The 71,578-nt window shown below is 50.0% G+C and overlaps 1 protein-coding gene across 1 annotated transcript; it reads right to left on the bottom strand.

Moving 5' to 3' along the window:
* Nucleotides 1-3,354: 3,354 nt before the first annotated feature.
* On the bottom strand, nucleotides 3,355-40,416 carry NFE2L3 (nuclear factor, erythroid 2 like 3). Its single transcript, XM_029071312.2, has 4 exons — nucleotides 40,358-40,416; nucleotides 10,508-10,591; nucleotides 9,451-9,558; nucleotides 3,355-6,427 (listed from the first exon to the last, which is right to left on the bottom strand). The coding sequence occupies exons 2-4, from the start codon at nucleotides 10,547-10,549 to the stop codon at nucleotides 5,165-5,167; spliced, it is 1,413 nt and encodes a 470-aa protein (XP_028927145.1). The 5' UTR covers nucleotides 10,550-10,591; nucleotides 40,358-40,416; the 3' UTR covers nucleotides 3,355-5,164.
* Nucleotides 40,417-71,578: the final 31,162 nt, after the last annotated feature.

Raw genomic sequence — 71,578 nt, forward strand, 5'->3', positions numbered from 1 at the left:
TCCCGAAGAGAGGAGTAGGGAGGAAGTTGCTGGAAGAAGACTGCTATAGCCCATTTGAACATAGTAGCTGGCACCGAAGGTACCAGTGATGAGCTTGCGGTGGTGGGATTCCCGTGGCGGCGACCGTTTTATTTTTGTCCGCAAAAGTCCCTGCCTCTGTAAGGTGGATGCCCATTGACCTTTGTGTAGTTCACTTCGCCACTTGATATGGGAGTCCTGATGGAAAAAGCACGGGACTGGAAGTCAGGAGACTTGGGTTTGCATCCCAGTTCTTCCTGCTTTGTGATCTCGGCCCAATCATTTGACATTTTTGGGCCTCAGATTCCTCATCTGAAAAAGGGAGAGAAGGTTGATCGGGACAGAGGCTGGACCATCTCATAACCTTGTAACTATCCGTGTGAAATACAAAGTCATTGCCAAGTAAATGCCCAAATTATTTCTGTTTAATACATACTTAGCCTAATGCCAAGTTCCTGGCACATTTAGAGATGTGTTCAAAGTTCGCTAACATTAAACTTTTTACCATGATGAATAGGCCCCTAGTTACACATTTTACACTGGCCTATTTCAAAATATTTTATGTACTTTTTTTGTTCAGTGGGACTGTACTTAGCTCTCAAGTATCTAGCATTCGAACCTAATTTGAATGACCTCATTTTACCTCTGCTGTGGGTAGTTTTCCTATTAAATAGCAGTTATAGCTTTTATGAAAGGGGGCTGGGTGAGGAAGTGTTAGCGTGGCCAAAATAAGGCTTTCATTGTTCACTTGTCCCCCCAAGCCCCCCTCCCCCACACACTTCAGAGTTGCCTTGTAATGATAGTAATAATTGAGGGTATTTGCTAAGCACTTACTATGTGCCAGGCACTGTTTTAAGCACTGGAATAGAATCAGGATAAAGTCAAGACCGTCTCTGTCCAGTACTGGGCTCAGTCTAAGTAGGAGGGAGAATACGTATTGAACCCCATTTTAGAGATGAGGAAACAGAGGCCCAGGTAAGTTTAATCATTTGCCCGTGGCCACAGCACAGACAACCCAGGTCCTCTCTCAGGCCCGTGCTCTTTCCACTAGCCCACTTTTCTTGTTTATGGGATTTTCATTTTATAGAAAGTTATATACAAGCAAAAGGGTTCGGTCAGTGGCAGAATGTTAGAAATGCAGCCATGTCCCCATGGATTCCCCTTGTATACGTGCTCATAAAAATAAATTTGCAGCCCTCGATTAAAGCTTGAAGTAATACTGAACATTGGCAGCCCCGGCTGCGTCCCAAGCCCGGGCTCTTTCCATCGAGCCACGCTGCCTCTCTAGGTGGTGGTGCTTAGGTTTAGAGTCTGTTTCAGGGATGGTCAGAAAGTGCTTCTCGGTGCATGGAGATGATTCAGGGGAGGCTGCACACAATGGCAACTCCTAGAGTCATTCCTGTGGAAACCAGGAGCGGCGTAGCATAGGAGCACTGTGGCCTAATGGGAGTCAGAGGACGTGGGTTCTAATCCTGACGAGGTTACTTGCCTGCTTTGTGACCTTGATCAAGTCACTTATCTTCTCTGTACCTCAGTTCTCTCATCTGTTCTCTCAGTTCAACACCTGTTCTCCCTATTTAGGCTGTGAGCCTTACGGGGGACCTAATTTGCCTTGAATCTAGTCCAGCGCTTAATAGAGTGCTTAGCGCAGAACAAATGTACATAACGTAGCCCTTACCAAGTATCATTACCCGAAAGGTCAGCCATCCAAGCCTCGTCCGAAGGCATCTTGTGAGCTCCTCACAGTCCTCGACTCCATCCAACCGTCAGTCTTCGCCCAGGAATTAGTCCACGGTTCAAACACCCTAATGAATAGCCCGGTCTAATCACATTAATAATGAAGAGCTGCGATAGATATCCCCTGTGTGTTACTGGCCTTCTACCATCCTTCAGATCAGAAGCCTAATTCTTATAAAGAACAGTTTTCTGTAGTGTTACCCATGAGTTAGCATTAGAAGTGAGTGAACCACACCTTCCTCTGAACCAAAAAGCACTTCTACAGCTCCCAAAGCTTCCTGGGCTCACTGTGGCTCAGTGGAAAGAGCCCGGGCTTGGCAGTCCAGAGGTCAAGGGTTTGAATCCCCACTCTGCCATTTAGCTGTGTGACTGTGGGCAAGTCACTTAACTTCTCTGTGCTTCAGTTACCTCATCTGGAAAGTGGGGATTAAGTGTGAGCCTCACGTGGGACAACCTGATTACCCTCTATCTTCCCCGGCGCTTAGAACAGTGTTCTGCACATAGCGCTTAACAAATACCAACATTATTATTATTATTATTATTATTACTGGGCTGACCACAGAGACCAAGGATGCTCCCAGGATTCCAACGGAATTCACTCTGCACCGCGGCACGGTTTCCTTTCTCACAACGGATCCAGTTTGCGAGGACTCAAAGCCCGGGAGTTGGCATGTTAAAAAACAACAACAGCGAGTTCTCCAAGACTCAAGGGCCCCTTTTTCTTTGGGGGAAAGATGAGGGAGAGCTTCTGGAAGACGGGCAAGAGAAAGCCCTTGGAACTGGTGATGTGTCAACCTCGGAACTTTGGGGGTTGGGTAGATAATAATAATGTTGGTATTTGTTAAGCGCTTACTATGTGCCGAGCACCATTCTAAGCACTGGGGTAGACACAGGGGAATCAGGTTGTCTCACTTGGGGCTCACAGTCTTAATCCCCATTTTACAGAGGAGGTAACTGAGGCACCGAGAAGTTAAGTGACTTGCCCAAAGTCACACCGCTGACGAGTGGCCGAGCCGGGATTCGAACCTATGACCTCTGACTCCAAAGCCCGTGCTCTTTCCACTGAGCCACGCTGCTTCTCTGATAGATCATAAGCTGCTTCTGGGCAGGGGACCTGTTACAGTGTACTTAGTACAGTGCTCTGCACACTATAAATGACTTTGGTTTCTTTCTTCTTCTCTCAGGAAAGCTTTCGTGTTCACCTCTAACTCAACAGCCAATAAGCAAGGCCACGTGACTTCAGTTTTCCTCATATCTGGAGTCCCTTATTCTTGAGAGAATAATTTTGTTTACTCAGTTTCCAAACTCACACTTTCCTCTTATCAACCCTCGCCTATTGGTAAAGTCTGGTTTCAGCACTGTAATTCTGTCTATAATCCTGACCTTACAGCACACTCGCCTCAGAGTTCAAACCTAAAAGCCCACAGAGCCCACAGCAAACTCACCTCAGCTTTAAAGTGGAGGTAGAAAAGGTGAATCCTGCCCCAGAATTCTCTGTATGAGTCACCTGGCCAGGGAATACACCAGTTCTTGCTACTTGAGGAACAACTGCCTCCAAAGTCTGAGGTTCCTGACAGATTTAGACAACCAAATTACAGTGGAAACAGCTTTATTGTAAAAAAGAAAAAACAAAAAAACAAAACCCTCACAAAACCACATATACACATACACACACACCCCACCAGAACATGGAGAACAATCATTATTAAAAGCTAGGATCCCAGAGTCACTTTTGGTAGATGATGGCAACGATCAGGTTGAGTTTCACGTTGTGAGGAGCGTACTGCTTTCAATTTCTCGCAGGACAGGAAATCTGGGCAGCCGGAAACTCCTGGAGAGCAATGCCATTATTACTTGTGACCAGCCCATTTTTCCTGGATGAATACGAGTCCCAGAACTCTCTCTAGAGTTGACGGAATGCAATCCAACTTACATGGCTTTGGTATGTTTTAGAACAACTGTTATCCCAGATGGCTTGCCACCACACGAAGCTGAACCGTTCTGAAAAATTTGCTCTGGATGTGAGTCTCGGCACATGAATAGGTCTGCATGACACGCTCTCAAAGGACAATAAAACTTTCAACTCCCCCAAACTCAAGCCCTTTTCACTATTAAAGATGCTTCTTTCATCACTCACTGCTTCAAAAGACTCAGGTAAAACCATTTGAGAGAACAGGCACTTTTTCAAAATGTCGGCGACAAAGTGGCGATGGCTTGTATTCCTGCTGCTGATAAAACCTCAGCAAAGCTAAGTCGGCTATTGAATGAATCTAGTCCCCGTTTCAAGGATAAGGCAAGTGTCGACGTCATCTCTTCAGCTGGGTAATTCTTAAGTGAAGAGTTTGAATTTTATAACTTAAAGTTCAAAGTGCTTAAACAAAGCTTTTAAAAAAAGGAAAGCCTCTATGTGCAGGCCCTCCCCCCCCTGCCCTTCACACACAGACACACACACACACACTCTCTCTCTCTATCTTGACAGTTATTATTCTTTCTTTTAGAAAGAAACAGGGTCCAAAAAAAGCCACTTGTAGAAAGCATATTGCAGATCTGTAGAGACATGATCTTTTCAAAGGAGGATTTCATGGAAGTCCCAAAAAACACATACTCTAAAATCAATCAGCAATCCCTGTTTGCTTAACTTGTTTTTATAAATATATAAACTGAGCGTCTGAATAGCCACCAGGACTTCTTCAGAAAAGAGATGAAAGGTCATCTTCTACAAATGCATAATTTACTTCCATAGAAAAGAAATACATAATTTAAGTAGTCACAAAAATTGAACTAAAGCTAGTTCTTTTTCAAGGCTGACGTTTAATTCTACGCTAAAAGGTTTTCCAGTGCTAACAGACTAAATAAAAAGTTTAAGGTCACTTTGTATTTAAAAGCCTCGGGTGAAAACGGTCAAAAGAAATCTCTTTTGCTGAGACTTTATTTTTTTTTTTGCTTTAAAATGATCGTTTCTCCCCAGAAGACGGCTCCTATCTCAGAAAGGCAGGGCGGTACAGTGATTCCACATGATCCCACCCTAGGTCCATTCGATTCTAAGCAACCCGACTTGGGTGGGGAGATGGGGTGTGAGGAGACAGGAATCTACTCTGGTCTCGGTGAAGGGGAGAGAGGCTGCACTAAATACTGTGGCGTAACCTGGTGTGGACTGGCCGTCAGCCCTTCGAGCGGCCCACGAACACCGCGTCTGGTGAACAAAACTCTGGGATTAAACAGCGGCAGGTTGGGCAGGTGTGCGATCCAGATCCAGCCGGACTGGCCCGGAGGTTGACGATGATGGTATTTGTTAAGCACTGTTCTAAGCACTGGATGAGGGGAGGGGGCGGGTCGTTTGACCTCCGCTTCCCTCCACCCACGCCTCTCTCCGAGAGCTCACCGTCCACCCGTCTCCTTCGCTTCCACCTCACTTTTTTTTCCGTTCTTTCTGGTTTTCTTTTTTCTGATCCGGCGCCACCAATTCCTTGGGGACGATCACCACGGTCCCGTCCCGGCCGCAGTGCAGAGCGAACTGGCTTGGGTTCACGGGTCGGCCCCGCTCGTCTCGGAGTCGACCGAATATGGTCCGAGACAGGTCGTTCAGTTTCTGCTTCAGGGAGCTGATGGACCTGTCGCACTGGGCCCTCTCCTTCTTCAAGCTCTCCTTCTGGGCCCTCAGGTGATAGACGTCGTCTTCCAGGTTCAGGATCACGTCGAGTTTGCGTTTGCGGCAGTTTTGGGCGGCGACCTTGTTCTTTCCTCTCCGCCTGATGTCCCGGATCAGGGACACCTGAGCATCGGTCAGGTAGTACCCGGCCAACATGTGGTTGAAGGCCTCGACCGGCATGCCGACGATCTCGTCCACGGAGAACGGGATACGGAGAGCTTTGGCCCGGCGCTCGTCCCGACTCAGGCTTCTTTCCAAGTCACGGAGGTCTCGGTCCCTCACCTGGGGTGACGTCCCAGGCCAGGAGTCCGGTGACTCGGGGGTGGACAGGGCTGGATCTGGCAGCAAGTGGTAGGTGTGGTTGTGAAGAACGTGCCGAAACGTGGGTTTCCCGGGGGTCTCTGGATCGCCCAGATAATCTCCAGGGCGGCGCAGCCGGCCAGACTCCGGCCAGTCACTTCCTACGGCTCCTTCCAAGCCATCGTGCCGAGGGGATCCCACGTCACTGCCGTAGCCCACGGCGCCTTCTCCGTTGCAGGCCAGAGCAGACGAATCCGAATTGCTCGCAGAGGCGCTACTGCGGCTGGAATTTAAAGACAGGCCGGAATCGGAGTCGGGTTCTTCAAAGAGCCGAGAAACCGCCAGAGGATTGAAACCCTCTTCCAGGGCAAGAGACATCAGATTGATCTCGTCGAAGATGTTGTCGTCGAGGCCCGGGAGGAGATCCTGGCTCGTCGCATTTCCAACGGAAGTGTCGACGAAAGGAAACAGGGCTGTGAGGTTGGACGCGGAGGGGGACTGAGAGGAGTTAGTGCTGCTGGAATTGAACGGCAGAAACGTTTCCTGGGACCGGCAATTCTCTGACCCAGAATTTCTTCTGGATGCATCTGAACTCAGCAGCGTGGCCTCATGAAGACTCACATCATGACTTATAGCCTGGGTGAAATTTACACTGTGACGGGATGAAGAACTCCCACCTCTACTCTCGCTGGTTGCTGGCTGGACATCCCCCAGTGAGATTCCCTTAAAAAAGGAAAAGAAAGCCAAATTCCATTCAGACAAGGACGGATTCATATTGGCACCAGTTTTCCATCACTCTGTGCCCATATTACACACCTTCACCCTCCTCCTCTAACGTTGGGCTACGGTCTTGGCTGCGATTCAGTTTCTAATCCGCAACTCTACTCGAAAAGCACACCGAGAGGTCTCTTGTTCGGGGCACATGTTGATCTCTTAATGAAAGACTTCCTCAGAATGGAAGTTTTCTTTTTGAATTGTTTGGAAGGTACAAAAGAGCAAACAAAATAATAAGGTGGGGGTGGGGTGCGACTTCTTTCTGAGAATAGATCAAGAAGATGAGGACTTTCCCATCTGGCAAGGTAAAAGTTAAAAACAGGTCTACAAGATCATGAAAGGCAAACAGCCAATCCCACAGACAAGGTAAAAGAGCACTTCTTGATGCTTGAAAGTAGAAAGCTTAAAACAAGCCAAAAGGAAACTTCTTCATTCAGTGGGTGATAACATGGAATTTGTCATCAGTGGGGTCTAGAGGAGTTTGGAGAACTCGTGGATGAGCAGGGCATAACTGGTCACCGAAGGGCAAGTTTGGGGGTGATTCCTATGTTTGGAATATTAAGGCCAGGAGGAAGAGTAACCACCACACTGCTCTTCCAAATAATCTCCCGTCAGAGACAGATCGCTGGACTCATCCCGGGAATGATATTTATTCTATCCTCATAATGGTCTACGTTACAGAATGCCTCATGGACAAATGGATTTCTCCAAAGATTATAAAAACTAGATTTACAGAAATGTCAGGTTGGTTTAATGCTTCCTCAGTTCTAGAACTGATCAAGTTCACGCACAACAGTGCCCTTGGTACTTTTTAAAAGGAGGAGATAAGTTCACATCCAAGCTAATTCCAATATAAACCCACAGAATGTTGCCCACCCAACCTAAGCCAAGGGGGTGGGAGGTGGAGGGGGCATCATGGAGATCATTTACTGCAGTGAGGTAGCAGGGCAAGAAAAATTCTGCTTCTGAAGGACAAGGAAAAGCACCAAGAATATCATCATCGGCAGCATTTACTAAGCAGAGGTCACTGTATTAGAAGCTGAGAATTTATAATAGAAATAAAAGAGAGAGGACCTGTCTGAGATGCTTACAGTCTAATGGGGGAGAAAAGCAGCCAAATTCTTCCAAGAGGATACAAATAATATAAGAAAACACAGGTAAACCATTAAATGAAGATATCCATATAAGTGCTCAGCATGCTTCCTGGGAAGGCTTTTTCAGGAAAGTGGGGGATTAGTCAGGAAAAGAATCTTGGAGAGGGAGTTTTTTAGGAGGACTTTCAAATGGATCCATCAATGGTATTTATTGAGCGCTTTCTACGTGCAGAGCACTGTATTAAGCACTTCAGAGAGTACGACACTTACAAGGAGCTTAAGCGTGAGGACGAGTGTGAATAGGCAGACCTCAGATGGGAGGAAGTTTCACAGAGAGACAGAGGGTGAGCAACAGATCAGAGATGGGAGAGCTGTGAGCAAGGTTGAGTTAGAATGTTTTAGGAGGAGCGAACAGGTCGAGCTTGGCTATAGGGAGTGGACAGGATAAAAGCGAGTCAGCTAAGGGAGACCATTGAAGCCAATGGTTAGGAGATTTTTTTTTTATGCGAGATGAAGTGGGTAACCTCTGGAGCTTTGGAGGATTGGTGGGGAAGGGATGCGTTCTGAACAACATTTAGATAATCTGTACTGCTGTATGTTGGATAGATTGAAGTGGAGAGAGTCTTGAGACAAAGAGACCAATATGGAGGGAAATAATAATAATAATAATCGTATTTGTTAAGCACCTACTATGTGCTTAACTGTTCAAAGTTCTAAGTAACTGTACTATGTTACTTACTGTTCTAAGCGCTGGGGTAGATACAAGGTTATTACGTTGACCCACGTGGGGTTCATAGTCTTAATCCCCTTTGTAGAGATGAGGTAACTGAGGCACAGAGAAGTGAAGTGACTTGCCCAAAGTCACACAGCTGACATATGGCAGAGCCGGGATTAGAACCCACAACCTCTGACTCCCAAGCCCTGGCTATTTCCACTAAGCCACGCTCCTTCTCCAAGCAGCACTCACTGTGTGCAGAGCACTGTTCTAAGAGCTGGGGTAGATAGAACAGATCTGGTAGGCACGTCCCCTGCCCACAACGAGCTTACAGTCTAGAGAAGCTTCCAGCTTGACACACAGTAAGCACTTTAACACAAGTATTATTATTATTACCTTGCTATAGCTACAGGAGTCCAGAGAGGTGCGATGGTAAGAAAGAAAAGAAAGGGAGGAAAGGCAGAATCTGTGAACTATTAGAGGAAGATTCAGCCGGATTTACATACAGACCGAGACAAAGAGAAGATCAGGATGGTAGCCAAGGTTGCCAGCTTCTGGGACAGCGAGAATGGGCGTATCAAGAATACATTCATCGACAGGAGACGACGCAAAAGAAGAAACAAGACTAAAATCAGGCAGGATCTCCGAATCAGAACCCTTTTAGGAGGTTGGTTGGTGGGCCCCACCACCTTCTAGTGGGGAAAGGTAGAGAGGGATTGGCCTTTAAAGCACCCTAAAGAAATATATGAAAAGATCCAGGCATTCAGGAGGAAGCCTGAACGGTTTGGAAGGCAAATAGAGCATAGCGGAATGAAGAGAGAAGTCTAGGAATGACTGAAAGTTTGTCCTCAGTGTACCACTGGAAGAGAGGGAACAAATCCTTTTTTAGGCCTCAAGTGCTGAACAGAAAACCGTCGAGGAGAGGAAACGGACGCTAAGTGAGAGGAGGAAGACACAGGGATGCCGGAGAGCACCTTTCGAAGCTGCAAAAGGCGCAGGAGACCCTGACAAAAGTTTAGGAGATCTTCCGTGAGTTTGAAAAAGGCAAGACAATGGGAGGCTGGAAAGCCCTAATGATCAGTTTGGTTATAGAGGAGCTCCTTTGGGGGAGAGTGCGATAGGAAAGGGGAGGAGGGGGGAGAATGATCAGATGATCCCGCTACCTGTAGCTCAGGCAACGAGAGGAAGTCCGGCCATATCTCTCCCGCGGCGTTACCCCGTATCGGCCCTGGTGTAGGCTGCGGGGCAGAATCACAGGCTCCGCTTAGGCCCTGAAAAAAGCCAGAAACAAAATGGCTCAATGCCATCAGCAATTCAGCATCACAACCCATGAGGTAAAGACATCCAAGTTGCTTAGAACAGTATTTGACACCTGGTAAGTGCTTAACAAATACCATAATTACTATTATCACTACAAGAAACATAAAACTATTTTTGAGTTTACAGAAAACCAACTATTCTACTCTAGCCAATGAAAAATAATAGATCATAATCATGGTATTTATGATGTGCTTCCTATGTGCCAAGCATTGCGCTAAGCCCTGGGGGGGGGAGGTAATAGAGAATCAGAACGGACAGCTGGTCCCAAATGGATCTAAATGTCTCGGAGGAAGGGAAAGCGGGCATTTTATCCCCACTTTACAAATGGGGAAACTGAGGTGGAGAGCGGTTAAGTGACTTGTCCAAGGCCATAGAGCAGGCAAGGACGGAGCCAGGATTAAAACTTGGGATTTCGAGTCCTAAGCTCTTTCCACTAGGGCACACTACCTACAGGCAGTTAATGTGAATTTGAAAACCTGAAAATAAACAACTACTTTTTTTACAGTATTTGTTAAACACTTTCTTTGTTTCAGGCACTGTACTAAGCGCTGGGGTGGACACTAGTTAATGAGGTTGGAGACAGTCCATGTCTCACAAGGGGCTTCCAGTCTTAATCCTCATTTTACAGATGAGGTAACTGAGGAACAGAGACATGAATTAACTTGGCCAAGGTCACACAGAAGAAAGGTGGCGGAGCCAGGCTTAGAACCCCGGTCCTTCCAACTCCCAGGTCCGTGCTCTATCCACTAGGCCCCATTGCGCTCCTGGTCATTTTTATCATCAATAACACGATCCTCTCATCTCTAGTGTTCTGGAGGCACCGAGATAATACTAAATATCAAACGTGATGTATTTCTGTTTTCTACGATCAAGGTTAGAATAAAGAGGGTTCCCACTTACCTTTGGGGCATTTTCTGTCTGTGATGAGAACAGCTGAAACATATCTTCCAAAGAGAGAGTGCCATCCGCCTCATTTCGACTGGTCTGGAAACAAACACACCAAATGTTCATTTGAAAATGATTCTTCTCTGAAGACCCTCCAGGCGAGCTGCCTTGGTGTGGGAGGGAGTGACTCCCTGATCAGAGGCTTTCTGGGACAGCCATGGGAGTCAGAGGACGTGAGTTCGAATCTAGGCTCCGTCCCTTGTCTGCTGTATGACCTTGGGCAAGCCACTTAACTTCTCTGTGCCTCACTTGTAAAATGGGGATTAAGACTGTGAGCCCCAAATGGGACAACCTGATTACCTTGTATGCACCCCAGCACTTACAGCAGTGCTTGGCACATAGGAAGCGCTTAACAAATGCCATTATCATTATTATTACTATCCTCTTTCCACTAGGCCATATGCATTGAATTCCTTAGCTCCTGAAAGAGGGGCTGGATGTCTTCCTTCCCAAGGCCGTTATCAGCTGAGAAACAGAGAGACCCTCTGCAGGGGATTGCTGTAAGCCAACTTCCCAAAGAGGTCAGAACCAACACATCCTACAACTGCTAGGCGCGCACCTGCATCCATTGCTTTTAAATCCCCTCGGACCAGGGTCCTTCGGGGAGAGTCGAGGCACAGTTTTTGCTGAGGTGGGAAACTTATTACTCCCCCGGCAGAGGGGCGATCGATTCTTCTCCCCAAGGGAAACCAAGCCTCCAAGATGAGGTTTGGCTACAGGTTTTCTCCATTGCTCAGTCCCAACCTGCTGAGAAAGGAAACACCTCCTCAGTTCATCTTCCCACCACCTAGCCAGTTGGAACTGGCCTTGGAATGCCGCTTCTTTCACCATGAAAAGCTGGCACAACTACAGTTATTCAGCAAGAGGAAGTTGCCCCTGAAAGCAGGGAAGACTTGAACATCTATTTCAGTAGAGAAGCAGTGTGGCTCAGTGGAAAGAGCACGGGCTTGAGAGTCAGAGGTCATGGGTCCTAATCCCGGCTGCAAAACTTGTCAGCTGGGTGACTTTGGGCAAGTCACCTCACTTCTCTGTGCTTCAGTTCCCTCATCTGTAAAATAGGGATGAAGACTGTGATCCCCATGTGGGACAACCTGATTAGCTTCTATCCCCCCCCCCAGTGCTTAGAACAATGCTTGGCACATAGTAATTTCAATGCTTAATACAGTGCCTCGTACATAGTAAGCGCGTCCCAAATACCATAAATTGATCTATTTATAATGGTAATAATAATGATAACAATAATAATAAAGAGATTATTACGTGCGACCTCCTAAACTAATCACTGGAGTAGATAAAACACAATCAGATCAAACACAGTCCCTGTCCCAAATGGGGCTCGTGGTCTAAGGGGGAGGGAGAACGTGTTTTTTACTCCCCACTTTACAGAGGAGGAAACTGAGGCACAGAGAAGAGACTTGCCCAAGGTCACACGGCAGTGGAGCTGGGATTAGAACTCAGGTCTCCTGACTCCCAGTCCTGTGCTCTTTCCGCTAAGCCATACTGTTGGCCAGTGTAGGATCATTCCTGGAGGTAAGGGATAAGGTATTTGCTATATATATATATATTAAAAAAGCACTAAAAGACACATTAATATCTAAAACCCAAACTCTTCAAAAAGCTCTCCTCTGTCAACAGGAAGTCTTTAGGGCCAACTCGGTTTTGGATCCTTGGCCTTCATTGATTTCCTAATGTCAGTTTGCCGTTTAGAAGTCTGTTGCTCACTAGCAGGTGCCTCTTGTCTTCACTAACCTCCCCGTCACCCCTTTCCACATGCAACAAGAATCAGCACGCCCTAGTAGGAGGAGAACAGGACTGGGAGTTAGGAGATCTGGGTTCTAATTCCAGCTCGGCCAGCAGCCAGCTACATGACCACGGGCGAGTCACAACCTATTTCCCCGTCTGACCTTCCTCATCTGTAAAATGAGGATTCAGTGCCTGTTTACCCTCCTCCTCAGAGTGGGTGCCTCATGTGGATCTTCGTATACTGTTACCTCTCCCAGGGCATAGCACAGTGCTTGGCACATAGTAAGCTCTTAAAATACCACAGTTGATTATAACTATTAATATGCTGAGACATAAGCCTTAAATCAATCAGTGGCATTTATTGACATTCATTTATTGGCATTTCTACGTCCTCTGAACACTTGGGAGAGTACAATGCAACAGAGTTAGCAGACCTGTTCTCTGCCTTAGAACTTACAGTCTAGAGGTGGAGACAGACATGAGTATAAATAATTTATAATAAATCATTTAAAGATATGTATATAACTGCTGTGGGGTTGAGGGTGGGGTGATTATAAAATAGCCATCCTTCCCAGTGGCAGCTTCTAACTGTAATGTAGCTTCTAAATGTAATTCCAACTGTAGTGATAAACAGGTGACTGTGAAGTGGTTAGTTTAACTGCTAATTGTCACCTTAATTTGGAATTGTGGGTGTGTGTGAGGGTGGTTTAAGAAAAGCCATTTCAAAGAAAAGGCTGTTCAGTGTTTAAGACAAGGAGCCAGACCACTTTAGCCTCCTAAAGAAGTTCTACTAATGATTCTGCATAGTGACAATTGATTGGTAGGGAAAAAAGAGGTCAAGAATAATGTTGGGTTGATTCCAAACTCACTTTTGCCCTGGGCAAGCAATCTGAGAGATTCTCAGGTCTTTGTTTCAAGTAAAGACTGATTTTCTCCAATCTTCAGATTAAGCCAACTAATGGAAAAACCCTAACTAGTTGGTGGGAATAAAAGTGATTTTGACTGCGGCTCAGATGTCAAAATAAGGAGGTTTCCCTATGAACCTCCATACCCGGAGACCTTGATTTTGAAAAAAAATTTTATGGCATTTGTTAAGCACTTACTATGTGTCAAGCATTGTTTTACGCATTGAAGTAGATAGAAGCTAATCAGGTTGTCCTACGTGGGGCTCACAGTCTTCATCCCCATTTTACAGATGAGGGTACTGAGGTAAATACAAGCTAGTCACATCTTCTCCTAGAGCCTCAAGTTCACCCTCTCAGAAGTCCTCTGGCTCCGGAGGGGCTGGGGGCAATGTCATACTGGGTGTGGGATTGGGGGCCTGGGGGCATGCTCAAAGTCTCCTGTCAGAGAATCAGTTCTTTCATTTAAACTTCATCTTCCATCTGTTGGGATTTTCTATTACTATGTACACCTAATCACCTTCTTATGATGTGATTTGTTCCTTTAAATTTGATCTACCCGTATTCGTCCTTATGGTGGGTTTGTACTTGGAAATGATTTCTGAAGCCCCATCCTCAAAATAATAATGATAATGGTGGCATTTGTTAAGAGCTTACTACGTGCCAAGCATTTTTCTAAGCTCTGAGGTAGGTACAAGCTACAAGCGGATACAGGTTGTTCCATGGAGGGCTCACAGTCTTCATCCCCATTTTACAGACGAGGGAACTGAGGCGCAGAGAAGTTAGGCGGCTTGCCCGAGGCCACACAGCAGACGAGTCGCGGAGCCGGGATCAGAACCCACATCCTCTGACTCCCAAGCCCGTGCTCTTTCCACTGAGCCACGCTGCTTCTCTCGATGAAACACTGGGACTTAGTCTTTATCTAGATTATAAACTCTGTAGGGGCAGGGAATGGGTTTTCCAAGTGCACAAGAAATACCACTGACTGACTGGACAAATGTCCAATCCGGGTCAAGATTCTGTCTCTGTCAGTGACTCCCAAAGATGTTTGGGGAACCCGTGTAATGACTCCTTGTTTATTATGTGCAAAGCACTCTACTAGGCACTGGAATAGATACAAGATGATCGAGTAATAGGAGAAGCAGATAACAGGGGAAGCAGCATGGCCTAATGAATAGACCACGGGCCTGTGATTCAGAAGGATCTGGCTTCTAATCCCGGCCCCGCCATCTGTCTGCTGTGTAACCTTGGGCAAGTCATTTAACTTCTTTGTGCCTCAGTTGCCCTGTCTGTAAAATGGGGATTAAGATTGTTAACCCCATGTGGGACAGGGACTGTGTCCAACTGTTTATCTTATATCTACCCCTGTGCTTAGAACAGTGCTCGACATATAGTAAGTACTTAACAAATACCATTATTATTATATCACCCCAGAGCTTAGTACAGTGCCTGGCAAAAAAAAAAAAGGGCAATCAGCTCTGCTCCATTCATTCATTCATACTTATTGAACACTTACTGTGTACAAAGCATTGTACTAAGCACTCAGAAGAGTACAATAAAGCAAGAGACACATTCCTGCAAACAAGAAGCTCACTGTCTAATAATAATAATGACACTTGTTAAGCGCTTACATGTCAGGCACTGTACTAAACCTGCCTCAGTGGAAAGAGCACGGGCTTTGGAGTCAGAGGTCACGGGTTCAAATCCCAGCTCGGCCACTTGTCAGCTGTGTGACTTTGGGCAAATCACTTCACTTCTCGGTGCCTCAGTTCCCTCATCTGTAAAATGGGGATTAAGACTGTGAGCCTCATGTCGGACAACCTGATGACCCTATATCTACCCCAGCGCTTAGAATTGCACCTAGCGTGGCTCAGTGGAAAGAGCCCGGGCTTGGGACTCAGAGGTCATGGGTTCGAATCCCGGCTCTGCCACTTGTCAGCTGTGTGACTGTGGGTGAGTCACTTAACTTCTCCTCAGTTCCTTCATCTGTAAAATGGGGATAAAGACTGTGAGACTCATGTGGGACAACCTGATGACCCTGTATCTACCCCAGCGCTTAGAACAGTGCTCTGCACATAGTAAGCGCTTAACAAATACCAACATTATTATTATTATTATTAACAGTGCTCGGCACATAGTAAGCGCTTAACAAATACCAACACTATTAAACGCTGGGATAGATTCAAGCAAATCAGGTTGGACGCCGTCCCTGTCCCACCTGGGGCTCACAGTCTCAAATCCCATTTTATAGATAACAGAGAAGTGAAGTGACTTGCCCAAGGTCACAGAGCACACAGAGCCTGACTTTCTGACTCCCTGGCCTGTGCTCTATTCACTACGCCTCGCTGCTTCTCAGGGGCCTAGAGGGGAGACCCCTGAGAGAGACCCCAGAACAGAAGCCAGTGGACTCTAAATGATTGATTTAGCCCCGGTTTTCCACAGACATGCCAGCGGATGTGACTGGTGACACATGGCTCCCTTCTGGGTCACAGATGGGCCCCACTCTCAAGATCCTTCCCACTCTTCCAGGAGGGAATGGAGAGCGATCCTCAGTGCTTCACGCGACTGGGCTCTGGGAAGAATCCGGACTTAGAGGTGTTCGATCAGAATCCCAAAGAAGGACACTTCACCCCATTGGCTTCTCAGCCAAGCACATACACCCGGTGTTGGAAGGGGGATTCCTCTCCTGCTGAGTAGGATTACCATGGCAACAGCCACATCAGTAGGACAAAGCTAACCTGTTTCACGGAGGGTCTAAGCCCTAATCAGGTTCCCTTGGAAGCAGGTGAACGATCAAAGATGACGCTGAAGGATCAAAAGGCCATAAGGCAGTTATCCCAGGGGAAATTTAGACCACTGAAGGTCAGAGGGATGAGGAGGTCCTGTTTTCAAGACCTGTATTTGTTTGAAAAATCAAGATCAAGTGAGCCTTTGTCCTTCTGCTTGAAGAAGCAGGGTGGCCTAGTGGAAAGGAGCACGGCCTGGGAGCAAGTCACTTTAAATCTGGGCTTCAGTTTCCTCTTCCGTGAAATGGGGATTTAATACCTTGCTCTCTCTCCTGCTTCCACTGTGAGTCCATGTGGAACTTGGGTTGTGACCGACCTGATTATCTTGTATCTAGCCCAATGCTTAGAACAGTGCTTGCCACAAAGCCCGTAACAAATACCACTGCTATTATTATTATTCTGCCGCACAGATTTCTGTTCTCCCTGAGCTTGCCTTAGGCTACCCAAGTTAAGGTTGTCGTTCAACATCCATCAGCTGAGTCACATGACACATCAATGGGATATCCCTGCTTTGTGATTCCTCTCCAGATTCTTCCCACTGTTTTCCCAAGCCTGGGACAGAAATTTCTTTCAGCCCCGAATTCCCCCGAAGAGTCACACCCTGTGTTCCTCCCCCCAGTCTGTCCTCTCCATTAGAAGATTAATCTCTTGTCCCACTCCCTTTGGCATCGTCTTTGGAGCCTTTGGTTCACCCCTTTGGATTTGTGCCTTTTATTCACTCCTCCCTCAGTCCCACAGCACTTCTGCACATATACATCTCAAGACTGTAAGCTCCTTGCGACGAGGAACGTATCAAACAACTCTGTTATACTGTACCCTCCAAGTACTCAGTGTAGTGCTTTGCACATAGTAATTGCTCAGGAAGGGTGACTGATCAAATTATGACCTATAGATATGAGTAGAGTCTAGTCATTAATTTAAAACACATGGTTTCTAGCAGAGATCAGGAGACCACGATGTTTCAGACTCTAAACATGGGTGTGATATACCTACACACACACTAAATATAAATATCCCATATCAATCATTCCTACAGTTATTCTGTGGCTGTGGGTGCAGATTTGGCATATGTAACCAAAATCCATTAATCCACTCCCATCAGCTGGGGAAGAGCAGACATCTGTCCATTTCAGGCCTTTTTTTTTTTTTAAAAAAAAGGCATTTTTTAAAGTGCTTACTATATGCCAGGCGCTGTTCTAAGCATTGGGGTAGGCACAAGGGTAATCAGGTTGGAAACAGTTCTTGTCCCTTAAGGGGGTAAGTGATTTAATCTCTATTTTACCGACAGGGTAACTGAGGCACAGAGAAATGAAGTGATTTGCTCACGGTCACTTAGCAGACAAGTGGTGGAGCTGGGTTTGGAACCAGGTTCTTCTGACTCCCAGGCCTGTGCCCTATGCACTAGGCCATGCTGCTTCTGTCGGCTCCTGACTTTCCTATTGGTTCCAGTCCAGCGAAGCACTCTTGCCCACTGGGGCAACTCAGCGGGGGGTGGTGGGAGTGCGGGTGTCTCAATGCCCTTCCAGATTTAACTTGGTAAACACAAACATTCAGGTTTCCTTTTTATGCCTTCCAAAGCACAATGGGAACACCCTCTCACCTGAAAACAGATACACCGTAAAACACTCGGTTTAGACTAAGCAGGGGAAGAGAGGAAGACAGTTCATTCTAGGCACATCTCCCCACTCCTCAAAACCTCCGACGGCTGCCCGTTCCTCTCCGCACCAAGCAGATGCTCATCACGGGCTGTAATGCACTCAATCGGTTCTCTCCCCATTACCCAGCTTGCCTCGTCTCCCATTACACCCCAGTTCACATGCTTCGTTCCACTGAAGCCACCCTATTCACTGTGCCTTGTCATCTCTCCCACCCTTGACTTCTTGCTTATGCCCCTCGTTCTACTTGGAATTCCATTCCTCTTGATATCTGACAGACTGTTATTCTCCCCCACTTTTAGAACCCCTCCGAAATCACATCTCCGCCATCTCCACATCTCCGCCCTGCCCTCTCCCCACCGGCACTTCCGCACACCCACTCCACCGAAGCACCTGTTTCCATATCTTTGTATTTCGTTGCTTCTTCCCACCTGTAGTTTAATATCTGTCACCTTTGCTAAGGCAAGGATGATGTCTGTTAATGCGCCACTGTTCTTCCCCAAACACTTATTACAGTATTCCGCACACAGATAGCAGGGATTGATTCAATCTGAATGGTAGTGGATTCTTTAAAGGCAGTTTGATTCAGGATGTTTGGAATATCCGGGATACGCTGTGTGTGCTAAATAAAGTCTGCCTTCCTGAAGACTGTACCTATTTGCCTCTTCAAATCTACCCAAGGCATGTGGGTAGCAAAGTGTCCCTCTTTCCTTCTTTTTCTCCCTCCCTCTCCCTCCTCCTTCTACTTTAATAATAATAATAACGTTGGTATTTGTTAAGCGCTTACTGTGTGCCGAGCACTGTTCTAAGCGCTGGGGTAGATACAGGGTAATCAGGTTGTCCCACGTGAGGCTCACAGTTAATCCCCATTTTAAAGATGAGGTAACTGAGGCACAGAGAAGTTAAGTGACTTGCCCGAAGTCACTGATAAGTGGCGGAGCCGGGATTAGAACCCATGACCTCTGACTCCTAAACCCGGGCTCTTTCCACTGAGCCACGCTGCTTCTCTTCACTGCATTACTGCATTACTACATTACTACTATTACTATTACTACTTTACTGCATTATCTCCTGTTACTGAATCGAAGCTTTGTGGATTAAGGTCACATCTCCTCCAAGGGGCCTCGCTCCCTCTCCCATCTGCATTGTCTATGCACTTGGATCTGTGACTTTTGGGCATTTGGTATTCGCTCCACCCTCGGCCCCACAGCACTTATTATGTACAAAGACTATAAGCTCGCTGATGTCTACCAACTCCGTTGAACCGTACTCCCCCAAGTGCCCAGTACAGTGCTCGGCATCCAATAAACTCAGTTAATACCATTAAAGGTAATAATAATTATGGTATCTGTTAAGCCCTTACTACGTACCAAGCACTGCGCTGGAGTAGATACAAGGTAATCCAGTTGGACACATTCTCTGTCCCACGTGAGGCTCACAGTTTTAATCCCCATTTTACAGATGAGATAACTGAGGCCCAGATATGTGAAGTGACTTGCCCAAGGTCACACAGCAGACAAGTGGCAGAGCCGGGATTAGAACCCACGACCTCTGACTCCCAAGCCCACGCTTTTGACACTTGGCCATGAGCAAACCTCTTTAGATCACAGTCTGAGCCTTCTAACTGAAGGGAGGAAGCAGGAGGTTCCAGTATCACAAATTTAGGATTAGTAGTGTCCAAATTAAGTAAATTTACTGTAGCTGAATTATTTAGCTGTCTGGGGGCTGGGAAGAACACTGAACATCAAAAGCCCATCCCCGGCCTCTCCATCTCTTGGAAGGGCTCTGACACATACATGATTTAACTCCTTGCTCCAAAGAACTTTGACATTTCACCTACCAATAGTTCTGAAGGCTGGAGCACACTCCTTTCAGAATAATCTGACATTTTACCATCAATATTGTATCTTCCTGTCCGGTGTCCTTAATTGGGTTATGCCAGCTAAAAATGCCCATGATTTTGTTTTCTTGGAAGCGGATCCCGGCCAAAAGACTACATTTCCGATTACGCTGCAGCTTTCGGTAAGTTTACTCTAGGAATATGAGGTTTTTCCACAGTTATAAAGACTCTAAATGTCTATACACATTCCTCCCATGTGAAATCTTCGCTGACAACTTCCGATTAAAAAGGAAATCTTCGTTATATCGTCCACTCCCTCGGCTCCGCTGGGACATTAGAAAGTCCAGGTCACGTGAAGGCAAGCTAAGGCAGGAAGCCATCGGACAGAGAAGCTCCCCTCCGGCCTCCTCTCCTACCTCTCCATCGCCTCAACCTACCGTGCGAGCGCAGATCCTAATCCTTTCAACTCATCCCACCCACCACTGAAATAACTTTTTAAAAGAATAGTTGTCATGGTCAACAAGAAAGATGTGAGTATTACTATTGTTGCTTTCACACTCAATTTCATAAACTATGACAGAGGTACAAAAATCCACAACAGGAGCAGAGAGAGACCACAAAGGAGGGGTAAATATGGCCTAACGGGAAGAACGTGAGCCTGGAGACTTGAATTCTAATCCTAACTTTGCCACTAATGATAATAATAATTATGGTCTTTGTTAAGCGCTTACTATTCATTCATTCAATAGTATTTATTGAGCGCTTACTATGTGCAGAGCACTGGACTAAGCGCTTGGAATGAACAAGTCGGTAACAGATAGAGACGGTCCCTGCCATCTGACGGGCTTACGGTCTGATCGGGGGAGACGGACAGACGAGAACGATGGCGATAGAGTCGAGGGGAAGAACGTCTCGTAAAAACCGATGGCGACTAAATAGAATCGAGGCGATGTACATTTCATTAACAAAATAAATTGGGTAATGAAAATATATACAGTCGAGCGGATGAGTATAGTGCCGAGGGGATGGGAAGGGAGAGGGGGAGGAGCGGAGGGAAATGGGGGGAAAAGAGGGTTAAGCTGCGGAGAGGTGAAGGGGGGGTGGCAGAGGGAGTAGAGGGAGAAGGGGAGCTCGGTCTGGGAAGGCCTCTCGGAGGAGGTGAGTTTTAAGTAGGGTTTTGAAGAGGGGAAGAGAATCAGTTTGGCGGAGGTGAGGAGGGAGGGCGTTCCGGGACCACGGGAGGACGCGGCCCGGGGGTCGACGGCGGGACGGGTGAGACCGAGGGACGCTGAGGAGGTGGGCGGCGGAGGAGCGGAGCGTGCGGGGTGGGCGGTGGAAAGAGAGAAGGGAGGAGAGGTAGGAAGGGGCGAGGTGACGTAGAACCTCGAAGTCTAGAGTGAGGAGTTCTTGTTTGGAGCGGAGGTCGATAGGCAACCACTGGAGGTGTTTAAGAAGGGGAGTGACATGCCCAGAGCGTTTCTGCAGGAAGATGAGCCGGGCAGCGGAGTGAAGAATAGACCGGAGCGGGGCGAGAGAGGAGGAAGGGAGGTCAGAGAGAAGGCCGACACAGTAGTCTAGCCGGGATATAACGAGAGCCCGTAACGGTAAGGTAGCCGTTTGGGTGGAGAGGAAAGGGCGGATCTTGGCGATATCGTAAAGGTGAAACCGGCAGGTCTCGGTGACGGATAGGACGCGTGGGGTGAACGAGAGAGACGAGTCAAGGATGACACCGAGATCGCGGGCCCGAGAGACGGGAAGGACGGTCGTGCCATCCACGGCGATAAGGAAGTCTGGGAGAGGACCGGGTTCGGGAGGAAAGATGAGGAGCTCAGTCTCGCTCACGTTGAGTTTTAGGTGGCGGGCCGACATCCAGGCGGAGACGTCCCGGAGGCGGGAGGAGATGCGAGCCCGAAGGGAGGGGGAGAGGACGGGGGGGGGGGGGGGGGGGACGGGGGGGGGGAGACGTAGATCTGCATGTCATCTGCGTAGAGATGGTAGTCAAAGCCGTGAGAGCGAATGAGTTCACCGAGGGAGTGAGTGTAAATGGAGAACAGAAGAGGGCCGAGAACTGACCCTCGAGGAACTCCAACAGTTAAAGGATGGGAGGGGGAGGAGGCGCCGGCGAAGGAGACCGAGAATGACCGGCCAGAGAGATAAGAGGAGAACCGGGAGAGGACGGAGTCCGTGAAGGCACTGTACTAAGCGCTGGGGTGGGTGGAAGCAAATCGGGTTCGACACAGCTCCTGTCTGAAATGGGGCTGACACTCTCAATCCCCATTTTACAGATGAGGTAACAGGCTCAGAGAAATGAAGTGCCCAAGATCACATAGCAGACAAGCGGCAGAGCCGGGATTAGAACCCATGACCATCTGATTCCGAGGCCCGTACTCTATCCGCTAAACCACGCTGCTTCCCGCTATGAACTGGCCTGCAGTGTGACCTTGGGTAAGTTACTTAACCTTCCTGTGATTCAGTTTGCTGGTCTGTAAAATGGGGATAAGACACCTGCTCTTCTTAAGCCTCTTAGTTTGTGAGACACGGGAAGGAGAGGGACTGTATCTGATCCAATTATCCTGTACTTCCTGCCATACTTGGCACAGAGTAAGCACTAAAGACCATAATCAGCATTTAAATAAAAACCCACAACAATTTGCACATTGGAAATGTAAATGTGCAAGTGAATATCTAACCCATCAATCAGCTCCCAGCATGTCTGCTTATCCTCTTCAGTGGATAGGGACCCTGCTCGATGACCGCAAAAAATCTACAATGAATTTGAATGAAGGGTGCAACATCAGTGGGTAGAGCATGGGCCTGGGAGTCATTAGGACCTGGGTTCTAATCCCAGCTCCACCACTTGTCTGCTGAGTGACCTTGGGCAAGTCACTTCACCTCTGAGCAAAATTGTGAATGCTCTGAAATAATTTTCTACGTATTGTCACCGTGCTGCCTGTCTCCCCTCCCTTTCCCCCTCCCTCATCCCCCGAGCGATCGAGCATACCAATTTGCGCCACCGAGGAGTAAGTGGGCAGGGGTGTGACAACCCACTGTGGTGTTCATGCCAGTTTGGAAATGCCAAATGGGGTGGGGAGGGCATATGAGCTCTTGTCCACGTCTGCCCCAAGTAATTCATGGTTTCATTTTTCCAAAGTGACTTCATTTTCTCCTCACAACACCCTAAGGAGAGTCAGTTAATATCTTCTCCAATTTATCCAGCACTGTTCTAAGAACTAGGGTAGATACAAGCCAATCAGGTTAGACACAGTCCCTGTCCCACATGGGGCTCACAGTCTCCATCCCCATTTTACAGAGGAGGTAACTGAGACACAGAAAAGATAAATGATCTGCCCAAGGCCACCCAGCGGGCAAGTGGTGGAGCGCCAGGATTAGAACCCAGATCCTTCTGACTCCCAGGCCCATGCTTCTTCTCATGATCGCCTACTGAGCGATCATTTTAATCAAAGCTTATAGACTTCGAATAGGGCAAAGAAATCTAATAATAAAAATAATTACGGTATTTCTTAAGTGCTTACTATGTGCCAGTCACTGTACTAAGCCCTGAAGCACAGTATTATTTAAGCAAGGAGTCACTCTACTAAGCGCTGGCACTGAATTCTAGATTCCTGAATTCGGACACCATTAGTGCTGAACTGCAAGGCAAACTCAGAGGAGAATAAACGTTTGCTGATGCAAATTCACCGCCCAGATGTGGCAGAGGAGAGCGCGACTCCCTCTGCCGCTGCTCCCATAGTCTTGGCAACCTCTGCGACGAGGACTGCTTGTAAAATCCTCTCCGAGGCCGTGGGAGCATCCAATAAATAGCGAAGAGAAGTCTGTTTTATGAGACTTCCCGATGTTTGGAAGCATTGTTCTCGGGAGCATTTCCAAACCAATGATCGGTGACCTCATTTTTACCGGTCGGGGCGGTCGCCCCCTGCCTACCCGCCACCTGCGGCCCGCTCCCGGGGGAGGAAGCCGCTGACTCCTGCACCAGCTGGAACTCTGCGGCGGAGCTGCCGCCTCTGCCCTCCAATGACCTCCCACGTCACCCCACTCCTCAAAAAACCCCAGTGGTTGCCCATCCATCTCCACATCAAACAAAAACTCCTCACTATTGGCTTTGAAGCAGTCCACCACCTTGCCCCCTCCTACCTCACCTCGCTATTCTCCTTCTACAACCCAGTCTGCACATTTCGCTCCTCTAGTGCTAACCTTCTCACCGTGCCCCGCTCTTGCCATGTCCTGCCTCTGTCCTGGAACGCCCTCCCCTCCTTAAATACGGCAATTACTCTCCCCTTTTTCAAAGCCTTATTGAAGGCACATCTCCTCCAAGAGACCTTCCCAAACTAGGCCCCCCCTTTCCTCTTCTCCCACTCTCCTCTGCGTTGCCCTGACTTGCTCCTTTTGTTCTTCCTCCCTCCCATCCCCACGGCACTTATGTACACATCTGTAATCTATTTATTTGTATTGACGTCCGTCTTCCCCCTCTACACTGTAAGCTCGTTGTGGGCGGGGAACGTGGCTATGTACTGTTGTACTGTACTTTCCCAGGCTTTTAGTATAGTGTTCTGCACACAGTAAGCACTCAATAAACAAGACTGAATGAATGACTCCTTGACGCTGTTTACTGCCATTGTTCTTGTCTGTCCGTCTCCCCCGATTAGACTGTAAGCCCGTCAAACGGCAGGGACTGTCTCTATCTGTTGCCGACTTGTTCATCCCAAGCGCTTAGTACAGTGCTCTGCACATAGTAAGCGCTCAATAAATACTATTGAATGAATGAATCCATCTCCGCACCTCCGTTTTAAAGCCCTCAATCTGCTAGCCCCCTCCTACCTCACCTCACTGATCTCTTACTATAGTCTAGCACACATACTTTGCTCCTCTAGAGCCAGCTTCCTCACTGGACTCCAATCTCATCACCAACCCGTTCCCCACGTCCTAGGCTGGAACTCCCTCTCCCTCCATATTTGCCAGACCACCACTTTCCCCACCTATGAAGCCTTACTAAGGCCACGTCTCCTTCAAGTGATTTCATTTTCTCCTCACAACACCCTAAGGAGAGGCAGTGATTAAGCCCTCTTCTCTTTTCCCTGGTTCTCTCTCCCTTCTGCACTGTCATCCATTCATTCATTCAGTAGCGCTTACTATGTGCAGAGCACTGTACTAAGTGCTTGGAATGTACAAATCGGTAACAGATAGAGACAGTCCCTGCCCTTTGACGGGCTTACGGTCTAATCGGGGGAGGGGGACAGACAAGAACAATGGCGATAAATAGAATCGAGGGGAAGAACGTCTCATTAAAACAATAGCAGATAAATAGAATCGAGGCGATGTACATCTCATTAACAAAATAAATAGGGTGATGAAGATATATACAGTTGAGCGGACGAGTACAGCGCTGAGGGGATGGGACGGGAGAGGGGGAGGAGCGGAGGGAAAGGGGGGAGAAGAGGGTTTAGCTGCGGAGAGGTGAAGGCGGGGGTAGAGGGAGCAGAGGGAAAAGGGGAGCTCAGTGTGGGAAGGCCTCTTGGAGGAGGTGAACTGTAAGTAGGGTTTTGAAGAGAGGAAGAGAATCAGTTTGACAGAGGTGAGGAGGGAGGGCGTTCCGGGACCACGGGAGGACGTGGCCCGGGGGTCGACGGCGGGATAGGCGAGAACGGGGGACGGTGAGGAGGTGGGCGGCAGAGGAGCGGAGCGTGCGGGGTGGGCGGTAGAAAGAGAGAAGGGAGGAGAGGTAGGAAGGGGCAAGGTGATGGACAGCCTCGAAGCTTAGAGTGAGAAGTTTTTGTTTCATGCGGAGGTCGATGGGCAACCACCGGAGGTTTTTAAGAAGGGGAGTGACAGGCCCAGAGCGTTTCTGCAGGAAGATGAGCCGGGCAGTGGAGTGAAGAATAGACCGGAGCGGGGAGAGAGAGGAAGAAGGGAGATCAGAGAGCAGGCTGACACGGTAATCTAGCCGGGATATTACGAGAGCCCGTAGCAGTAAGGTAGCCGTTTGGGTGGAGACGAAAGGGCGGGTCTTGGCGATATTATAGAGGTGAGACCGGCAGGTCTCGGTAACGGATCGGATGTGTGGGGTGAACGAGAGAGCCGAGTCAAAGATGACACCGAGGTCGCGGGCCCGAGAGACGGGAAGGATGGTCGTACCATCCACGGTGATAGGGAAGTCGGGGAGAGGACCGGGCTCGGGAGGGAAGATGAGGAGCTCAGTTCTGGTCATGCTGAGTTTTAGGTGGCAGGCAGACATCCAGGTGGAGACGTCTTGGAGGCGGGAGGAGATACGAGCCCGAAGGGAGGGGGAGAGGACGGGGGCGGAGACGTAGATCTGTGTGTCATCTGCATAGAGATGACAGTTGAAGCCATGAGAGCGGATGAGTTCGTTTGAATCTGTTATTTGAGCATTTGTTATTCTCCCCACCCTCAACCCCATAGCACTTAGGTATATATCTCTAAATTATGTATTTTAAATTAACTATATTCATTTCCATCTCCCCCTCTAGAATGTAAGGTCATCGGGGGCAGAGAATGTGCCTAACTGTTGTACTCTCCCAAGCATTTAATTCAGTGCTCCAGGGAAGACCCCCTTCCCAACCACTTGTCAACAAAGGTCTAAGAACTGACGGCTCCGTAGGACCACCTATTTTAAAATTTTTAAAAAAGTAGCCATTGTCAATCAGTTAATCAGTGGTACTTATTGAGTACTTACTGTGTGCAGAGCACCGGATTTAGTGCTGGGGAGAGTACATCAGAGACGGTAGATATGTTCCTCGCCTATTTGGAGCTTATTGAGAGTACATTCCAGAGGAAATCCATCTTAAGGAAATAGTGAATTAGCGTGTTGGGTGTCAATAGTTAGTCCTTTTAAATACATTTACCCAATATACAAAACTCTGGTACAGGTCAAAAGACCTAATATTTAAGAGGGATTTAAACAACATTCGGATTAAACTACAATTCCCTTCAAGGGGACTTCAATGGCACAACAATCAGATATTTTGTGCTTGGCACATAGTAAGCGCTTAACAAATACCATTATTATTACCATTAGCAGCGTGGCTATGAGAAGCAGCGTGGGTCAGTGGAAAGAGCCCGGGCTTGGGAGCCAGAAGTCATGGGTTCGAATTCCGGCTCTGCCACTTGTCAGCTGTGGGGCTGTGGGCACGTCACTTCACTTCTCTGTGCCTCAGTTACCTCATCTGTAAAATGGGGATGAAGACTGTGAGCCCCACGTGGGACAACCTGATGACCCTGTATCTCCCCCAGCGCTTAGAACAGTGCTCTGCACATAGTAAACGCTTAACAAATACCGACATTATTATATTTTGAAATGCGGACGAGAGCCAGGTGTGGCATTAAGTCCTTGCATTGCTCTTTCAAACGATTCCTTACCCCCATCCTCAACTCCTTTACATCAATTCATTTTCATCTGTAGAGTCTAGCTCCTAATCAATTGCCTTTAGACTTGTTAACTAGCCCGTATGCCACCGAAAGGTCAAGTATTCATCAGCTCTCAAATTACCTGTCACATCCAGTTCTCCATATTACGTTACTTGTAATACGCGTAGTAGCTTGCTAACGGTATGACATTACACAGGACTGGTGAAAAATTAGGGAAATATCACCCATAAAGGGAAAGCAGCATACGCGTAATGGGCCGGGAACACGTTTCTGCTGATTATGTTGTATGGTACTTTCCCGAGCGCTTAGTGCAGTGCTCTGTACATAGTAAGTGCTCAATAAATGCTACTGATTGATGGATAAGGGTGGGGAGTAGTGAGAGGTTTCAGTTTTTTGGGAGAAAGCCGATTTATAAATACACCACAGAGCAACTCGCTTAACAGGATGATAAGGGAGAGGGTTAGATCTCAGAGAACCCTAATTATCCATTTGGCACCACCTTGCTTCCATTTTTATTGGCTCTGCTGGGAGGGAGCAATATCGACTGTTCCTGAGTTTTGTTTTTTTTAATGATATTTGTTAAGCGCTTACTATGCGTCAGGCACTATACTAAGCTTTGGGGTAGGACGTTCTGGAGAAAGTATATCCACGAAGTCGTTATGAATAGGAAGCGACTTGACGGCACTTAATAATAATAATAATAATGATAAAAGCCAATACCAATCAGTGTTGTGTTCTATTCATTCAGTAGTATTTATTGAGCGCTTACTATGTGCAGAGCACTGTCCTAAGCGCTTGGAATGTACAAATCGGCAACAGATAGAGACAGTCCCTGCCCAACGACGGGCTTACTATTGTTTCATCACCCCTGATTTACCTGTTTCTAGTCCTTCTCCTTATACTTTTACACTGTGAGTCTCCTGAGGGACAGGGGCCATGAATAATTCCCGTCCGCACTTTCCCTCCCAGCGTTGCGTATAGTGCTCTGCACTGAGTAAGCATTTAATAAATACTACTACTCCGATCACTAACGGGTTGAGCTATTCTAGAGAACTGCAGGCGCATTCAGCCAGAGCCCAGCTCAATTCTGACTCGTTCTTCCTGGCCTATAGCTCAACTATGTGAGCTAATTAGGTTAAAAAAATTAGGGGAAAAATCTGAGGCGGACCGCGCTTTGTTCTCACATGCTGAAGCCTGGGCTAGTCTACAGAGTAGTATTAGTATAGTAATATTTATTAAGCACTTACTGTGGGTAGAACCCATGGCATCATAAAATGTTTGAGGAGCTGTAGCTACTGGCTTTAAAAATCAAACTATTAAACAGCAAGGAAAAAAAAAAAGTTACTATTTCACTGTTTCTGATAACGAGGATATAATCTAAAGCTAAAAAAAAAAGTGAGGGTGAAAGAGTATATCTGGCAAATGCGGTGGCTTTTAAATTGGAAAGGGAGTCGAATATTTTAAAATTCTAATTTCATTTCTTTAATGCAAATACTGAATTTGAATTAATAGCCCCAATCTGAAGCAGAAAGTTGGAAATTTAACTAAAGAGTTTTTCAGAGAAGCAGTGTGGCTCAGTGGAAAGAGCCCGGGCTTGGGAGTCAGAGGTCACGGGTTCTAATCCCGGCTCCGCCGCTTGTCAGCTGTGTGACTCTGGACAAGTCCCTTCACTTCTCTGTGCCTCAGTTCCCTCATCTGTAAAATGGGGATTAAGACTGTGAGCCCCACGTGGGACGACCTGATCACCTTGTATCCCCCCAGCGTTTAGAACAGTGCTTTGCACGTAGTAAGCGCTTAACAAATAGCATCATTAAAAAGAAATACCATTATTCTTTGGGGATTGGAAATGGATTGTTTTCAGAGGTAGCACTGTATTTCGGTTTGTGTGGAGAACTACACAGAATACCATTTATCAGAACTTCTTTCTATACTGTCATTTCATACACCAAAATATAAACACTGGGACAAACTGGGGAAGATTGAAACAGAAAATAAAGGGCCTTGTATAAAAGGAACTAGATGAAACCCTGTTCCTCTGCCCCAGTGGACTGTTATAGCTAAAAAGGCGCCAAGACACCTGCGTATTCATGGTGACCTTTTTTGGTCACCGGCTTAATAGTTATGATGAAATTCCTGCAGACAATAGACCAGTCAGAGGGACCTAGCCAGGGGCCTCTTTCCCAGCTCAAACAGAGACTCGGTCACTTAATGATGACGACACATATGGTCCCTCTAGACTGTAAGCTCGTTGTAGGCGGGGAACACGTCTACCAACTAATTCTGTTATGCTGTACTCTCCCCAGCTCTCAGTACAGAGCTCTGCATGAAGGAAGCGCTCAGTAAATACCACTGATGATGTCCCAAGCACTGTGTGAAGCGCTAGATACCAAGATAATCGGATGGGACACAATCCCTGCCCTACACGGGGCTCACCATCTAAGACGAAAGGAGAGCAGGAATTCTATCTCCATTTTACGTATGAGAAAACCGAGCCGAAAAGGTTATGTGGTTTGCCCCAGGTCACAATAGTAGACAAGTGGCAGAACCGGTAATGGAACCCAAGTCTTCTGAATCCTAGTTCTGCTGCTCTTTTCGTTAGGATATGCTGCCTCCCATCATCACTTAAAACTTGGCACATTACTAAAGCTGGACAGTGAAAAAACAGGATAGAAAGAACATCGATTCTTTTAAAGTGTGGCGTTGCAGGTTTCTGCGAATACCACGGACGGCCCGAAAAGCAAACAGATGGATCCGGGAGCAAATTAAACCAAAGTGGTCTTGGGAAGGCCAAATGACTCGACTTAGATTAGCCCACTTTGGGCACATAATCAGGAGGGCTAATTCTCTGGAGATGACGCTAATCTTCAGAAAAGTCCAGGGAAAAGGTGGAAGAGGCAGCTAGATGGATAGAGACCATAACAACGATAACAGAAGAACCACTGGAAAGGTCGTGGATTAAGGCAGAGGATAGGACGTTCTGGAGAAAGCACATCCACGGTGTCGCTACGAATCGAAAACTACTCGAAGGCACTTGATATTAATAAAAGGCAAAAGAAGTGGGCGGCCAGAAAAATACATGCGTGTGTGTATATGCATATATGTATTCCTGGCTGCCCACTATATATGTCCAAAAGCAGGAAAGAGCAACTGGATAGTGTTGGACTATCAGTTTCACACGGATAAACACCTCTTTGGTATGGAGGTGGAGGCTAACAAAATAATCAGAATAGCTCAAGCGAGAGAGATTCTACTCTGTCGTAATGTGAGATGTGTTGACTTATGGGTTTGACTCTTGCCGTTGGGTTGCTTCAGGTTGTCACACAGTTCTTCACATTTGTCTGGGTCGAAGGAGGTTTAGGTTGAGATCTCCAAGGAGATAGGGAACGTCTGCTTAAAATTAGGTCTCTATACAGGAAGCAACACTTCCCTAAGCCCCCATTTCCTCTTCTCCTATCCCTTCTGCATCACCCTTGGCTCCCTTTTTCCAACCCTCCCTCAGCTCCACGGCACTTACGTACAGATCCGTCATTTGTTTATATTAATGTCCGTCTCCCCCCTCTCGACCGTAAGCTCGTGTGAGCAGGGAACCAACGCTGCTATATTGTACTCTCCCAAGTGCTTAGTACAGTGCTCTGCACACAGTAAGTGCTCAAGGGACACGATTGATTGGTTTAAACCCATTGTAATTTTCTCCTCCAGCCTACAGTAATCCAGTGCTCGTATCCGCTTCCAATTTGTCCGTCTCCGGTCCTCTCCTCCCCCAACGACACAGAATCCGGACTTAATTCTCACTTGTGGACCCTTCCCCAGGATTTAGTACCGTGCTCTGTACTAAAGCAGCAAGGCCTAGCGGGAAGCAGCATAGCCTCGTGGATAGAGCACGAGCCTGGGCATCCGAACGACCCGGGTTCCGATCCCAGCTCCGCCACGTGTCCGCCGGGCGACCCTGGGCAAGTCACTTCAATTCTCTGTGCTTCGGTTAGCTCATCTGTAAAATGGGGATTGAGACTGTGAGCCTCGCAGGGGACAGGGACTGTGTCCAACCTGATGATCTCAGTGCTTAGAACAAGGCTTGACATATAGAAAGGGCTTAACAAATTCCATCATCCTTATTATTATTATTACACAGTAAACAAACACTATTATTACCGTTACTACTTGGAGCTCCTCGTGGGACGGGGACACTGTCCAACCTGATTAGTTTTATGATCTACCCCAGCGCTAAGAACAGTGCTTGACACATAGTAAGGTCTTAAATACCATCATCACTATTATTACACCGTAAACACACACTACTATTACTGCTAGTATTTGGAGCTCCACATGGGACAGGGACTGTAGCTCTCTGATCTACCCCAGCGCTCAGTAAGATGATTGACATTCTAAGTGCTTAACAAATATCACTATGACTATTATTGTTATTAATATTTAGCAAACAGATCTTAGCAGACTGCCATCGGGGGATCACATGCTTAGGCAAGACGCTGGGTCACGGAAGAGAACTCCATTTGTCTAAAATCTGCTGGAAGAGTTAGCTAACCATTAGCAATGGAAGAGGAGTAAGGTGAAACTTGTGTTCTCACCGAAAAATCTGAATGCACTGTATTAATATTAATTTCTCCTTACAGTTCAGACCGATACAGCGGAGGTTTCCTGGAGAGGCAGCGTGCAAAGACCATGGGATTGGGAGCTCGGAAACTTGGGCTCGAATCCCAGCTCTGCGCCAACCCGCTCTGTGACCCTATATGACTCCGCCGGATAAATAAAACTAGAGACTTAAAAATATTCCCAGGGTTCTGATTTCAATTGGGCAATTAACAGCCTTTTACCCCAGCCAAGAGTTAATAATAATAATGTTGGTATTTGTTAAGCGCTTACTGTGTGCAGAGCACTGTTCTAAGCGCTGGGGTAGACACAGGGGAAGCAGGTTGTCCCACGTGGGGCTCACAGTCTTAGTCCCCATTTTCCAGATGAGGTCACTGAGGCCCAGAGAAGTGAAGTGACTCGCCCACAGTCCCACAGCTGACAAGTGGCAGAGCCGGGATTTGAACTCATGACCTCTGACTCCAAAGCCCGTGCTCTTTTCACTGAGCCACGCTGCTTAAGCACAAAGCACAAGAGTTAAGCACAAACTCCCTGCTTCCATTTATTATTAAGGGCCCTGGATTGGGATGTAAAGTTATCCAAAGGACAGCAATCCAGCCCCCAAAACCCAGTATGGTCTCGGGGCGTGAGCTGGACCAAGTCTCAGCATCCAGAGCCTTCTCCCTGTTTCTCTTTTCCTCCCTTAGCTAACTTTTCCCACTCTCTGATTATTTAAATGGCAATACCCAGAACTTGACTAGCCCGCCCAGAAGGCCCCAAATTCCCGAGAGATTCTGGGAGCTGCGGTTTGCGGCCAGGCCAGACGGGAAAGGATTATAGAACGGTTTTCCAAAATAAGCCTGAATTATCAGTAATTATCACACCTTTCACCCGAAGCCTAAGCACTTTCTCAGACACGCCAGGTCGAGTCCCACTAACGTGGCTTCTGCGGCTTTTCTCATCTATAAATTCATTCAAGTCCATAGATTTGCTCAGCCCGACTAGCCGTACCGCCGTAGATCAGATTTGCCGACGGACTTTAATGTAACTTCATTCATGCATTCACTTGTAGCACGGTTAACCAGCTCACTTTCGGCCCTTAGAGGGGACTCGGAAGGGGCGCCACTAAAAGCATCCCTTCTGTGCCTCATCGGCTGTGCTTTCATGGTCATTGATCTGAAGGGAAGCATGTCCCTCTGGGGAATCCCTGGTCATCGAATACGTTACAGAGCGATGAAAAAGCAGAACTAAGCTCAACTCCTTTCAAGACGGAAAAATCCCCCACTCTAGGGAGCTACTTGTCCCGCCGAGCTGCCGGGAGCCGAGAGGCAGACGAGGGGCGGGGGGGGGGGAGAGGGGCCGAGGGACGTCGGGGAGGACGATGGCGCGGCTTTGCCAGAGGAAGTCACGATCCTGGAATAGTCGCTGTGGCTGCTGCTGGGGTGGAGAGACGCCGGCTGCGGGTCTGCAGTTTTCCTGCCTCCCTGGGTCCCCGGGGAGAAATTGTCCAGGAAAGCCAGGGCCAGAGGTGTGGTCGGTCACTCCACTAGAAGCTCCCCGACGACGGGGATCCCGTCTAACAATAATAATGATGTTGGTACTTGTTAAGCGCTTACTATGTGCAGAGCACTGTTCTAAGCGCTGGGGTAGACAGGGTAATCGGGTTGCCCCACATGAGGCTCACAGTCTTCACCCCCATATTACAGAGGAGGGAACTGAGGCCCAGAGAAGTGAAGTGACTCGCCCACAGTCACGCAGCTGCCAAGTGGCAGAGCCGGGATTCGAACCCATGACCTCCGACTCCCAAGCCCGGGCTCTTTCCACTGAGCCACGCTGCCTCTCTCGCTGAGCACTTTCTCCAGGGTCAACGGCGCTCAATAAACGCTATCGATTGACGGTCTCTGGAGAAACCGCTCCCAGTCACAGGAACAATGGTACGGCCTACTAGAGAGTGAACCGGCTTGGGGGTCGGAGGGGCTGGGTTCTAATCGCGCCTCTGCCACGTGCCTGCTATGCGACCCTGGGTAAGTCACTTCTCTGGGCCACAGTTCCTTCATCTGCAAACTAAGGATGGAATATCTGTTCCTCCTCCCCCTTAGATTGGGAGTTTCATGTGGGGCAGGAACTGTATCTGACCCGCTTGTCTTGTATCCACCCCGACGCTCACCACAGTGCTTGGCAAACATTCATTCAGTTCATTCCGTGGCATTTATTGAGCGCTTACTATGTGCAGAGCACTGTACTAAGCGCTTGGAATGGACAGATCGGCAACAGACAGAGACAGTCCCTGCTCACTGACGGGCGCACGGTCTAATCGGGGGAGACGGACAAAAACGGTAAGAACGTAAACACCACAACTGTCGTTATATTGTTGCCACTGTGGGTTCAGCGAAAACTGTCGTCTCCTGGAAGTGAGCGCTCTTGTCCAGATGCAAATTGCAGGCCATCCTCTTGTCTCTGAACACGGCCACCAACTAGCTAGCGGTGGGGCAAAGTCAGGGTTTTCACCATGGTTTTTTCGGGTGGGGCTCCCAGCCCCCCTCCAACTCTGCCACGGAATCCGAGACGCCCAAACAGGGCAGAAAAGTGGATAGAGCCCGGGCGTAGGAGTCCAAAGGAACTGGGTTAATGTTGGTGTTCGTTGAGCGCTTACTATGCGCCGAGCACCGTTCTAAGCGCCGGGGGAGATACAGGGTCATCGGGTCGTCCCACGTGAGGCTCGCAGTCTTAATCCCCATTTTCCAGATGAGGTCACTGAGGCCCAGAGGAGTGAAGTGACTCGCCCACAGTCCCGCGGCTGCCAAGCGGCAGAGCCGGGAGTCGAACCCGTGACCTCCGACTCCCAAGCCCGGGCTCTTTCCCCTGAGCCACGCCGCTTCCCGTAATGCCGGGTCCTAATGCCGACTCTTCCCGTGTGACCCTGGGCCAATCACTTTACCGCTCTGAGCCTCAGTCACTTCATCTGTAAAATGGGAATTAAGACCGGGAGCCCCACGGGGGACAGGGAAGGGGTCCGATCTGATGATCAAGTAGGTACCCAGGGCTTAGTACAGTGCCTAGCATATAGTCAACGCTGAAAACAAATAACAGTAAACCGGGCTCTGGGAGAAAAAGCTAAGGTCTGGTTCGGCCACTGCCCAGAGCTCTCCCTGGGGCAAGTCACTTCACTTCTCTGGACGCCCCGTTTCTGCTCTCCCTCATCTGTGGGTCCCGAGCGAGCAACTGAACTGATTATCTTCAATCTATTCCAGAGCCCAGCACTTATAAGAAGCAGCATGTCAATAATAATAATAATAATAATAATAATGATGATGTTGGTATTTGTTAAGCGCTTACTATGTGCAGAGCACCGTTCTAAGCGCTGGGGGAGATACAGGGTAATCGGGTTGTCCCACGTGGGGCTCACGGTCTTCATCCCCATTTTACAGATGAGGTGAGTGAGGCCCCAGAGAAGTTAAGTGACATGCCCACCGTCCCACAGCTGCCAAGCGGCGGACCCGGGGTTCGAACCCGTGACCTCCGACTCCCAAGCCCGGGCTCTTTCCGCCGAGTCTTAACGGATAGAGCACGGACCCGGGAGTCAGAAGGCCGTGGGTTCTAATCCCGCTCCGCCTCGTGGCTGCTGGGTGACCTGGGGCAAGTCACGTCACTTCTCTGGGCCTCAGTTGCAAAATGGAGATTAAGACTGTGAGCCCTTGGTGGGACAGGGGCTAATTCCAGCCCGATTATCTTGTAACAACTATCCCGGGGCTAAGTAAGGTGTCTGGCACATAGTAAGCGCTTAACAAATACCACAATTACTATACAGTAAGCGCTTAACAAATACCATCACCCTCTAGACTGTGAGCTCCTTGCGGTCGGGGAAGGTGTCTTTTTGTGCGGAAGGCGCGGAAAGAGCCCGGGCTTCGGAGTCAGAGGTCATGGGTTCGACTCCCGGCCCCGCCACTCGTCAGCTGTGTGACTGTGGGTGAGTCGCTTCACTTCTCTGTGCCTCAGTTACCTCATCTGTAAAATGGGGATTAACCGTGAGCCTCCCGTGGGACGACCCGATTCCCCCGTATCTACCCCAGCGCTCAGAACGGTGCCCTGCGCATAGTAAGCGCTTAACAAATACCAACTTTATTATTTCCCCAAGAGCACTCTGCACACAGTAAGCTTTCAACAGATACGATCGACCGACGGATTATTATTCGGGGCTGAAGCAACACCCTACTTCGGCAGTCCCTATCACGTGACCCTGGGGGGGTGGGTTACGGAAAGCCGGACGCCAACGGCCACAGGCCACGACCTGTGACAGACGGTATTTCGACAAGCTACATCTGCGGAGGGGTCTTCGCTTCAAAACCCAGGCGGCTTCTTGTCTTCTGTGCCTACGCTGAACAGGTCCAGGGAGGAGGAGGCCACGAGGATGGGCAAATCATCGTCCTCCGCAACACGTCCTCTTAACAAGGCCAGTCCGCATCCTTCCAACCCACTAAGCGGGACAGCACTGACCCTAACCTGCAGCCCAGTCGAGGATCTCCGAGGAAACACGGGGGGGGGGGGGCCCCGACGTTTCCATTCTTCCGGAACTCGCTCGTTGGGCCTTTCGAATGTTGTACTTCGGTGGTCTCATCTCGGTCCGTACCTACTTCCCCGTAATCGCTCCGGAGCGGGTCGGGGCTAGATCACCGAATGCAGTGAATCATCACCCACTTCACACGGCGCACGCTCTAGGTTAGGGTGGAGAAGCTTGTCTCGCAACTGCCTACGCAAACGGAGTAATACAGCGCAGAGGTAAACCAGCCCGGAACTTGCGCAAAACGCGAACGGGAAGGTGACGATATCTGTTGGCCGATCGGGGTGATCACGTTCAAGTTTCCTTTGCAAGGACCGCAAAGGCGATGCTGCAAGACTAGGGACGGAAAACTATCCTCCTAGGTTTATTCTCGTTTTAAACGCTCGGCGGAACTTACGTTCTTCCACCGGCTCTTCCGGCGATACCTAGTTAGTTTCGGAAATCATTCATTCATTCATTCAATGGTATTTATTGAGCGCTTACTATGTGCAGAGCACTGTACTAAGCGCCTGGGATGAACAGGTCGGCAACAGATAGAGACGGTCCCTGCCGTCTGACGGGCTTACGGTCTGATCGGGGGAGACGGACGGACGAGAACGATGGCGATAAATAGAGTCGAGGGGAAGAACGTCTCGTAAAAACCGACGGCGACTAAATAGAATCGAGGCGATGTACAATTCATTAACAAAATAAATAGGGTAACGAAAATATATACAGTCGAGCGGACGAGTACAGTGCCGTGGGGAGGGGAAGGGAGAGGTGGAGGAGCGGAGGGAAAAGGGGAAAAAGAGGGTTAAGCTGCGGAGAGGTGAAGGGGGGGTGGCAGAGGGAGTAGAGGGAGAAGAGGAGCTCGGTCTGGGAAGGCCTCTCGGAGGAGGTGAGTTTTAAGTAGGGTTTTGAAGAGGGAAAGAGAATCAGTTTGGCGGAGGCGAGGAGGGAGGGCGTCCCGGGACCGCGGGAGGACGCGACCCGGGGGTCGACGGCGGGACGGGCGAGACCGGGGGACGGCGAGGAGGCGGGCGGCGGAGGAGCGGAGCGTGCGGGGTGGGCGGTGGAAAGAGAGAAGGGAGGAGAGGTAGGAAGGGGCGAGGTGACGGAGAGCCTCGAAGCCTAGAGTGAGGAGTTTTTGTTTGGAGCGGAGGTCGATAGGCAACAGAGACCCATCCGAAGTGGCGTTTGGAAAAGGCTTTCTTTTGAAACGGAGTTAATTGCAGTAACGATCGCACCGGTAACCCAGAAAAAAAACCTGTTTAACTCTCTCGGGCCGTACGCGCCCTTAGTTTGTTTATGCCGCCGAGAAGTTACGACACCTCCGGGCAGCCGAAGCGTTTTACTAGGCTTCTGTCTGAGGCCCTTCAACCTCAGTGGAACCACCAGGCGGTTTCAAGCAGCCAGTCCGGATCCGACAGACACCGACCTCAACCGTCGCCTTTCTGATGCGGAAGCGGGGCCGGAATCAAATTTGCTAGCGTCTTAGATAAGGCAGTGTGCTAATAATGATGATGATGTTGGTATTAAGCGCTTACCGTGTGCAGAGCACTAAGGTCCGGGGTGATCAGGTTGTCCCAGGCGAGACTCACGGTCTTAATCCCCATTTTTCAGACGGGGGAACTGAGGCGCAGTCCCACAGCTGCCAGGTGGCGGAGCCGGGATTCGAACCCATGATCTCTGCCTCCCAAGCCCGGGCTCTTTCCACTGAGCCACGCTGCTTCTAAATCAAGGCTGATCTATAACCGCCCTCGGACCAAGCCCGCTTTTAAGAACCCCGCGTCGCTCCTTTCCCCTCGGGTGCTCCCGGGCCTCTGGGGCCCGTTCGCCAACCTGAGCCTCCCGGCGCGGGGCGCGAACGGCGACGCCGCGAGACGCGCTGAGACCTCGCAGTGCCGCAGCGGAAGCCAGGCGTTTTGTCACTCCAGGGTGGGACCGGGGACGTGGGGTAAAAAAGACCGCCCTGGCTGACTGGATTCTTCACCCTTTCGTTCATCCAACAGTATTTATTGAGCGCTTACCACGTGCAGGAGCACTGTACTAAGCGGTCGGAATGGACAAATCGGCCACAGAGACAGTCCCCGCCCCAAGCACTCGGTACAGCGCTCTGCGCACCGTGAACGCTCAATACGACCGAACGAAGGCTCTCCCAAGCGCTCGGTAATAATAACGTCGGTATTCGTTAAGCTCTTACTATGTGCAGAGCGCTGGGGTAGACACGGGGGGGGGATCAGGTTGTCCCACGTGGGGCTCACAGTCTTAATCCCCATTTTAATTAATAATAATGTTGGTGCTCGTTAAGCGCTTACTACGTGCCGAGCGCTGTTCTAAGCGCCGGGGGAGATACAGGGTCATCAGATTGTCCCCCGTGAGGCTCGCGGTCTTCATCCCCATTTTCCAGATGAGGTAACCGAGGCCCAGAGGAGTGAAGTGACTCGCCCACAGTCCCACAGCCGACAGGTGGCAGAGCCGGCAGTCGAACCCATGACCTCTGCCTCCCAAGCCCGGGCTCTTTCCGCTGAGCCACGCTGCTCCCCACGCGAGGCTCCCCGTCTTACAGATGAGGGAACCGAGGCACAGGGAAGCGAAGTGCCCGGCCCGCAGTCACACAGCTGACAAGTCAGCGTGGCTCAGCGGAAAGAGCCCGGGCTCGGGAGTCAGAGGTCACGGGTTCGCATCCCCGCTCGGCCGCTCATCAGCTGTGTGACTCTGGGCGAGTCGCTTCGTTTCTCGGCGCCTCGGTTACCTCATCCGTCGAACGGGGATGAAGACCGCGAGCCCCACGGGGGGGACAACCTGATTCCCCCGTGTCTACCCCAGCGCTCAGAACGGGGCTCGGCACGGAGCGAAGCGCTTAACCAACACCGACATTATTATTGAGTGGCGGGGGCCGGCACTCGAACCCATGACCTCTGACTCCAAAGCCCGGGCTCTTTCCACTGAGCCACGCAGCGCGGTGCTCCGCGCCCAGTAAGCGCTCAAGAAATACCGTCGACCGCTCCAAGAGGAGCAGCGGGTACGACTTCGGGCCGCGCGGGCTGCCGGAGGGGCAAGTCGGTCGACCGGCGGTATCGACGGAGAAGCGGCGGGGCCCGGTGGACGCAGCCCGGGTCCGCGGAGCGGGAGGGCCCGGGTTCTAATCCCGGCCCCGCCACGCGCCCGCCGGGTGACCTGGGGTAAGTCCCTTCACTTCTCTGTGCTTCGGTCAGCTCAGCCGGAAAACGGGGATCGCGACTGCGAGCCCCGCGTGGGCCGGCGTCCAACTCGAGTGGCTCAGGATCCACCCCGGCGGTCGGTAACGATCACGATAATGTCGGTGTCCGTTGAGCGCCGTCTCTGTGCCGGGCACCGTCCCGAGCGCTGGGGGAGATCCAGGGTCATCGGCTCGTCCCCCGGGAGGCTCGCCATCCTCCTCCCCACCTTCCAGATGGGGGAACCGAGGCCCAGAGAAGCGAAGCCACTCGCCCCCGGCTCACGAGCGGCAGGGGCGGGGGTCGAACCCGTGACCTCCGGCTCCCAAGCCCGGGCTCTCTCCAGCGAGCCGCGCTGCCTCCCCGGTGGGCGCTTAAATACCCCAATTATTAGGAACATCATCGTCGCACCGATCCGCACGCAATAAACCCGATCGTCGGCGGCTCGAGGCGCGGCGGCAGGCGACCCCGAGTCACACGAGCCGACCTCGCCCCGGCCCCCGCTCCCGCCCCGGTGATATCGGCCGGGCGCTAACTGGGCGCAGCGCACCGTACTAAGCGCTTGGGACAGCACGCTGTAACGGTGGGTAACGACGACACTGAGGACGTGGGAAGTGTTCTCACTCCGCGCCAAGCACCGTCCTAAGAGCCGTTCCGGGTCGCCTCGCGTCGGGCTTCATCGGGAAGCGGTTTAGAGGAAAGCGCGCGGACTCGGGGGTCGGAGGCCGTGGGTTCCAATCCCGGCTCGGCCACCCGTCCGCCGTCCCGAGCCGGGGCTCCCGCCACCGAGCCACGCCGCTTCCCGGAGAAGCGGAAGGCGCCCGGGCCCGGGAGTCGGAGGTCGCGGGTTCTAATCCCGGCCCCGCCGCCTGCCAGCCGTGCGACTTGGGGCAAACCGCTTCCCCTCCTCTGGGCCTCGGTTACCTCCTCTGTAAAACGGGGGGCTAAAGCCGGGGGCCCCGCGTGGGACAGCCTGATCGCCTCGTATCCCCGCAGCGCTTAGAACAGCGCTTCGCACATAGGGAGCGCTCGACAAATACCACCATCACCATCCTCTTTATCGTCATCATCATCATCGGTGCGGGGACGTGGAGGATGGAAGGTGGGGGGGCGTCCCCGTCGCCCTCCCTGCTGCCACGTGGCTCCTCCCGCCTTACCTCGAGGCCGCATCCGCCGGCCGGGCCATCGCCGACGCCTCGGTGGCGACCGACGCTGCCGATGGGGGGGCCACCGACGCCGCTGCTCCCGAGGCTCCTCCCGCCGCCGCCGCCGCCGCCGCCGCCGCCGCCGGGGCCTCTCCGGTCGCCGTGGCCGGGCGTCCCCCGAGCTCCCCCGGCGCCCCCGGGCAGCAACAGCAGCAGCAGCAGCCAGGCGTCCGCCGCGGGGCGGGGGACGAAGGGGCCGCCCGGCGGCCGCACCTCCCGCAGGGGCCGCCTCGACGCGCCACCCGCCCGCGCCCGCGCCCGCGCCCGCGCCCGCGCCCGCTCCTTGGCGGCCGGCGGCAGGGAGGGCTCCGGCGCCGCCGGCTGCAGCTGCGGGGCCGGGGGCAGCAGCGGGGCCGGGGCCGGGGCCGGGGCCGGGGCCGGGAGCAGCCCCGCGCCCAGCCCCGCCAGCCCCAGCAGCGCCCAGAGCCGCGGCAGCCCCGCCGCGCCCCGCCGCCCCGCCGCCATCCTCCGCTCCGGGGAAACGCACGGGGAGCCCACCGCGGGGACCCCCCCGAGGCGGCCGCCGGGACGCACCGACGGGCGGACGGAGAGGAGGGACGGACGGGACGGGAGGGACGGACGGGACGGAGGGACGGAGGGACCGAGGGAAGGGCCGCAACCGACGAGGAAGCGGGTCCGGGCCGGAGGCGCGCTGGGCACCGGGGCCGCACAGCGCTCCGCCCCGCCCCGCCCGGCTCCCACACCGGGCCCCGGCCACGCCCCCGGACCGGCCCCCGCCGGCCCATCCCGGCCCCGCGACCGGCCCGACCACGCCCACCAACACTGACCACGCCCCCGGGCCCCGCCCCCGGCCCCCCTCCGCCAGCCGATCCCGGCCCCGCCGCCCAAGGCCGGCCCCTCCCCCAGGCCCGGCCGCGCCCCCGGCCGCCCTCTGCCAGCCAATCCCGGCCCTGCTCCGACACCCGGCCCCGCCCACAACCCGGCTCCACCAGCCAACTCTGGCCCCGCCCCCGGGCCCCGCCCCGCTAGCCGATCCCGGCCACGCCCCCAACTCTGGCCACGCCCTCAGACCCCCCGCCAGTCGATCCTGACCCCCCCCGCCCCGACACCGACCCCGCCCCAGACCCCGCCCCCACCCCCTCTGCCAGCCAATCGTGACCACACCCCGGACCCGGCCACGCCCCCAGGCCCCCTCGGCCAGCCAATCGCGGCCCCGCGCCCAGACGCGGCCACGCCCTCAAACCCGGCTCCGCCAGCCAGTCCTGGCCACGCCCCCAGACCTGGCCACGCCCCCGGGCCCCTCTCCGCAATATAATAGTGATGATTATAATGGTGGCAGTTGTTCATTAATGTTGGTATTTGTTAAGCGCTTACTATGGGCAGAGCACTTTTCTAGGCGCTGGGGGAGATACAGGATGATCAGGTTGTCCCACGTGGGGCTCACGGTTTTAATCCCCATTTGACCGATGAGGGAACTGAGGCCCAGAGAAGCGAAGTGACTCGCCCACAGTCACACAGCCGACAAGTGGCAGAGCAGGGATTCGAACCCGTGACCTCTGACTCCCAATCCCGTGCTCTTTCCAAGCGCTTACTAGGTGCAGGGCACTGTTCTGAGCGCTGGGGGAGACACGGGATCACCAGGTCGCCCCCCCGTGAGGCTCGCAGTCTCAATCCCCATTTTGCAGATGAGGTCACTGAGGCCCAGAGAAGCGAAGCGACTCGCCCACAGTCCCACAGCTGCCAAGCGGCAGAGTCAGAGGTCACGGGTTCGAATCCCGCCTCTGCCGCTTGGCAGCTGTGGGACTGTCAGAGGTCACGGGTTCGAATCCCGCCTCTGCCGCTTGGCGGCTGTGGGACTGTGGGCGAGTCGCTTCGCTTCTCTGGGCCTCAGTGACCTCATCTGGAAAATGGGGATTGACTGTGAGCCCCACGTGGGACCACCTGATTCCCCTGTGTCTCCCCCAGCGCTTAGAACAGTGCTCTGCCCCTAGTAAGCGCTTAACAAATACCAACATTATTATTATTATTATTATTAAGCCCGGGCTCTTTCCACCGAGCCACGCTGCTCCTCTACCTAAGCGCTTTGGAATGTACATTTCGGCCACAGACAGAGACGATCCCTGCCCAATGACGGGCTCACAGTCTAATCGACTGTCTGCGCCTGAAGACGTGGGGGCGCGTAAAATAACAACAACGATAATAATAATAATAGCATTATTAAGCGCCAACATAGTAAGCGCTTAGCAATACCATTCATATCATCTCCACGGCACATATGTGCATACATGATCATCGGGGTATTTGTTAAGCGCTTACTATGTGTCAAGCACTGTTCTAAGCGCTGGGGTAGATACGAGGTAAGCAGGGTGTCCCACTTGGGGCTCACAGTCTTAATCCCCATTTGACAGATGAGGTCACTGAGGCCCAGAGAGGAGGGGCGGCTTGCCCGAGGTCACGCAGCGGACGAGCGGCGGAGGTCGGATTGGAACTCACGTCCTCCGACTCCCGAGCTCGTTCGCCTTCCGCTAAGCCGCGCCGCTTGGATTGTATCGGTGGTGGATACAAGCAAATGAGGCTGGACGCAGTCCCTGTCCCACGTGGGGCTCACCGTCTCAATCCCCGTTTTACAGATGAGGGAACTGAGGCCCAGAGAAGTGAAGTGACTGACCCAAGGTCACACAGCAGACGAGCGGCGGAGGCCGGATTGGAACCCACCGTCTTCTGACTGCCGAACCCGCGCTCCATCCACTGTACCGTGCGGTTTCTCGTAGAGAGTGTTGAATAAGTACCGTCATTATCATTATTATTATTATTATTATTATTATTATCATGAAGGGGGAGGGATTTCCAGGTGGAAGAGAAGAGCACGAGCAAGAGTTCTATGACGAGAGAGGGGAGAGTACGGCACAGTGAGTAGCTTGGCTTGAGGGAAACGAAGCGTGTGAGCTGGAGTATAGTCGGTGAGTCAGATTCCTCTCGTGGACTTTTAGGCTCTTTTGCTGTAAGAAAAAGCTGTTTTTCTGCCAACCAACTACCACTATTTAATGAAAGAGTTGATGGATTTTATTACTTTAACTGGCAATTAACTCGCTCCCTAAATTCCCTCATTTGCTTAATCATTTCGAGTTTTAAGTCCGTTTGTGTACAGTCACTCCGATATTGCTTCAACTTCTTTGCACCGTTCACTGTGCTCATGTCTGACTCCTACTTTTCCTTGCCGTTTTCCTCTAACGGCCTTGTTTTACCTCCCTCAGATCGAGCGGCGGTATTTCATTCCTTCATCCGAATGCATTTTTGGAGGGCTTATTCTGTCCAGAGCACCGTACTCGGCGCTTGGGAGAGTGTGACGCGACAATAAACGGACGCGTTCCCTGGCCCACAACGAGTTTACGGTCTAGAGGGCGAGACAGACGTGGATATAAACGAGTGAATTACGGATCTGTACGTAAGGGCCGTGGCGCCGGGAATGGGGAGTAACGAGTCGGAGCGACGCAGAAGGGAGTGGGAGAAGAGGAAAGGGGGGGTTCCGTCGGGGAAGATCTCATGGAGGAGATGTGCCTTCAGTGTGGCTTTGAAGTGGGGGAAGAGTAATTGTCGGATTTGGGGAGGGAGGGCGTTCCGGGCCAGAGGCAGGACGCGGGCGAGGAGTCGGTGGCGAGATAGACGAGATGGAGGCGCGGTGAGAAGGTTAGCGTTAGAGGAGCCACGTGTGTGGACTGGGTTGTAGGAGGAGACTAGTGAGGTGAGGTAGGAGGGGGCGAGGCGATGGACTGCTTTAAAGCCAATGGTGAGGGCTTTCTCTTTGATGCGGAGGTGGACGGGCAAGCAGCGTGGCCCAGTGGAAAGAGCCTGGGCTTCGGAGTCAGAGGCCCACGGGCTCGACCCCCCAGTTCTGCCACTTGTCAGCTGTGCGACTGTGGGCAAGTCACTTCACTTCTCTCTGCCTCGGTCACCTCATCTGGAAAATGGGCTTTAACTGTGTGCCTCCCGTGGGACAACCCGATTATCCTGTATCTCCCCCGGCGCTTAGAACGGTGCTCTGCACCTAGTAAGCGCTTAACAGATGCCAACATCGTTATTAACCACCGGAGTCTTTAGAGGAGTGAGGTGACGTGTCCTGAACGTTTTTGAAGAGACATGACCTGGGTAGCAGAGTGAAGTACGGACCGGAGTGGGGAGAGACGGGAGGCTGGGAGGTCAGCGAGGAGGCCGAGGCCGGGGGGCGGGGGGGGGAGACAGGATGAGTGTATTAATGCGGAAGCGGGGGGGATGGAGAGGAAACGGCAGATCTTAGCGACGCTGCGAAGGTGCGGCCGACGGGATTTAGCGACGGATTCAAAATATGGGTTGAAGGAGAGAGAGGAGTCAAGGATAATGCCAAGGTTGCAGGCTCATGAGGCAGGAAGGGTGGCGATGGCGTCTACGGTGATGGGAAAGGCAGGGGGAGGACAGAGTTTGGGTGGCAAGAGAGGGAGCTCCGTTTTGGACGTGTTAAGTCGAGGTGACAGGAGGGCATCCAAGTGGAGATGTCTTGAAGGCAAGAGGAAATGCGAGACTGCTGAGGGGGAGAGAGATCGGGGCTAGGGCTGTAGATGTGGGTGTCCTCCGCAGAGAGGTGCTAGTGGAAGCCGTGCGAGCGAATGAGTTCTCCAAGGGAGTGGGTGTAGATGGAGAATATAGAAGGCGACCCAGATCTGAACCTTGAGGGACTCCCCCAGATAGGGGACGGGAGGCAGAGGAGGAGCCCGCAAAGGAGACTGAGAATGAACGGCCAGAAGGCTAAGAGGAGAACCGGGAGAGGACGCGAGTTGGGTGAATTGATCGGAGAGGGCTTCCCAGAGGAGTCGGGATTTTAGGAGGGCTCTGAGGTCGTGGAGCACTGCGGGCTAGCAGATTCGGGGGAGTGGGGCGGTGGTTTTGCTAGTCGAAGCTAGCGGGCTTGCTTGTTTATTGCTTATTGACTAGCTCTAGGGAGCTTGAGAGAATATAAATATTTTCTGGATCATCTGAGTAAGAAGATTCAAATGACATGGGTGGTTTCTTGACTCTACCCTGAAGGAGGCAGAGTGAACTGCTGCATGAAAATGCTTTTTGGACAAGGATTTTCCATTTCCTTCCTTCAGATCTTCTGAAGAGTGGCTTTCAAGACATCTCGTTTGACAGGACTCGGGAAGCCCTAAACGTTTCCCTCAGTGATATTTCCGTTTCCAGCTTGCAAAGGGTCGCACTTTTCCTTTTTAAATGCAGCGGCGTTTGCGGTTTTCCGGCGCTACTAAATCCGATCTCGACCGGCAGGGGTGCCGAAGCTGAGTTACAGGGTAACACGATGTGGAACGTTTTTCTACTAAAGGGTCCGTATCTGTTGAAATAAAGCCAGGCTAGGTCCCCTCCTTGCTGTGCCATCCGTCCTTCGCCCCGAAAGCCCCAACTGCTTCGCACAGCCAAAAGACGGATTTTTCATTCCATGTCAGGTTATGTGTCACCCAGACATAACCGATAAGGTTCCCTCACAGTCCGTCAAACGCTCTGGAGTTGTCGTGTCCTTCACTCGCAGCGTGAACGTTTTCAAGCAGCCTGCACCCTGTGCGAACAAACTCATCGCGTCCTTACCGTCACCGGATAACTGCGGGTCGAGAAACACCGTCGTGGGTGATGTGTGTCACTCAGAAATTAAGTTCACAGATGCGTTTGTCATCCCTAAATGTCAGTGTCTTTTGGGAAGGTTGGCACCAATTCGGCTGACTTACCGTTGCTAGTCTATGACACAGCCCTCGTCGCAATGCCGGCAGACAAGTTCAGTAGCTCCCCTAACTTGAGGGCCAGCGAAAAGGCGCGCTACGTTAAGGACCCGAGCAGAACTCCGGAAAAGCAGTGATAGCCTAGTGGAAAGAGCCCAGGCCTGGGAGTCAGAGGACCCAGAGGTTCTCACCTCGGCTCTGGCGCTTAATAATAATGACGATAAATAATGGTATTTGTTAAGCGCTTACTACGTGCCAGACACTACCAAGCGCTGGGGTGGAAACGAGCGGATGGGTGGGACCCGGTTCCTTCCCGCTTAGGGCTCACAGTTTTATTCCCCATTATACAGATGAGGTAACTGAGGCACAGAGAAGGGAAGTGACTCGCCCAAGGTCAGGTAGCAAAGTGGAGGAACCAGAATTAGAACTCGTGACCTTCTGACTCCCAGCCCCGTGGCCTATCCATTGCACCATGCTGCTGCCTTTGCCTGCTGAAGCAGCGTGGCTCAGTGGAAAGAGCACGGGCTTTGGAGTCAGGGCTCATGAGTTCGAATCCCAGCTCCGCCACTTGTCGGCTGTGTGACTGTGGGCGAGTCACTTAACTTCTCTGTGCCTCAGTTCCCTCAACTGTAAAATGGGGATTAAGACTGTGAGCCCCACGTGGGACCACCTGATTCCCCTATGTCTACCCCAGCGCTTAGAACAGTGCTCGGCACATAGTAAGCGCTTAACAAATACCAACATTATTATCCCAGCTCGGCCACTTGTCAGCTGTGTGACTGTGGGCAAGTCACTTCACTTCTCTGGGCCTCAGTTCCCTCATCTGTAAAATGGGGATTAAGCCTGTGAGCCCCACGTGGGACAACCTGATTCCCCCGTGTCTGCCCCAGCGCTTAGAACAGTGCTCTGCACCTAGTAAGCGCTTAACAAAAACCAACATTATTATTATTATTAAGTTTCTTAACTTCTCTGCGCTTCAGTTTCCTCATCTGTGAAATGGGGATTCAGTACCCGTTCACGGATTGTGAGCCCCTGTGTCTAATAGCTTTTTTTAAAAAAAATAATGGTATTTGTTAAGCGCTTACCAGGTGCCAGGCACTGTACTAAGTGCTGGGGTTGAGACAAGTTGATCAGGTGGGACACTGTCCCTGTAACACCCGGGGCTTACCGTCTTGAACCCCATTTTACGGATGAGGTAACAGGCACGCAGAAGTAAAGTGACTTGCCCAGGGTCACACAGCAGACGAGTGGGAGAGTCAGGATTAGAACCCAGGTCCTTCTGACTCCTAGGCCTGTGCTCTATCCACTAGGCTGCACTGCTTCTCCAACAGAAGAGTCTTTCCCAGTGTCTAATATGATGTTTTGCCCACGGTAGGCACTTTATAAATACAATTACTTCTATTACCTTTCTCCCTGCTACTTAGACTGTGAACCCCACATGAGACAGGGATTGCCTCCTATTTATCTTGTCTCTACCCCAGAACTTAGCCCAGTCTTGGCACATAGTAAGAGCTTCACAGATACCTCCCAAACCACAATCATCCTATGATCCACCTCGAACTTGCTTTGCCCTTTTGTCCCACGCCAGGATTTGGAAACAGTGGAAGTTTTACTCACACCTCAGTTCTTCAGGACTGCAAAGGTGCCTAGAGAAGGAGGGCGTCGGCCAGGAGAAATGGGAGAAAGGAGACAGAGGACGGGATCTTTCTGAACTGACAGGGCGTTTTGTTTGATGTCAACCGCAAGTCCGACTTCGGTTAGCTTCCTCTTCCAGAACCGTTTAGACGGCGAGCCCCATGTGGGACGGGGACCGTGTCCGACCCGATTCATTTGTCTCTATCCCAGGGCTTAGAAAGGTGCTCGTTACACAGTATGCACTTATCAGATACTGTAATTATGAATTATTGCCATTATTAGAATCTGGTTTAAATTCTTGAAGAGCTCTGGTTGACACAGACAGAGCTGACGGTACCACAGATCGGTTCCTGGAAACCGTGTCTAGTCGAAGTGATGGAAGCCAGATGCAATTTTCTCACAGGAACGACGGAATGAATGGGGGATCGGTTCCTGAATGATTGGGTGCTCCGTTTTAACCCAAATTCCCCGAGACCGGGTAGTCGGTCAAATACAGAGGAGCAACACAGCTACATTGATCTATTTATATTGTGTCAGAGAGGTTTCACAACTGGGTAGCCGACTGGAAGGCGGAAAGAGCTTGGGACTCGGAATCAGGACGGTTCTGATCGGTTCAATCAGTTCCAGCCCCAGTTTGGGTTTTGGCCTGCTGCGTGACCGTGGGCGAGTCACCTAACCTCTCCGTGCTTCAGTTTCCTCCTCTGTAAAATGGAGATAAGAAACTTGGTCCTCCTCCCACTTAGATTGTGAGCTGCATATAATAATAATAATAATAATAATGATGTTGGTAGTTATTAAGCGCTTACTACGTGCCAAGCGCCGTTCTGAGCCCTGGGGTAGATACGAGGTAGTCAGGTTATCCCACGTGGGGCTCACAGACTTAATCCCCATTTTCCAGATGAGGGAACTGAGGCCCAGAGAAGTGAAGTGACTTGCCCAAGGTCACACAGCAGACAAGTGGCGGAGCCGGGACTAGGACCCACGACGTCTGACTCCCAAGCCCGGGCTCTTTCCACTAAGCCACGCATGGGACCGGGACCGTGTCTATCTGCTTGTTTACCACAGCACTTAGCAAATAACTTAATAAACACCATAATTGTTGGGTGTCAAATTGACTGCCCATCCTCCCTGAGTTTCTGCCTGGAATTGGGGAACCTCTCCCCTCACGCCCTGGCCTTTCCCAACCGACCCTCGTCCTCCCTCATTCCCTCTTTCCCACCATCATGACTTTAGAAATTATTTTCCCCCTTCTCCATGGCTGCCGGGTGTCACTCAACACCCTCTTTTCCCCCTCAGCGGGCCTGGAGCTACTGCCATAAAGGACTCCTATAAAGTGAAAACCGATGTTGTGTGAAGCCGAAACAGGGTGGGTGTAAACTAAGAATCGTAAATGCCGTTTGTTGTTGTGACTTGAAATGTCTTAAAATGAAATACAAGCTGAAAGTGCTTTAGGGGTGGGATGGGGGAGAGTGTGGTAGAATTCATCTGGCGCAACCTGGACGCAGTGCAGTTTTTCGAGGATCGGTTGTGCTCTCTGCCCCCCGCGACCCTTTGGATCAAAATCCTCGGTAAATCTGCCGATGTTACTTTCCCTTTAGCCCTTTAAGGGTGAAACAGTCAGCCCAACTCCTTATTGTGTATTACCCTGAATCTATTTGTCTGGGCCATGAAGGCTAATGGGTGGGAAAAACCAGGGATGAGATTTTGACTGAAGGAAAATGAATGACACGCCTCACTTTTATAATGTTCTTCAAACAGATTTATAGTCAGGGCATGCTATCACCTGCTAATGCAGTCCCCACAGAAATGTTCCGAGGGGAAATTGATTCCACAACAAAGACATTATCCTGTAAAGACGGAGGGCCGACTTTGAATAAGCTGTCAGTAACTCGTCGGCAATAAATATCAGCGATGAAGCAACCCGTTTAAAGACGTGCCGGGCACCCACCCAGCGAACGATTGAGAAAGTAGGTGGAATGATGAAAGCCGGAAACACACCTAGGCCAGATGGCCCAACGGCTGTCTACGAAGTCATTACATGATGCTTCCCCGGATTCGTCAGTGGCAGGGCATACCAAGTGGCTCTCTGAGGCCCGACAGGGTGCCAGAGCTGCCGACGCCAGCAGAAAGGATCAAAACGTGATGGGGTTCGCTGACTCTGTAGTGCCCAGCGTGGTTTAGAGGACAAGGTACAGGCCTGGGAGTCTGAAGGACTCAGGTTCTAATCCCGGTTCCGCCACATATCTGCTGCGTGACCTCGGGCAAATCATTTCACTTCCCTGGGCCTCATTAACTTCATCTGTGAAAGGGGGATTGAGAGTGTGAGCCCCATGTGGGACAGGGACCGTGTCCAACCTGACTGACTAGTCTCTACGCCAGTGCTTAGAGCAGTGCTTGGCTCCCAGTAAGGCCTTAACCAAAACCATTATTATCATTTTTACTATTATCACTGTAATAAACTTGGTGCCAGATATATCCTACTTAAGATCAGAGGCCCTTTAGGTCACTGCAGGGAAGACACAAGGCCAACTCTTGCTACTCCGGTGGTCGTCCGAGATCAACTGACGTTGCCGGGTCGGGGAGCAAAATAAGCTATTCTGTAAGTAAGTATAAATTACTGACGATATTGTGTTGCAAGACCACTGCGACGTGAATGTTTTTAAAAGGAGCTCAGATCGTCTGAACCATCCTCATTGATTTTACCGAGATTCGCCAAGAGGGATTGCAAGACTGACTTGCCCAGGCAAACACGTCGACCTCATTCAGCAGATTTCTAATGGGGTTCCAGGCAGACGAGGCGTCTATCAGGCCTTCCGCGCCCTTTATCCCCCAGCCCCGGGTTTTAAAGAGATGGAGAATTAGCCGGTGGTTTGTTGCGGACTCTTGTCCGGTGCTGTTTTGCGGAACCCATCGAGCAATCAGTCAGCCGGCGGTGTTTACTGAGCTCTTACTCTGTGCTGTACTAGGCATTTGGGAGAGTACGATACAGATGGTAGAAATAATCTCTGTCCTCGAGGAGCTGAAGGTCTAGCAGAGAGCATCAGAAAGTTCAGTTCCCAAACTCCCTGCGGGAATCTTGAATATCGGCCACTTGTAGGGTTTCCTATCAGGAAATAGGCCGTTCTGGAATGATCTGAGGAATGATCTAAACATGAGGTAACAGTCTAGAGAGGCAACGTGGCTTAGTGGAGAAAACCGGGATAAAATGGGGGCTCAGTATCTGTCCTTTATTTATTTTTTAATGGTATTTGTTATGTGCCAGGCCCTGTACTCAGCGCTGGGGTAGATACAAACATATCTGTTTGGTCACAGTCCCTTTCCCACATGGGGCTCACGATCAAAGTAGGAGGGAGTAGGATTCAATCCTCATTTTACAGATGAGATAACCGAGGCACAGGGAAGTGAAGTGACTTCCCCGAGGTCACACTGCCTAGAAGTGACAGATCCAGGATTAGAACCCAGGTGCTCTGACTCCTAGGGCCGTACTCGATCCACTAGGTCACGCTGCTTCTTGTAACTCTTCAAGTAAGGCTTGGTAAGTCTGTCTCCTCTTCCCTGTCCCTCTCTCTCGCTCCTCTCTCCTTCACCCCCATCCTCTCCCTCCCCTCCCTCTCTCTTTCTGTCCCCATCCTGTTCTGTCCCAATGCCCGTTCTCCCTCCTACGTAGACTCTGAGCCTTATGTGGGACAGGGACCGTGTCCAACTTGCTTAACTGGAATCTAGCCCAGTGCTCAGTACAGTGCTTGGAACACAGTCTGCACTTCACAAGTACCACAGTTATTATCATTGCCCTGAAAACCACACCCCAGTCTTGCCTTGGACCGGGAGAATCTGATCACCTAATCTTCAGCCCACTGGTTTGTGTGACGCATCAAGACAAAACAAAACAACAAGACAAGAAAAACAGGAAAAACTGCAACTCAACCCATGGAGTAGAGCTACCACCTATGTGAAACCAGGAGGTCAGGATTGGGTTGCCTCCCGATCTGGTGGTGGCTTCCCGGATCCCCCCCCCCCCCCAGGAGCACTGTCGTTGAGTTTAGGGAATGTGACGGTTTATTGGTATATTGCACCTTCCCAAGTGTTCAGTACAGTGCTCTGCACAGAGTAAGCTCTCAATAATGATGGACTGACACAAACTGGATTCCAGATCCTTTCCGATGATAAAAACGTTCCCATCTGCCCACTGGTTCCATCCCACTTGTGACAGTCTCAGATCCGCTCTCCGGCCCCGTGGCCGTCTGCCCTCCCTTCCCAGAAGAGGAAAAGAACAACTATTCATTCGTTCACTCGTTCTTTTATTCAATCATATTTATTGAGAACTTACTCTATGCAGAGCACTGTACTAAATGCTTGGGAGAGTACGATACGACAATAAACTGACACATTCCCTGCCCAAAATGAACTTAGAGCCTTGGGGGAGGCGGGGTGGGAGTTAGACATTAATATAAAGAAATAAATTACAGATTTGTACTTAAGTACTGTGGGGCTGGGAGGGAGGAAGAACAAAGGGAGCAAGCCAGGGAGATGCAGAAGGGAGTGGGAGAAAAGGAAAGGGGGGGCTTAGTCAGGGAAGGCCTCTTGGAGGAGATGTGCCTTCAGTTAGGCTTTGAAGGAAGGGAGAGTGACTGTCCGTCAGATTTGAGGAGGGAGGGCATTCCAGGGCAGAGGCGGGACATGGATTAGGGGTCGGCCGCGAGATAGATGAGAGCGAAGCACAGTGAGAAGGTTGGCGTTAGACGAATGAAGTGTGCAGACTGGGCTGCAGGAGGACAGTAGAGAGATGAGGTCGTAGGGAGCGAGGTGATTGACTGCTTTAAAGCCAGTGGTGAGGAGTCTTTGTCTGACGTGGAGGTGGAAGGGCAACCACTGGATATGGCTGAACTGGCTCAGAGGTGGGTCAGAGGAGACGGCAGGAGCCAAGCGGGTCCAGATAGGACCCTTCCAGACCCTGGGGAGAAATTCCGAAGCCTCTCTGGTCCGCTCCGGAAACGGCATTAACAGGAACGGATGCCAAGTCGGAGAGCGGGCACTTGTGGCCACTTTTCTCTTGGCCGTTTGCTTTAGAAGCGGCGTGGCCTAGTGGATAGAGCACGGGCCTGGGAGTCAGAAGGACCCCACTCCGCCATTGTCCGCTGGGTGACGTCGGGCAAATCACTTCACTTCTCTGTGCCTCAGTTACTTCTCTATGCCTCAGTTACTTCTCTGTGCCTCAGTTACTTCATCGGTAAAATGGGGATTTAGAGTGCGAGCCCCACGTGGGACTGGGACTGTGTCCAACCTGATTACCTTGTTTCTACACCAGCGCTTAGAACAGCGCTTGACACATAGTAGGGGCTTAACCAATACCATCATCCGTTTGCTAGAGCAGAGTGCCTAGAATCAATCAGATTCTGTGGCAGCCAGGAGTGCTTGACTCCTCTAGGCATTTCTGAGCTCGGCAAGCGCTGCCCGGGGGCAATTTTTCTTGCACAGAGGACACTTTGGGACTCCCCTCTGCTCTCTCTGTGCCCTCTGGGAGTTCCCTTCTTCCACCCAGCAGCCTGAGAGGTGACCCCCTGATCACCTCTGATTTTCATGGCCGCAGCAGGCCTCCAAGTGAGCTAATATTGTCTTCCCACCAAGCTTCTCCCGCCCACTCCAGCGAGTTTTCTAATTTGCCCAGAAAGAAGAGAGAGAGAGAGAGAGAGACAGAGTCAAAAGACTTTTTGCTTTCTCCAGAGTGTCTTTAGATCAGGAGTTTGCAACCTACTCGACCTCTTCTTGGAACCGAATGAGGCTGTCACGTCAGGGAAGGAAGGTGAGGCTTCTAAAGCTGCAGCCCAAGGCCTTGGGCCAAGTGGGGGGAAGGCCCAGGCATCCCAAAATGCTGCCTAGAGCACACCTCTGCAACCCCCCTAAAAGCTGTGGCAGATTTTATCCCAGAGGCTGTGCACCTGACCCGCCTAGGGCCAGGGGGACGAGGGAAAGGGAGAGGGGAGCGAGGGGAGGAGATGAGGGAGATTTTTACACTCTCCTTACCTTCCTCTCTGCATCCTTTTCCCTTCCCCCCCGCCCCACTCCTCTTTCCCGCTCCTTCCTGTCACCCCTCTTCCCTCCCCACTCTCCTCAGTACCTTTCGTTTCCGCCCACGGGTGGGTTTGGCTCAGAGACTGATGCTGGACAGCTAGGTGGCAGACAGGGAGGAAGGGAGGGGGAAGCTGTCATTTCCAGAGAATTTCTATTTGTCCCCAACTTCCCATATCCTCTGGGCCTGGATTGGAATGCCCCGCTGAGCTTTCCCCCCCTGGACTTGACATCACTTAGCTATGGATCGTGCAGATGCCACCACTGCTGCCCAAACGCCGTGGAAAATCATATCAGTAAAAACGTTAGAAGGTCACTACGTTTCTCATAATGGGTGTGTAAACACTTCTCAGCCGCTGACCACCAAGGAAGCAGCGCAGTCTAGTGGAAAAGAACCCGGGCCTAGGAGTCGGAAGGTCATGGCTTCCAATCTCGGCTCCGCCACTCGTCTGCTGCGTGACCCTGGGCAAGTCACTTCGCTTAACGGTGGTATTTGTTAAGGGCTTACTGTGTGCAAAGCACTGTTCTAAGCGCTGGGGGGATAGGAGCTGATCGGGTTGTCCCACGTGGGGCTCACAGTTTTAATCCCCATATTGCAGATGAGGTAACTGAGGCGCAGGGAAGTTAAGTGACTGGCCCAAAGTCACACAGCTGGAAAGGGGCAGAGCCGGGATTAGAACCCATGACCTCTGACTCCCAAGCCCAGGCTCTTTCCACTGAGCCGTACTGCTTCTCTGTGCCTCAGTTACCTCATCTGTAAAATGAGGATTGAGACCGTGAGCCCCACACGGGACAGGGACTGTGTCCGACCCCATTTGCTTGTTACCACCCAGCGCTTAGGAGAGTGCCTGGGACATAGTAAGAGCTTAACAAATACCATTATTTTTATTATTATTATATCTACTCCACTGCTTAGAACAGTGCTTGGCACATAGTAAACCATTAACAAGTACCATTATTATTACTAGCATTATCATTACTACTTAACACCATGGATTTAAAAGAGTGTGAGCCTCAAATGGGATAGGATCTGTGCTGAATCTAATTATTAGTAATAATGATAATAGCATTTGTTAAGCACTTACTCTGTGCCTAACACTGTTCTACACACAGAGGGGGTTACGAGATAACCAAGTCAGAAACGGCGCCTGCTCCACGCAGGGCTCACGGTCTAGGAAGGAGGGAGAACAAGTATTTGATTCCCATTTTACAGATGAGGAAGCTAAGATTAGACCGTGAGCCCATCACTGGGCGGGGATCGTCTCTGTTGCCGAGTTGTGCGTTCCAAGCGCTTAGTACAGTGGTCTGCACATAGTAAGCGCTCAATAAATACTACTGAATGAATGAAATACACAAATAAAGTGACTTGCCTAAGGACACACCACAGCCAAATGGCCGAGCGGGGATTAGGACCCGGGTTCGCTGACCGCCAGGCCCGTGCTCTTACCAATAGGCCACACTGCTCCTCCCTGCTGTACCTACCCCAGAAGTTAGCACAGTGTTTGGCACAGAGAGAGAGCTCTTAATACCCTCATTTTTATTATGGGCAACCATAATCAGACAACTCTCCTCCCCTATCCCTCTCCCCCCACTTTCCTTCTTCTCCTTCCCCTCTCCCTTCTCCTCCCCTCAGCACTGTCCTCGTCCGCTCATTTGTAAATATTTTTATTTACCCTATTTATTTTGTTAATGAGATGTACGTCCCCTTGATTCTATCTGTCTGCCTCCCCCAGTTAGACTGTAAGCCCATCAAGGGGCAGGGATGGTCTCTATCTGTTGCCGAATTGTACTTTCCAAGCGCTTAGTACAGTGCCCTGCACATAGTAAGCGCTCAATAAATACTATTGAATGAACTCTCTCTTAGGAGGACTATCATTCTTCAACTTCATCAGACACAGGAGACAGACAAGATAATTGTGTGGGACTTTGGGCAAAGGACTTTGGGAAGCAGCGTGACCTAGGGGTCTCTAGACTGTAAGCTCACCGTGGGCAGAGAATGTGTCCGTTATATTGTTATATTATACTCTCTCAAGTGCTTCGTACAGTGCTGCGCACACAGTAAGCGCTCAAAAAATACAATAGACTGACTAGTGGATAAAACCACTCGTCTGCTGTGTGTCCTTGGGCCGGTCACAACTTCTCTGTGCCTCGATTACCTCGTCTACAAAATGGGGATTAAAACTGTGAGCCCCATATGGGACAGGGACTGCGTCCAACCGTTCATTCATTCATTCAATAGTATTTATTGAGCGCTTACTATGTGCAGAGCACTGGACTAAGCGCTTGGAATGAACAAGTCGGCAACAGACAGAGACCGTCCCTGCCGTTTGACGGGCGCACGGTCTAATCGGGGGAGACGCACAGACGAGAACGATGGCGTTAAATAGAGTCGAGGGGAAGAACATCTCGTAAAAACAAACCTGATCAGCTTGCATCTACCCCAGTGGTTAGTACAGTGCCTGGCGCTTTAGTAAGTGCTTAACAAATGCCATTTAAAAGGGAAAAAAATGGTGAATCCCCTTTTGATTTTGTTTTAGCCAGTTCTGATGTTCCTTCTTGAATCCGCCGTAGGGGGAAAAAAGCCATGTGTCGTTAGAACACAAGCAGGCATTCGAAACAGCCTAATACTGAAAATGTACATTCTGGCTTCTTAGTCATGACTCCAACAGAATGAAATAAAATGAGTTCCAAAAAAAATATAAATCAGCGTGAGTTTGACGTTTGAATTGCCACCTCTCCCCCCGCCTCATTAAAGCTTTGTCTCGAGCCCTTTCGGGTATCCTAATGGATTTTTCACTACTTATAGAATAATGATAATCATTATTATGGCATTTGCCAAGTGCTGAGTATGTGCCAGGCTCTGTATTAAGCACTGAGGTGAATACAAGCAAATCGGGTTGAACCCAGTATCTATCCTCCTTGGGGCTCACATTCTCCATCCCCATTTAACAGATGAGGCAACTGAGGCACAGAGAAGTGAAGTTACTTACCCAAGGTCACCCAGCAGAAACGTGGCTGAACCGGGATTAGAACCCATGACCTTCTGACTCTCAGACCCATGCTCTATCCAATATGCCATACTGTGATACAGTTTATGCTTTTAAATGGCTGGACTTCGGTTGAGTTCCTGCCTCGCTGCCTGTGCGGAGAGTTTTACCTGCAATCAACTCTCCTGCCCTCCTGATATTATACCTTCTCCACACTTTCTTTGGTCTGGAGGGAAGTGAAAAATTACTTTCATGAAGTGAAACTGGAAGCCCTTGGGCCAGTTTCGGCCGAAGAAATATGCTCGCTAATGGAGTCTTAGGAGTTTGCATCGTTGACGTGGTTTCAGATTTAAGACGGACCCTAACCAAAGGGTCCCAGCAGAGAAGAGGGCTTGGAAAAAGGGGAAATTTGGTTTATGGGGACGTGATTCGGCAACATGATCCGGCAAGTGGACGCTCAGTCATACCGCAGGGGAAGCTGCGTGGTCTAGTGGAAAGAGCACGGGCCTGGGGGTCAGAAGACCTGGGATCTAATCTTGGCTCTGCCACTCATCTGCTCTGTGACCTTGGGCAAATCACTTAACGTCTCTGTGCCTCATTTTCCTCATCTGCAAAACGGGCATTCAATCCCTACCCTCCCTCCTACTTGGACTGTGACCCCTTGTGGAAACTGATAATCTTGTATCTACCCCAGTGCTTAGTACAGTGTTTGGCACATATTATCATTGTTATTATTATCACTATTACCACCCTTCCATAGATATAGAACGATGTGGGAAAGGGAAAGTATCTTGTGGGGTTCTTGCTAAGCGGCGTGGCTCAGTGGAGAGAGCACGGGCTTTGGAGTCAGAGGTGATGAGTTCGAATCCTGGCTCGGCCACTTGTCAGCTGGGTGACTTTGGGCAAGTCACTTCACTTCTCGGAGCCTCAGTTCCCTCATCTGTAAAATGGGGATTAAGACCGTGAGCCCCACGTGGGACGACCTGATTCCCCTGTGTCTACCCCAGCGCTTAGAACAGTGCTCGGCACATAGTAAGCGCTTAACAAATACCAACAGTATTACTATCTAGTTCTAGCATACGAAATCTTGGTGACAGAGCCATCGTAGATTTCTCAATTTTTTTCTTAATTGGGAAAAGGGGAAATGAAGGTAGTGTAAGGACGTTGTTCTCAGATTCAATTCTTTTCAATCTCCCAATCCTTTGCCACCTTCCCTTCCAAATAAGTTTCTCTTTCATTCATTCATTCAATCACATTTATTGAGTGCTTACTGTGGGCAAAACACTACTAAAACGCTCTTGCCCACTCATCTTTTCCCCTAGAGTCCAATTCTGTAGAACACCTTGCCATACGAGGGAGGATGGCTATAATCCAGTGCTCAGAACAGTGCTTGGCACATAGTAAGCGCTTAACAAATAACATAATTATCATCATTATAATGCAGGGACATATTACCTGTACCCGACTGTTTTCCTCCATCCCTCTCTAGACCGTGAGCTTGTTGTGAGCAGGGAATGTGTCTTTCTGTTGCTGTTTTGTACTCTCCCGAGCGCTTAGTATTCATTCTTTCATTCATTAGTATTTACTGAGCACTTACTATGTGCAGAGCATGGTACTAAGTGCTTGGGAAGTACAATTTAGCAACAGATAGAGACGATCCCTGCCCACAACCTGGTCACAACCTAGAAGGGGGGGAGACGGAAGTCAAAACAAGTAAGGAGGCAACAGTAGCATCATTATAAAGAAATAGAATTATAGATATATACACATCGTTAATAAAAATAAATAGAATTATAATTATAAATAGGTACATATTTACAAAAGTGCTGTGGGGCGGGGAGGGGGGGCAGAGCAAAGGGAGCGAGTCGGAGTGATGGGGAGGGGAGGGAGAGCGAGGAAAAGGGGGGCTTAGTCTGGGAAGGCCTCCCGGAGGAGGTGAGCTTTCAGTAGTAGTGAAAATAGGAGTGCAGTGCTTTGCACATAGTAAGTGCTCAATAATTACAATTGAATGAATGAACGTCATATTGTACTCTCCCAAGCGCTTAGTGCGGCACTCAATAAATACGATCGATCGATCGGAAATGTAAGACATAGGAACAGTGGGGAGGTGGAGGGGCAGAAAAAAGGCGTAACTTCTTCTGTTCCTTTTGGGAGCGGCAGTATGGTAATTCATCATCTTTGGGTGGGATTTGTCTCTGATGAAGTCTATGGTAGCGGGGGTGGGCCGAGCCACAGGTTTGCACTTCACCCCTGAAGCCCCAGCACGGTGTCCAGCCACCTCCGCATCAACCATTCATTCATTCAATATTCATTCAGTAGGATTTGTGGAGCGCTCACTATGCGCAGAGCACTGTACTAAGCGCTTGGAATGGACAAATCGGTAACAGATGGAGACAGTCCTCACCATTGACTTTAAAGGCCTCTTGCCCCTTCCCACCTCACCTTGCTACTCTCCTTCTTCAACCCAGCCCGTACACTTGACTACTCTAATGCTGGCCTTCTCGCCGTACCTTGATCTCATCCGTCTCCCCACCGACCTCTTGCCACGTCCTGCCTCTGGCCTGGAACGCACTCCCTCGTCATATCCTGCAGACAACCACTCTCCCCCACCTCAAGGTCTTTCTGAGGACCCCTCTCCTCCAAGAGCCCTTCTCCGACTAAGCCCTCCTGTCCTCTTCTCCCGCTCCCTTCTGCGTCACCCTGACTTGCTCCCTTTATTCATCCCCCCCGCCCCAGCCCCTCAGCACGTATATACATATCGGCAATTTATTTATGTCGGTCTCCCCCTCTAGACTGTAAGCTAGGTCGTGGGTAGGGAATGTATCTTTTTATTGTTCTGTTGCACTCATCCAGGCGGTTAGAACAGTGCTCTGCACACAGTAAAGGCTCAGTAAATAAGACCGACTGAATGACTGTCCGTTCTGCGGCAATCTCCGCTCGCTCCCCAAGGGTCCCCCTAATTCAGATCCACATTTTTAGATGTCCAAAAAAGCAGGGTAAACGGGGCGTGTGTCGGTCAGATCGGGTTATCTTCGTCATGGGTGGGATCACTGCACTTTCCCGGGGCCTAACACCGTGCTCGGGGTGACGGTCCTCCGGCCCCCGGCTCGGCGTCGTACGTCCGACGCGGCCTGTTCCGGGGCTTCCGAAGGGGAACCCGATTGTTCCAATCAGAGCCAAATCGACCTTCATTTTATAAGACCGAAAACCCCCCAGACATGAAAATCAAAGCTTCTTTCTCAAACCCCAGGTAGTAAATGTCCGCAGTTGACGCTGGGATCCGCTTCCACCATTAGCTAAATGAGCGGCTGGATCCCTCGGAGTTCATTTATCAGTACATTAAGGGAGACTCTTAACAAGATAGATGGTACCCATTTGGAAGAGGAAGAAACACAGAGAGACTGGGGACGGACCTCCGACATAAATGGTTTCTCAACTGATAAATGTGCTCTCCTGCAGCTTTAAAACGTGCTACTTACGAGCTTCTAAAGCTCTGGACTGTGCAGGGAACGATGCCCTTCCGCAGTTTTTTAATTTTTTTTACAGGTTTATTTTTGCTACATGGATAAAACTGAAAAAAGGTGGGGAAACTCAAAGCCCCACAGCAGAGCCGTAGGAAAGGAACCAATTAAAGGAAGTTAATGGCTAAGTCCGGGCCGGTATTTAGGTCACGGGGCAGAGTGCTAAATTTTCATTTCTCATCTGCTCTGGGGCTTTGGAAAGTAAATGTTGCCTACTCTAGTTGGAAAACAGTGAGCTCCGGTTATTAGTCTTAGGAACATCAATCAAGACGTCCGCCGTTGGGTCTGACCGGTGGAGCGCCAGGAGCGTCGTAGCGGGAGCTTGGAGTAGCCACGTGAGGATTGCAGTGCTTGGCGCTACTTTGTCCCTCTGCATTTTCCTCTTTTCCCGACCTCAGAAGTGCCTGGTTGGGAGGGGCCTGCTTTAAATGGATAGGGCCGATGCTCCTCAGTTTGCTAAAATGTCGATGGGAAGGAATAATGGCGGGCAGATAGCGTCCCAGAAATTGCTGTCCCACCTCACAGCCCAACCTTACTATGTGCCCGGCTCACCGTCTCCAACCCCATTGTACAGACGAGGTAACTGAGGCACGGAGAAGTGAAGTGACTTGCCCAGAGCCGCAGACAAGTGGCGGAGCCGGGATTAGAACCCACGACCTTCTGACTCCCAGCCCCGTGCACTACTACGCCTGCGGGGCTCAGTGGAAAAGAGCCTGGGCTTCGGAGTCAGGGGTCATGAGTTCGACTCCCGGCTCCGCCGCTTGTCAGCTGTGTGACTGTGGGCGAGTCACTTCACTTCTCTGTGCCCCAGTTCCCTCATCTGGCAAATGGGGATTAACTGTGAGCCTCACGCGGGACAACCTGATTACCCTGTATTTACCCCAGCGCTTAGAACAGTGCTCGGCACGTAGTAAGCGCTTAACAGATGCCAACGTTATTATTATTACGCCGGGCTGCTTCCCGCGTGGTATTCCGCCCACTCCCCTCCGGAAGAGCACTGATTTACTAGGACAGGGCGAGGGGAATCTTCCCGTTTGCTTGTCGGTCTCTTTAAAGTTTGCCATATCCTTGTAGCTGTTGTTTCACTTCTCTATTCTGGGCCTAGGCACTGTTGGCTCCTCCTAACCCTGAGAGAATAAAATCTTCTGCTCTTGATTGAGGAAGGCCTCTTGGCTGAGAGGGAGCGGGCTGGGGAGGCAAGGATGTGTTTCAGTGGTAGAGCAGGCCCGGGTCGCTGCAGGATACTCTCAGAAAACTGGTTGAAAAGCACGAGTCTCCAGCTGCGCGCGCTGGGCAGCGAGGCGGGGGCGAAGCCTTCGTTTCACCTCGGCGCCCGAGTCCTTGAGTGACCTCACTTGGGCAAGTCCCTTCTCCCCTCCGTCTGCCCATTACAGTTTGCTTTTCTATAAAGAAGAAGAGTCATTCGTACCTGTGCCCGCCCCGTCGTCTAGGGATGAGCTCATCCTAAACGAAGGCTTCCGCAGAACATCCGAGCAACTTGGAGAAAGTGAATGCTATATACATCTAGACCCAGGGTATCATTTTCTCTGAATAACTGGGGATTGAGCCACCTACTTGACTCCAACCAACCCCAAAGCACAGATCTCTTCTCCCCTCAGACTTTCGCTTCCCGATTTATTGTAAATTATTTCTTTTCTCCACCATTCTCCTAGCGGTAGATCAGAAGCCCTAAGTGGCCAACCAGTTTCTAATAATAATAATAATAATGTTGGTCTCTGTTAAGCGCTTACTATGCGCAGAGCACTGCTCTAAGCGCTGAGGGAGATATAGGGTAATCGGGTCGTCCCACGTGAGGCTCGCAGTTAATTCCCATTTTACAGATGAGGTAACTGGGGCACAGAGAAGTGAAGTGACTCGCCCACAGTCACACAGCTGACAGGTGGCAGAGCCGGGAGTCGAACCCATGACCTCTGACTCCGAAGCCCAGACTCCTTCCACTGAGCTACCCTGCTTCCCCTGTTGGGTTTTACCGTCCCAACTCCTCTCCTCTTAATGTTTCCCATGGATTCAAAGAGCTGACATACAGTTCTGGGGGTGGAAATCGGGGGCAGTGGTTGTGGGAGAGAGGAAACTGAGAAGAATAGAGAATAGAGAAGAAAAGTGGGGAACGACAACTTTCGAAGTAGCAGAAACAATATTTTTACTTGGAAATGAATGGTCCAGTCGAATCCAGCCCTAGAAGTAGCATGGCCTAGTGGGTAGAGCTTGGGTCTGGGAGTCAGAAGGGCCTGGATTCTAATTCTGCCTCCGCCATCGTCTGATATGTAACCTTGGACAAGATACTTCACTTCTCTGGGCCTCAGTTGTCTCATCTGTACAATGGGGATTAAGACAGTGAGCCCGAGGTGGGAGAGGGACCACTTTTGACCTGACGATCTTGTAGCTGCCCCAGTGCTTAGAACAGCGACTGGCTTAACAAACACCGTTAAAAAAAAAAGACCTGGAAGTCTACAGCTGGAGGTTGTCCTCAAAATGACCGTCATGGAGGCCTGAATGCTACCTGCTCGTTAGTATGAAACGGCTGCCCATCTTGCCTGGTTTGAGATTTCTACTCCGCTCCAACCCTGGGGATGTCCCATTGGTTATGACCGGTAAGCACAGGTTCATAATTTGAGGGACAGGCTACGTGCCTCTAATAATAACAATTATGGTATTTGTTAAGCGTTTACTATGTGCCAGGCACTGTATTAAGCACTGGAGTGGATTCAAGCAACTAGATTAGAACTCAGATTAGAATTCAGGTCCTCTGAATGCAAGACCTTCGCTCTTTCCATTAGACCATGATGCTTCTCCAGGGTGGGGAATGAATCTAATCTTTCTCTCCCTCTCACATCTCAGGGATGTGTAAGATCATTGTTATTCTGAAATGTTCTGAAATCACTGGTCACATGACCTGGACCTTAAAGTGGCTCATTATTATAATATTGCTTCATTAACTCTCACCAGGGTAAGCCTTTAGGCTCAGACAGGTGAACTAAAGCTATTGTCCCTGGGGGTTTCAATCGATCAGTTGTATTTATTGAGCACTTACCATGAGCAGAGCACTGTATTCAGCGCTTGGGAGAGTACAACAGAATTAGCGGATATACATTCCCTGCCCATAATGAGTTTACGGTCTAGAGGGGGAAACTCTCTAGAGAAGCAGCGTGGCTCAGTGGAAAGAGCCCGGGCTTGGGAGTCAGAAGTCACGGGTTCTGATCCCAGCTCTGCCGCTGGTCAGCTGTGTGACCTTGGGCAAGTCACTTAATTTCTCTGGGCCTCAGTTACCTCATCTGTCAAATGGGGATTAAAACTGTGAGCCCCACGTGGGGCAACCTGATCACCTTCTATCCCCCGGCGCTTAGAACAGTGCTTTGCACATAGTAAGCGCTTAACAAAAACCACAGTTTATTTATTTTGTATTTAGAGGGGGAAACTCTCGCGAGTTTCCCTTTCAGCTTAGACACTTGCTTAACCTGGAAGTCAGCAGTGACGGTCAAGGGCTCTGAATCCCCTGCACACTAAAAGAAAAGAATTCCCACGGGGTCCCTGCAGTCTGAAAGCAACACATTTCTCCTCACTATTGGCTTCAACGCTCTCCATCTCCTTGTCCCTTCTTAGCTCCTTCTGCAACCCAGCCCCCATACTCTGCTCCTCCGGTGCTAAACCTCCTCACCGTGCCTCGGTCTCACCTGTCCCGCGTCGACCCCTGGCCCACATCCTACCTCCGGCCTGGAACGCCATCCCCCCTCCAATTCGCTAATCACTCTTCTCCCTTCAAAGCCCTACTGAAGGTCCATCCAAGAAGCCTTCCCGGATTAAGCCCCCTTTTCCTCAGCTCCCCCCTCCCTTCCACTTCACCTACACTCGTTCCCCTTGCTCTTTTCCCCTCCCCACCCCAAGGCCCTTATGTATATATTTATGCAGCTATAATTCTATTTATATTGATGCCCGTTTACCTGTTTTGATGTCAGTCTCCCTTCCTACCCTCCTATAGACTGTAAGCCCGTTGTGGGCAGGGATCGTCTTTCTTTATTGCTGAATTGTATTTTCCGAGCACTTAATACAGAGTTCCGCACACAGAAAGTGCTCACTAAATACAATCGAATGAATGAATTTCACTCTCGCTCTGTGACCCCCAGACTCCGTCCGTGTCGTGGGAGGCTCTGTTTTTAGGTCACCTACTCTTCTCCCTACACCCTCACATCTGTAGAGCTCACCTGGTCAAGTGGCTTTCTTACGGTATTCGTTAAGCTCTTACCGTGTGTCAGGCACGGTACTAAGCCCCGGGGTAGATTCGAGATCATCAGGTGGGACGCGGTCCATGCCCCACCTGGGGCTCACAGTCTTAATCCCCATTTTGCAGATGAGGTAACTGAGGCCCAGAGAAGTGAAGTGACTTCCCCAAGGTTACACAGCAGGTAAATGGCGGAGCCAGGATTGGAACCCAGGTCCATCTGACTCCCAGGCCCATGCCCTATCCACTAGACCACGCTTAGTACAGTGCCTTGCACACTGTGAGCTCTCAGTAGGTACGACTGAATGAACTGAATTGAATGAACGCTTCGACTACCCCCTCTGTACGGATGACTCCCAGATATCCGGCTAGGGAATGCGTTTTCCGACTCTGATATACTGTACTCTCCCAAGAGCTTAGGATCGTGCTCTGCACACAGTAAGTGCTCGATAAATACCACTGATACCGGCACTTCAGGCGTAATCTATCTGCGGTCAATCGTATTTATTGAGTGCCCTCCGTATGCAGAGCATTGTCCTGAGCTCTTGGGAGAGTATTATTTGACAATATAACAGACGCATTTCCTGCCTACATTGAGGTCTACTCACCTTCCCTCCTAAATCTCTGACTCCTTTCCCTCCTAAATCTCTGACTCCTCCTGACTTCACCGTCTTTTTCAGTGACACCACCAACTTCCCCGTCGCAGAGGCCCTCAACCCTGGTATTAACCTGGACTCCTGGCTATATCAGTTCTCGCATTCAATCTAATGCCAAGTTCTTCCTGCTGATTCTTGCTCATTCATTCATTCAATAGTATTTATTGAGCGCTTACCATGTGCAGAGCACTGTACTAAGCGCTTGCTCCCCACCATCTCTCAGAACCCTCCCATCCCCCCCGACCCCAAGAAGTTTCCCCTCTGTTACAACCATCTATTGTACAACCACGGACTGCATCTACCATCTGCCTCCACCCTCTTCCCTCTCCTACCTCCACTCCGCGTTGCTGCAAAGATCACCATATTCCTGAAGCATGACTCTCCACTCCTCAAAACCCTCTACTGACTCCCCGGGTCCCTCTCCATTAAACAAAAAACTACTTCCAGTGGGTTTCAAAGCTGCTCTCCTTACCCGTCGGCTCTCTTGACTCACTATTCCCCAATCTGCTCTCTTCTTTCCTTCATGCAGTCGTATTTATTGAGCACTCGCCATGTGCAGAGCACTGCACTAGGTATCTGGGAGAGTACGGCATAGCAGTAAACAGACACATTCCCTGCCCACAACGCGCTTACATTCCTTGCGAGCTAACCTATCTGTACCTAGCTCTCGACTCTCCTGCCTCTTCCTCTTGCTTTTGCTGTTACCCAGGCTTGGAACTCTCCTTTCTTTCCCCCACAATTCCACAGATTCATTCAATCGTATTTCTTGAGCCCTTACTGTGTGCAGGGCACTGTACTAAGCGCTTAGCGCACACAGATTAAACATTAATTAAAACATTAAACACGGACGATAGTTTTCCCTGTCTTTAAAGTCTGCCTGAAAGCACACCTCCTCCAGGGTGCCTTCCACGGTCAATTCCCAGCAACTTAAGTCGTATAATCCGGTCGGCCGACCCCAGCGTTTATGCTCCTACTCATATAGTAATAATGATGGGATTCGTTAAGCAGTTACTATGTGCCGAGCACTGTACTGAGAGTTGAGGCAGTTGCAAGGTAATGAGGTTGTCCCACGTGGGGCTCACAGTCTTCATCCCCATTTTACAGATGAGGGAACTGAGGCCCAGAGAAGGGAAATGACTTGCCCAAGGTCACACAGCTGACAAGTGGCGGAGGCGGGATTCAAACCCATGACCTCTGACTCCCAAGCCCGGGCTGTTTCCACTAAGCCACTTATATCCGTCCTCGACACTAACGTCTGTGTTTATTCAACTGTACAGTCCATTGTTTATTTTGACTTCTTCGTTTCCCCCATTAGAAGGTCAATTCCTCGTGGGCAGGGAATGAATCACATGCTTATTTTGGACTTCCCAAAGCTCAGTACGGTGCGTGGTACCCTCTGTCTGCCTTGTAAATAAAATCACCACCATAATTTTCCTGTTCCTGCTGGTTCACTAGTCAAAATGTTAATTCACCTTAATAAGTGCTCCAGATGACCATACAACTGTTCAGCTACGGATCTTGGTGCTTTCTACAAACAATAACTATTTCTCTCAACGTCCTCTCTGTGTAAGCTTGTTGTGGGCAGGGAATGTTTTCGCCAGCCCTATTATGTTGTCCTCCCCCAAGCACTTAGTGTATTTCTGTACACACAGTAAGCACTCAATCATTCAACCGATTGACTGACTAATTTTGATCCTCGTTACCTCACTTGAAAGAGGGGGGAAAGGGAGGAAGAACAAGTTAGACTGGAGAGAATTTTCACTCGACTCCAAGAGCTTTGCCCTCCAGCTTCCTGCTTGATTTGTGTTTACTCTTCCTCTGTATTACTGCGATTGCTTAATGAATTCTTTAATCGATTAATCAATGGTATTATTGAGAGCTTTCTGGGTGCGGAACACACAGAGGGCTTGGGAGAGTTCAGTACAGTAGAGTTGGTAGACGGGATCCCTGCCCTCAAGAGTTTATCATCTACTGCTTGGCACAAAGTAAGAACTTAACAAATACCATAATTATTATAGTTATTATTCCGGGCAGAGACAGTCATTAAAATAAAATACAGATAGAGGAAGCAGCAGATTTGCATCACAATCGTGTTCATCAATGGTATTCGAGTGCTTACTATGTGTAAAGCACTGTACTAAGCGCTTGGGAGAGTACAATATAACAGGATTAGCAGATATGTTTCCTGTCCATAATGAGCTTATGGTCTAGAGGGGGAGACGGGCATTAATAGAAATAATTTATAAGATGTAATTAAAGATAGGTGCATAAGTGCGGTGGGGCAGGGGGGGTGGCGAATAACGAATGTCCATAGTCCATTCATTCAGTCGTATTTATTGAGCACTTACTGTGTGCAGAGCACTGAAGTAAGCACTTGGAAAGCACATTTCGGCAACAGATTGAGACGATCTCTACCCAACAACGGGCTCACAGTCTAGAAGCGGGGAGACAGAAAACAAAACAAAACAAGTAGAGGGGCATCAATAGCACCATCCAAATGTCTAAGATATGTGGGTCTGGGAGGGTGGGGTGAGTATCAGAGTACTTGGGGCTTTGGACCCAAGTGCATAGAAGATGCAGAAGGGAGGGAGAATAGGATGGGGAGATGAGAAGTTAGTCAGAGAAGGCTTCCTGGAGGAGATATGATTCAGCGAGGACTTTGAAGAGGGGGAGAGCGGTGGTCTGTTAGATATGAAGGGAGAGAGGTTTCCAGCCAGGAGGGAGAACGTGAGTGAGACGGTGACGGTGAAAGGCCGGATCGAAGCACATTCAGGGTATCGATGTTGCAGGAATGAAGTGCGCAGGCTGGGTGGCGTAGGAGAGGAGAAAGGTTAGGTAAGAGGGGACGAGCTGATTGAGTGCCTTAAAGCTGAGGGTGAGGCATTTCTGATATAGTTTGTTTCATTCTGATAGGAAAACTTAGCCTCTCAGATAATGCAAAGGGAATCATAACAATCCTTTCCTCGTCCTGAGTATCCAGGCAATATAAAGGATGAGGACTATCCTATGGATCTGGTGGAATTTGGGGGCCTCCGTAGGACGAGCGATGAAGGTGGTAAAGAGTTGGATTGGAATTTCAAGGAGTTTTAGAATGAGACGGTGACGGCCAAATGAAAAAAAAACCGAACAGGAGGAAATTACCATCCTAGGTCCTTCCGGTAATACATATAATTTAATAGAAACTAAGAAATAATTTTAGTTTCTAACTAAGCACTTGAACAGATTTTCTTCCTGTACTTCAGCCTGATGTGTTAGTAAAAGTAGGCCTGTAGGGACATTGTTTTCACTCTTAATATTAAATATAGGCTTCCCTATTTTGTAACTGCGTATTATTTACATCCTAAGCCTCAACCAAAGGAAATGTCTGGGTGAGGGCCCGAAATCTAGAATAGATTTTGGAAATTCTAACACGGTTGTCAAGTGATGTTGTGGAAAATAAAGTAAAGCAGTATAGGAAGTGGTTTGCCTTATATCAAAGACAGCTTATTATTATTATTACTAATATTATTATGCTAATTGTGACCAGGGGATGTGTCTACCAACTCTGTTATACTGTACTCTCCCAAGCGCTTAGAACAATAGTAAGCACACAGTAAGGGCTCAAGAAAGACAAATCATTATTATGATATTTGTCATGTCCTTATTATGTCTCGTGAACTCTTCCAAGCCCAGGGGTAGATACGAGTTAATCAGGTCAGACCCAATCCCTATCCCACATGGGGCTTACAGTCTAAACAGAAGGGAGAACGGGCACCGAATCCCCATTTTACAGTTGAGGAAATTGAGGCGCAACGAAGCGAAGTGTTTCGCCCGAGGTCACACAACGGAAAAGCGGTGGAGGGGGATTAGAACCCAGGTCCACTGACTTCCAGGCTCGTGCTCTTCCCACTAAGCCACACTTCATCTTTGTTCAATCCCCAAATGGCTTCATTTCAAAATCAGATGGGGATGGGAAACATCAACTCCCTGGATACTGGGGGAGAAGCAATTAAGCAGGACACAGATCATAAAGATTTTAAGATGGTATTAAAGGTGCAGTGCGGGGTAGTTTTCCTAATGCAGAAAGTGGAGGAATTACTAGGGCAAACACTGTCTAGATTCAATCTTTAGGGATGAATTAGTTGGGGACATAAAGGTGGAGGGGTACTTTGGTGAGAGCAGTTACAAGAGTATCAATATCTAGAGTCTATAGGATAAGTCTTGAGGGAAGATAAAGGAATGACTTTAATCGACCTATCAATTTAGTACTCAATTTTTATCGCTATCACTTAAAAATGGTATTTGTTAGTTGCTTATTATGTGTCAGATACTTTTATTCTTTGGGGTAGATACAAGTTAACAGTGTGAACACAGTCCCTGTCCCACATGGGGCTCACAGTCTAAGTAGGAAGGAGAACAGGTATTTAATCCCCATTTTACAGTTGAAGAAACTGAGACAGAGAGAAGTGAAGTGACCCACCCAAGCAATCAGCAGAGCTGGGATTAGAATCCAGATCTCTGACTACGAGGCCCGTGCTCTTTCCACGAGGCCGAGCTGCTTCTCTTTCGGCGCTCAGGTTGGCCAACCTCCACGATCCCTGTCGCCGACAGAATCCTCTAACCGTGTACTAACTGCTTGGGAAAGTACAATATTACAGGTACACATTATTATAATGAGTACAAATTACAGGGTACATATGTTCCCTTCCCACAAGGAACTTACAGTCTAGAGAGGGAGAGAGACGTGAAAATAAATTACGAATATATAAATGAGAAACACAATTTTAATGGGGCTGGGGCACTACCAAGGGGCTGATAGAGCGAAAGTCTGGAAGACAGAGTAGTCCAAGGAAGCTATCTGTTCTTCAAACAAAAGTAGTTCAACGGGCATAAGAACAGATTATACCAATGCAGAGGAAAGGCAGAACAATACGTCAAGTTGGCTAAGCCAGGAGCTCTTGAGAGACGTTAGGAGCAAATGAAAAAAAAAAAAGGTTCCAAAGAGTGGAAATTGGGTCACATAACTAAAGAAATAGCACAATCCAGTAGGGACAAAGTTAGAAACATCAAAGCTAGAAAGGAGCTGCAGCTAGCACAAGACAAAAATGATAGCTAAAAAAATTGTTCAATTAAAGTAAGCCAAAGAGGAGGACGGGGAAAAACGTTTTGCCTGTGAAAAGAGAAGAGGCTTTGGTTTTTCACTTTTTGTCTTTACCCAAAAGGTCATGAGTGAAGAGGTGATCAGCGCAAGCTGCTCTTGGGATGAAAACTGGGAAAGTTAAAGTAGAATCAGGGAGGAAACAATTAAAAGCTGTTGTTAAACACCGGAGGTATTTAAATCAAAGGAATCTGACGTTCCTTAGGGCACAGCGACAGATATTACAGAGCCATTGGCTAGAATTTGTTTAAGATCTCTAGACTGTAAAGTCGTTGCGGGAAGGGAATGTATCTCCCAACTCTGTTATACTGTTATCTTGTACTCTCCCAAGTGCTCAGTACAGTGCTCTGCACACAGTAAGCACTCAATAAGTATAATTGATTGGTTGATTGCTTGGAATACAATCGATTGACTTGGACTGCTGCCTCTGATTTAGGCTGATTATCTTGTATCTATCCCAGCGCTCAGAGTAGAGTGCTCAGTACAAAGTAAGTGCTTTACGAGTACCATAAAACAAGAGGAAAAATGAAAGCACTGTGTCCCCGTTTTAAAGGGAAAGAAAAAGGAAGACTGCAGTCGTTACAGACTCATCAGGTTAGCATCAGTTCTTGGGAAGATATTAGATACTATTTGAAAATATCAAACAATTTGCCATCACATAGAAGATGCACCTAGAACATCAGGAAGTAATTAAGATTGCTTGATGAGGGCAAATTTAATCCAATCTCATTTCTGGTAAAATGACAGGCCACAGAGGCAAGGGAAAGAGATCAGACTCCTAAACTCCAGTCAGATAGTGAAGCGTATTTATCAAGCTGGTGCAGAGCATTGTACTAAACGCTTGGGAGAGTACAATATAACAATAAACAGATTCCCTGCCCACAGTGAGCTTACAGTCTAAAAGACGAGCTTCCTCCTGGCATCCACCCAGGCAAGCGGGATCTTGAGGTTGGAGGGTCTGCAGAGCTCCATTGCCTCTCAGGGTCACATCTGGAGAGTTTCCAGTCCTCTACCAGTGTCCGCTATGGGAGGGAGAGTCAAGCGTAGGCCTACCCGTTCCATTCCTAGCTTGGGCAGTGGCTAGCGAGTGGAAGGCCATCCGTTACAAGTCAAAGCTCGGCTGCACTGGGCAGCAGAGGCCTGGGAGAGAGTCGAGGGCGGAGACTCAAGTTTGCTGCACGGAAGGAGGCGGTGGTCAACCGCTTCTGTATTTTTACCAAGAAAACTCCGCGGAT

The sequence above is a fragment of the Ornithorhynchus anatinus genome, chromosome 8 (assembly GCF_004115215.2).
Source record: "Ornithorhynchus anatinus isolate Pmale09 chromosome 8, mOrnAna1.pri.v4, whole genome shotgun sequence".
In the NCBI taxonomy this organism is placed as follows: Eukaryota; Metazoa; Chordata; class Mammalia; order Monotremata; family Ornithorhynchidae; genus Ornithorhynchus; species Ornithorhynchus anatinus.

What these genes read in the sequence shown, in the direction of transcription:
- NFE2L3 (XM_029071312.2), bottom strand. Translation starts at nt 10,549, where the DNA reads ATGTTTCAGCTGTTCTCATCACAGACAGAAAATGCCCCAAAG. An exon ending in AGACAGAAAATGCCCCAAAG is followed by an intron (nt 9,559 to 10,507) that starts GTAAGTGGGAAC and finishes GGCTTTTTTCAG; the next exon opens with GGCCTAAGCGGAGCCTGTGA. An exon ending in TCTCGTTGCCTGAGCTACAG is followed by an intron (nt 6,428 to 9,450) that starts GTAGCGGGATCA and finishes TCCTTTTTTAAG; the next exon opens with GGAATCTCACTGGGGGATGT.